The 61,771-nt window shown below is 37.3% G+C and overlaps 1 protein-coding gene across 1 annotated transcript; it reads left to right on the forward strand.

Moving 5' to 3' along the window:
• The first annotated feature begins 22,797 nt into the window (after positions 1-22,797).
• Positions 22,798-45,692, forward strand: C2H20orf85 (chromosome 2 C20orf85 homolog). Its single transcript, XM_044661135.1, has 4 exons — positions 22,798-22,859; positions 30,738-30,819; positions 33,857-33,961; positions 45,537-45,692. The coding sequence occupies exons 1-4, from the start codon at positions 22,798-22,800 to the stop codon at positions 45,690-45,692; spliced, it is 405 nt and encodes a 134-aa protein (XP_044517070.1).
• The last annotated feature ends 16,079 nt before the right edge of the window (positions 45,693-61,771 follow it).

Raw genomic sequence — 61,771 nt, forward strand, 5'->3', positions numbered from 1 at the left:
TCTCTGTCAGGAAGAGACCTTCCATTTTTTCAAGGTTCAAATCAGGTGCCAGTTCCTCCAAGAAGTCTTCCCTGACCATTCTTCTCACCATTTTCAAATGAAAAGGGATGACTCCCTCTTCAAATTTCTCTTAGATTGTGCAAGGCTCTTCCCTTTGAACATTGACATCTAATAACCTGTTTTTCTTGAGTTTAATATTTGCATGTAAGGTCTCAGAAGAGCCAGACTGTGGAAGGATGATGGGCTTATGGCTGAACAGCTGCTCAAAGACTGTCTCATCCAATCCTCTCATTTTACAGGTAAGAAAACTAAAGCTTTGGGAGGTTCAATGACTTTTTCATGGTTGTACCCTAGTAGGCACCAGAGATATGATTTGAATTCCAGTCCTCTGGTTCTAGAACCAGTGTTCTTTTCACTACTATATTGGCTCATTTTTAACATACCAAGTTTGTAAAAACAAAACACATCAAAAAAATAAAAATAAAATAAAATCAACAAGAGCTGTTGAAAACTTTGTGCCTTGTACATATAAGATACAAAAACAAATTCTCGTTTAATTGAAATATTCTAGGTCAATTGTCAAAATGCCAACAGAAATTTCAACCTTAATGTTAAGATGTTTAGAAATTTTGAGATGGAAACTATTAAATCCATTTATGAAGTCAGCACTGTTAAAGTCAAGATGATAGAAATAGCAACATGAAATACATTTGAATTCTCTCTTATGACAACACCTCCAGTCAGATCTAGAAAAATCACCACAACAAATCTTGTGCAGGAGATTCAAGAAAAGATCACAATGAGGAATCATTTCTAGCCCAGGTAGATGCAGGAAGACAGAGAGGCTGGCAGATACTGGGGATCTAGCCAGGAATTGTCAAATGGAGTATCTAGAACAGAGATAGGGTCTGAACCAGGAAATTAAGAAGTCCTAAATCCAACAAAGAGGGGCTCAACCTTGTTCAGAACATAGAAATGAAATAGATTCTAACTGGCAAATCTGTTGCTTATTATTCAGTTTTGGGTCACAGGTCCAGGGATGACCTAGGAGGGGGCCTGTACTAGGGATAGTTTTCCAAGGTAAGAAATGTTCATGGGCCCCAAGCTATGGAGCAGAGAACAATTTCAGACCAAACAATAAGTTATGACCCCAGAGCAAAGAAGGATCTCACTTCTAGCCTCCAGTTTAGTCTGAAACCTAAGTGGAATGACTATGGCAAGAAACTTAGACCAAAATAGTATCTGAAGTTCTGTCATGGTGAACAATCAGAGCTTTCTAGCTGACCAATAATGAATGAGTCTAACAATAGTCTACTAGAACTTCAAATGGGACAAGCCCACAGATATGTTTCTCAGACCCAAACCTAGGTCAGAAACAGAAACAGAAAACATACTAGAAGGACAGACATTAGGCATTGCTATGGATCAGACCACTTTGGGAGCACTGACAATTTGCAGCCTAGCCTTTTTTTTCTGAGATCCTAGGATAACTCAACACTTGGTTTCCCAAGAAAGAAACAGTAAGATCAGCCCTGGCATTCCCTCAGCTACAGGAGTTGAGCCTTAATATAAAGTCTGAAGTCAAGAAGTAGGCTTAAAGAATGAGCAATCAAAAAATATCACAAAACACTATAATGATGACAGGGAACCTCAAGACATAAAAACTAAAAGAAGAGAATGACTCCAAAACATCTATAAGCAGAGCCTCCAAGAAAAACACAGGTTGGGCACAAGCTCAACTAGCATTCGTGAAAGAGATGAAGCAAGAGTTTTTTTTTAAAGAGTTTAAAATGTTTTTTGTAAATGAGACAAGAGTATTATAGGAAAGTAAATGGAAAAGAAATTAGATCTATGGAAGTATAAGAAAAGAAATTAATTACTTTTGATTAAGAAGTACAAAACTCTATCTAAGCAACAAACTCCCTGAAAACAAGAGTGAATCAAAATGACTCCGAGACAAAAAGAAATATTAAAATAAAGTCAAAAGATTGGAAAATAGAAGAAAATGTAAGGACTTCCATAATACAAACAACCTACATGGAAAACAAATTGAGGAGAAATGATTTAAGAATCGTTGAACTTCCTAGCAGTCATGATCAAAAGAAGAGAAAGTCTAACCTTCATACTTCAGGAAATCATGAAAAATAATTACCCAGATCTCTTAGAACCAAAAAACAAAGTATAAATAGAAAAAAATTTTCCAGGCATTTCCTGATATTCCAAAATATATCCTAAGAATATTATAGCCTGGACTTCTGGGGTCAAAGAAAAAATACTGTAAGCAGCCAGAAAAAATGAATTCAAATACCAAGAAACCATAATTAGAGTCTCACACTATTTAGCTGTCACCATTCTATAAGAGTAGAAAGTCCAGAATTTGATATTCTAAGAACCAAAGGATATAGGCTTACCATGAATAACTTACTCAAAAAAAATCAACTATAACACACAAGAAGAGAAATAGATCTTTAATGAAACAGAGGCCTTTTAAAATTCCTAATGAAAAGATCAGAGCTACATGAAAACTTTGAAGTACAAACTCAGGAGACAAAAGAAACATAAAAAGCAGTACCTTGTGTAGTGGCAAAGAATTAGAAATAGAAGGGGTGTCTTTCCACTGGGAATGGCCAAATAAGTTATGACCCATAAATGTGATAGAATTCTATTGTACTTATGAAATAATGAAGGAGTAATTTCAAATTAAATACTGATAGTGGAAAAACCTGGGAACGCATGTATGAGTGAGAAGCAGAGCAATGGTTCATTCAATGACAACAATATTATAAAGACAAATAACTTTGAAAAACTTAAGAATTCTGATCTGGGAATAATCAACCATGAATCTAAAGGTCTCATGATGAAACACATTACCCACTTCCTGATAAAGAGGTATTAGATTCAGAGTACAGATTGAGATGTACTTGTTTTGTTTGACTATGATTATTTATAATACGGATTTATTTCTTTTATACTTAATTGGAGCAAGAGATAGAAGAGAAGTTGGATTTTTTGTGTTAAAAAATAAAACTTAATTAAAAAAGGAGATAGTACTTTAGGTTTACCAAGATTATTAAAGTTTTGCAAGTAACTCTAAAATAACTTGGGTTTTTAGCTATTTCCCAGTGTGAATACCAAAGAAATCATCTTTCAAAGATTCACCAGCCCAAACCAAAAGGGACCTTACAGTTCTCCAGAAGGGTTCTTAGCACTAAGGCACAGGGTGAACAGTAAAGAGACTTGCTTTTCAATTAATCTAATTTAATTAGATGGAGATGAAATGGCCTAACTAAGGCTTCCAAACAGAATTCTCCAATTTCTGGCCATAGCAATTACCCTAGCACCACATAATTACATATAAAAAAAGAAAAGAAAGAGGAAAAGTTTTCTATATAAGAGATACTGCTTAAAGTCTCTCCCAGAAAAACACATCTCTTTGTCATTTTAAGTATGATGAACTGATTGTGCAAGGTGAATGAAAACAAACACATAAGGATATCTTATTCTCCCCTGATTAAAGCATAACTATCAGGGAATTGAGGATCTAATCTTTGATTGTTGCTGTACAATGAGATTCTGTATGAGAGTGATTGTCAAAAGGAGATGGAATAAGAGATTGAAGGCCAGATCAATACCAGGTCTATAAAATAAGACATGTACCACCAAAGGTGTTCTTATGAGCCCCAGATGTCCTCTCTTCTATTCTATTTGAATGGAGTACATAGCCTTTGATTAAAGAACCTCACATACTCCATTAAGTGAGGTCTTTATTTTATTAGTCACACAGTCAGGACTGGAGTTTTTAGTAGGGGAAGCAGCCTAACCTAGTAGAAAGAGCACTTGATTTCAGGGTTAGGAGACTTGGAATTAATCTGTTTTGCTACCACAGGAAGATATATCTTAAAATGTTGAGTACTAGAATTTTATAGATGAGAGGGAAAATAATGAGTACCATAGGAGGAAAAGAGGAAACATGAAAAAAGCCTCACAATATTTGAACTGTCAGAGCAAGTCATTTAATTGTTCTTCAATTCCTTTATATATGTTAGTTGTGTCTCCCTAACTAGACTATGATCTTCTTCTTAGAGGCTAAGGACTATATAAAATCAAAAGATTATAGTTTTAGAACTGGAAGGGGACCTCAGAGGTCATCTAGGCCCAACCCTGGCATTTTATAAGTGAGACAACTACAGAGAAAGTGACTATCCCAGGTCTCACAGACAGTATGTGAGAAATCCAAGATGTGTAACCAAGTCCTCCAACTTCAAATCCAGTGTCCTCTCTACTATCCCATCTTGCCACACTACTACTCCCAGCAGAGTTTAGTATAGAACTGGGTATTTAAAGATTTGTTGATTGAACATGAAAAGAACAGAGTTAAGTGGGGGAAGCGGTCACATCAGCTGACATAAATCAGTCACTTTCAGAAGATTCTCTGCTCACATATCTTGTACAAAGTGATGATGAGCAAAGAAAATAGAGCCAAAAGAGCTGTCTACAAAATGGGAACAATGTAAATAAAGACAGTGCCAACAGAAAACAAAACACAAGTCAATTAGAAAGGATATAGTTGGAACCACATAATCAGTTATAGCACCCTCCTATGTCATATATACAGAGAAACACACATATACATATAAAGAAAATATATAGATAAGTCTATAGATAGAAATAGACAGATCAATAGATAGGTTAATAGATATGTATAGATCTATAGAAATAGATAATATAGATATAGCTATAGATGGAACTAGAGATAGGGATAGAAATAAGTAGATAGGGATAGAGATAAGAATAGAGACAGATAGAGAGACAGAGAAATACAAGGATAAAGAGAGAGAAATGGAAAGTTGTTAAGGGTAGGGATAGAGATAAGGATAGGGAGAGCAATAGATATAGGGAGATATAGAGACAAGGATAGGGTCAGGAATGGAGATAGAGACAGAGACAGAGATAGAGATAAAGATAGAGACAGGTAGAAATAGATGTAACTCCCAGACCTGGGACTATATTGACACAGTTAATTTCCAGTGAGGTAATTCCCTTCCAATGAAATTGTTGGAAATGGTGAGAGGTTGAATGACATGCCTTAGGTCACACAACCAGTATGTGTCAGGGTCCAGGCTTGAACCCAATTCTTCCAGAATCTGAGACTGGCTGTTTAATGTATGATACCATCACACTGTCTTTCATCCTATATACTAACAACTAAAAACTATAAGAGTAAAAAAATGATATGGACTAGAAGTTGCCATCTCAGTTCAGAGGTTTTGCTGCAGTGATGGGCAAATTATGGCCCACAGGCCAGATGTGGCCCCCTGAAATGTTCTCTCTGGCCACTCGACATTACTCCTAATCTGATGAATACAATGAGTAGGATATAATACAATGAAACTTCGAAAGAGTTGCCTTAGAAACAGACTGACAGACAAGCATTTCCTTTCCTTTGGCCCCCTCTTTAAAAAGTTTGCCCATCACTGGTTTAGGAAAGTTTACTTTTGGGGAGCAGTTTTCTAGGCGTTTGTTGGTAAGTGCTTCTGTACAGAAACAAAATATCTCAATTTAAAAAAAAAAAAGATAATTTTCCCACACTTCTTTGTTAGTTGTCCAAATAATCTCTGGGAGTGAAGACAGTTCAAAGGTTATCTATATCTACTTCAATATATACCTGTTCAAAAATTGCTTTACAACACTAAATCTAATTTAATTAAATTTGATAAACACTTATTAAACATTTACCATTGCAAGGCATCATGCTAGGCACTGAGAGTACAAAGACAAAATAGAAAATGTGTAGCCTGCAAGGAATTTATTTATTTATTACATTTTACAATATTTGTTACATTTCCAACAAGTGACCAACAACTGAATATCTCTATTACAGAGAGAACCCACACCTGCCCCCAAAATGCTCATTCCACATTTAAAGGAATGAAATGTACTCAGTAGCTACTAGCTCTCTTTGACATCACTGAAAGACACAATTCTTCCCATAAAGAATCAAAGTATGATAATGGAAAGAAGCAGCTGGGAACCTCAGTTCATATAGACAAGATCCCTTGGTCCAAATGGTTCTGAGCCTTAAGTATCAGGATCAAAGGACAGAGCTGGAGAGACCATCTAGTATAGTGATGGCAAACCTTTTAGAGACCAAGTGCCCAAACTGCCACATGTGAGCCCCCAGCCTTACCCTAGACAGGAAGGGATAGGAACACTCCCATTGGCCTGCTGGGCAGAGGGGAAGATGATGGGAGAAATATCCTCAGATGCAACAGAGAGGGAGAAGAGAGCAGACCCCTCCAGTACACATGCCATAGGTTCACCAATATGGATCTAATACAATACCTGCATTTTGTTGAAGAGGAAATTGAGGCCCACAGAATAAAGGTGACTTAGTTGCAGTTAATCGGCAGGAATGACAAAAACTCACATTTATATTGTATTTTAAGTTTACATAGCATTTTTTCCCACAGCAACCCCATGAGGTAAAGAGAAGAGGAAATTTGGCCTCTGAGAAGTTACCTAACTTGCCTGCAATCACATAACTATTAAGTCTATTAGTTAGGGATCAAACCTTCTCACTCCAAGTCCAGTTCTCTGTTTACTAAATATCCTGGAAGAGGCAGTAAGGAATGGAACCAGGCTTCTCACCTAGGATCAAATCCATTGTTCTTACTTCTTCACTATGTGTGATATTACCAAATGGAAAGCAAAGCAAAATAATGTTAAGAAAGCTGCCTTTGGAATCACTGGGCTCAAGTTTTCGTTCTGGTTCTTTTTACTATTGTTGAGATTTTGAATAAGTCACTTAAAAAAATCTTACTTTCTGTCTTAGAATCAATATGAAGTATTGATTCCAAGGCAGAAGAGCAGGAAATCCTGGGGTCCTATGACCCATTCTTTCAAAAAGATGCTATTGCTGACATAGGACCTGAGCTTTTTTGCTGAGTCACTCATCCAGAAACGCCTATGAAAAGAAAGACTTCCTTCTTTCCCTCAAAAATAGAGTTCTAGAGGGCAGCTGGCTGGCCCAGTGGGTTGAGAGTCAGGCCTAGAGACAGGAGATTCTAGGTTCAAATCTGTTTTCAGACACTTCCTAGCTGTGTGACCCTGAGCAAGTCACTTCACCCCTAGCCTTTACCACTCTTCTGCCTTAGAATTAATACAAAAAGAAGGAAGAAGAAAAAGAAGGAGGAGAAGAAATAGAAAGAGGAGGAAGAGAAAGAGGAAGAGGGGTTCTGTGTATGTTTCAGTTAAAATGAGGCAGGATGGAGTGTTTTTTCTTTTTTTTTTTTAATCCTTATCTTCTGTCATAGAATCAATAATGTTTATTTGTTCCAAGGCAATGGGAGTTAAGTGACTTTCCCAGGGTCATACAGCTAGGAAGTGTCTGAGGCTGGATTAGAGCTCAGGTCTTCCTGACTCCAGGCCCAGAACACTATCAGGCTATTTAGCTGCCCATGATCTTTTGCATATACCTTGCTACTCTATTCCCATGCTAGCCCTCTCTGTCTCTCTGTCTCTGTCTCTATCTCTGTCTCTCTCTGTCTCTGTCTATCTCTGTCTCTCTCTGTCTCTCTGTCTCTCTCTCTGTCTCTCTCTCTGTCTCTGTCTCTCTCTGTCTCTCTCTGTCTCTCTCTCTGTCTCTGTCTATCTCTGTCTCTCTCTCTGTCTCTCTCTCTCTGTCTCTCTCTCTGTCTCTCTCTCTGTCTCTCTCTCTCTGTCTCTCTGTCTGTCTGTCTGTCTGTCTGTCTGTCTGTCTGTCTCTCTCTCTCTCTCTCTCTCTCTCTCTCTCTGTCTCTCTCTCCCCTCAAGCTGTGTAGCACATTTTCACAAATACTTCCCTGGCCTTTGGTACAAGCTGACTTGCATCATTTTTCTTGTTTTTACTTTTCACGCGTGTTGGACATAGGATGAAAGGACCACAGATTTAGAGCTAGTGGCCCTCAGAGGCCACTGACTCCAACCCTTTCACTTGATAGATTAAGGAAACTGAAGCCAGAGGACAGAGCAATGGGTTGAGAGTCCAGAAAATCTGAGTTTAAATCCTACTTTGGATACTTACTAGCTATGTGACTCTAAGCAAGTCATTTTACCACTGTTTGCCACAGTTTCTTCAACTACAAAATGGAAATAATAATAGCATCTGCCTCTCAGGGTTATTGTGAGGAGGAAACAATTTTACATATTGTTTATATATTGTATATATTGTTTATATATTGTAATTTTATTTATATATTTGTAAAGTGTTTAGCACTTTTATATATTGTATATTTTATTTATATATTTGTTTATATATTGTAATTTATATATTGTAATTTTATTTATATATTTTTAAAGTTTATATACTGTAATTTTATTTACATATTTGTTCATATTGTTTATATACTATAATTTTATTTATATATTTGTAGTGTTTAGCACTTTTATGTATTGTATATTTTATATATTTTATATGTTGTAATTTTATTTATATATTTGTTTATATTGTTTATATACTGTAATTTTACTTATATATTTGTAAAGTGTTTAGCACTTTTATATATTGTAATTTTATTTATATATTTGTAAAGTTTATATATTGTAATTATTAATATATTTGTAAAGTGTTTAGCACAGTGCTTGGCACATACTAGGTGTTATACAAATATATATTCTTTCTCCCCTCCTCTTCACTTTTGCAGGACCATGCAGTATCTAAAGAAATACAGCTCTAAGTACCCGAGATGGGATTCTTAGCCAGGTCTTTCAGTCTCCAAATCCTGAGCTCTACCCATTCTACCACCCCCAACATAGTCTTACTTTCCCCACCAGACTGTGAGCTCTTTGAAGGCTGGACTGGTGGTGTTTTATGCATCTCCATCGCTTCCCGGTGCCCTGCACTGAGTATTGGGCTTAGTAATAGGACCTGTGCTTCACTAGGAGATGAAACTTCCATTAAGAAAATTCCTCTCCCAAAGCAAGTGATGTACCCAGAGTCACACAGCCAGTATGTAAAGGAGACAAGACTTGAACTTATGTCTTTCCAGATTCCAGAGCAGCTTTCTCTACCTTCTCTTTAATGCCACACAAAGCAGTCATTTAATAAATAGTGGGCAATAGGCAAAGTGCTAAAATTCCCCATCCACAGGAAAGCTGGGGAAGCAGAATCCTACATCCTTTTCCTAAGTCTCTTCTCATTTTTGTCTGAGATCCCCTGGTGGCTGAGACAACTGACTGTGACTCACCATTCTGTGCAATGAGGCATGCCCTGATGACCATTGCTGTGTTAGAGACACATCGTGTGCTTGAATTATTTATGGTCCCTTATGCATTCCCATTCTTCCCCCCACTGCCTCCCCATGTTATTCTCTGTTAACATTCCTCTGGTTTTTCCTTCTGACTTCGGTGCTAATTTTGAACTTCTGCCGCATTTACATAAAGAGTAAAGAAAAGGTTGCAGGAATACAACAGAAACCCGACCCAGAAACACTAGCAGATAGAGCAGGGAAGGCAGGCAAAAGGAACTTTTAGCAACCAATTGTGACCATTTAAAAAAATACTTCACACAATGTTAGGCATGCAACAACATTTTCTATAGACTCACTAAAGTTGAAGCAAGCTAGAAAACTTACTCCAAGAAAATAAACATGATTTTCAAGTGCCTTTCAATGGGGATTGGGTTGGGGTGGAAGGCAATGTCATCTTCTTGTGTATTTTAAGGCCAAAAGTCCTTCAAGTCCCAGGATATACTTAGAGGGCCAGTGTAGTGTACCAAAAAGAATAACGGATGGGAACGTCATCAAACAGGTTTCAAATGGGTTCTGACACTCACTCTGTGATCTTGAGTAAATCACTCAACCCTTTGAGGCTCAGTTTCCCCCTTTTAAGGGTGGTGCAGCATATGGTGTACTGAACTTTGAGTCAGGAAGATGTGAATTCAAGTCTGGCCTCAGACACTGACTAGCTGTGTGATCCTGGGTAAATCGTTTAACCTCTGTCACAATTTCTTCATCTATAAAATGGGAATAATAATATCACCATCCTCATAGAGTTGCTGTGATGATGTATGCAAAGTATGTGACAGGCTCTATGACACTATATATATGCTAACTATTATTATTTAAATAGTTAAGTGTTACTCATACCAACTAGCTCCTCACAAGACTATTAGAAGAAAATAATTTTGGTAACCTTAGAAGAGATACCTAAATGCGAGTTACTATAGTATGCTAAATTCATAGCTGAATTTCATCAATGAGTTGATTCAGTTGAAATATCTTAAATAATAATAGCCTACATTCCTTTTTTATTAATATTTTATTTTTTCTCAGTTGCATGTAGAAACAATTTTAACATTCATTTTCTTGCATTTTGAGTTCTAAATTATCTCCCTTCCTCCCATCTCCCCTCCCTGAAATGGTAAGCTATTTGGCATAGGTATATATTTATGTGCTTTTATGAAATACACATTTCCATATCCATCATGTTATAGAAGACACATATCACTTAAAACAAACCTTGAAGAAAATAAAGTGAAAAATGGTTTGTTTCAGTCTGTATTGAGACTCCATCAATTCTTTCTCTAGTAGTGGGTAGCATTTTTCAACATGAGTCCTTTGGAATTTATCTTGGATCACTGTATTGTCCATAATAACTTAATAAGCCACTCACAGATGATCATTGTACAACATTGTTGTTACTGTGTACAGTGTGCTTCTGGTTCTGCTTACTTCACTTTGCATTAGTTCATATTAGTCTTTCGAAGTTTTTTTGAAACCACAGTAAGAGAGATCAGCCCCTAGACATGATCTGATTCTTAGTTCAAATGCATAGAATTCATAGTGGTCATACCTTGATTTTCACTCCAAGATTAATGAAAAGACAACCAAACCTTTTAAAACCACATCACTTTGGGTCTGCACCTCACATTTTAGTATTTCTTTGACTTGTTCTCCTATTATTTCTATTCCCTATCCTCTTAGAAGTCATAGTCTAACTAGAGGGTGAGGATTGGAAGAAGACATCAGCAGCAACCTAGATATATATCTTCCAGCTCAGGGAGATACCTCCTCTAAACTATCTTCCAACAAGCAACCTCCCAGTGTCTGCTTGAACAGCTCCAGTAAATGGCTGCATTCTACCTCATTATCTAGCCTTTTCCACCTCTGCTATCTTCAGTCTCTACTCATTTTTTTGTGTTTTTAATTCAATAAATATTTATTAAACACCTACTATGTTCTACACTCTATGCTAAAATATACACAAATCAATACAATCCATTAAAATGGCAAAAATATTTTCAAAAATAAGAAAAAATTATTTTCTTTTCTTTTCTCTTCTCTTCTTTCCCTTCTTTGATCATTTTCACTGGCTTTTCTCTACACCCTGAATACTCTCTTCCTCATCTCTACCTCCTGACTTCTCTGGCTCCATTCAAGACCTAGATAAATCTCTTATATAAGAGTTTATATAAGAAGTTTTTCCTGATTAGAAGCAGCTAGAGCTAGAGCACTATGCCTGGAGTCAGTATGAACCAAGTTCAAATCTATTCTCAGATACTTCAAAGCTGAGTTCTGCCTCAGTTTCCTCAACAAAATAGAGACAATAATAGTACCTACCTCCCCAAGTTGTGAGTTTCAAATGAGATGATATTTGTAAAGTGCTTAGCATAGTGCCTGGCACAGAGGAAATTATTTACTGTAAAATGAAGATAATAGTAGTGCCTACTTTTCAGAGTTGTTGACAGAATCAAATAAGAAAATATTTGTAAACCTGAACAGTTCCTGGCACACAGGAGGCACTCATTAAAAGTTTGTTCCTTAATAACAATGTGTCCCCTCTACTGATTATCTCTAATTTATCCTGTGATTGTCTCCAGTTTATCAAGTATATAATTGCTTGCTGTTTTCATGTTGTTTCCCCCATTGGACTAGGAGCTCCTTGAGAGTAGTTCCTGGCACATAGTAGGTGTTTAATAAATGTTTGTTTCCTTCCACCCCTTAATGATAGTACCTTGCCTGTATTGATTATCTCCAATTTATCCCTTGGTTGTCTCCAATTTATCCTGTATATGTCTTGTTTGATATTTATAGTTGTTTTCATGGTGTGTCATCCATTAAACTATAAGCTCTTGGAGGGCAAGAACTATCTTTTACCATTTTTTGCATCCTCATCATTTAGCACAGTGTCTGGTATGGAGGAGTGTAACATAAGCTTATTGACTAACTAATTTCTTGACACTAATTGTCTAAAAGTTGTTCCTCACATCACACTAAGATCATTGCACCTTTTACTTATTCATTCTATCTCTGCTCTCTGGGGAGAAGGAGAATGAATCTAATCCTTCCTTCCCATAAGAGACCTTCAAATACTTGATTACAAGTGTGATGTCCCTACTAAATCTTCTCTTCTCCAAGCTAACCATCCACAGTTCTTCAATTTACATTCAATTGATGTAACATGTGGTCTTTTACCATTCTGGTCACCTTGCTAGGGATGTACTTTAACTTGTCAACAGCCTTCCTAAAACGCGTCCCTCAGAATAAAATACTATACTCCAAATGTGGGCTGGCCAGGGCAAAATAAAGTGGGACTATTAATTCCCTCATTCTGAATTATTTATTTCTATTCATGAAGCCTAAAACTGAATTAGATGTCACACTGCTTGGTCATATCTAGATTGTGGTCCACTAAAAACTGCAGATCTTTTTCACATAAACTGTCATCTAGTTACTTTTCCCCATTCTGTGTGCTCTTGGAGTTGGGTTTTTTCAAATCTAAGTATAAATAACACTTTATATTCATCTTATTGGTTTTCTTAAAGATTTAGTCCATTGTCCCAGACATTTGAAATTTTTACTGAGCACAGCCTTTCATCTATCCTCAGATATTTCTGAGTTTTGTGTAAGCTAAACATTTTATAAACAAATCATTCTTCCTGATCCCAGTAATTGATTAAAATATTGAATAGGGCAGGGCCATGGACAGATATTTGAATCTCTCCATTATTAATTATTAATATTAATATTATCATGTTAATTGCCACTTTTGAAACAGTCATTTAACAAATTCTAAGTCCTTCTAACTCAAGAGTTTTTAACCTTTTTTTTCTTTTTTTTGGAAAGAGATCCCTTTGGAAGTCTGGTGAAGTCTATGAACCCCTTCTCAAAATGGTGCTTTTAACTGCATAAAGTAATGCATGTCATATTAGAAAGGAAACTAACTCAAGTGAAATATAATCCTCAAAATATTTTGAAAAGCATATTTATGGACCCTGGTTAAGAACCTCTGTTCATCTTATCCAAAAAGATGCTTTCATCAAATGTTTTGTTGAAATCTAAGCATCCCATGTCTATGGCATTCTCCTTTTCTATCAGTCTGATAAATCTGTCGAAAAGGGAAATAAAGTTAACCTATTAAGGTTCATTCTTTATGAACCCATGCTGGCTCTTTGTCATCCTATTCCCTTTCTAAATGTTTACAACCATCCCTTTAATAATACATCTTAGAATTTTGCCTAGAATTGAAATCAATCTCACTAGTCTATAGTTTGACATAAGGATATATATTACATAGATTTCTATCTACCAATGTTCAGCATTGTCCTGGGCACATAAAAGGTACTGAATAATTTTTTACTAATTAATTCAACTCAACTCCCAACATTTATTGAGCACCAACTATATGTAAAGTGATGTGTTAAGGTCCTGAGGATATGAAAAAAAAAATAAAAATGCTTGTTCTCAAGGAGCTTCTGTCTTCCTAGAATCTTGCAATATACGTACCAAAAAAAAGTATAATTTTTAAAATGAGGAGAACATAGACAACTAGAAGATGTGGGAAGACTTCACCAAGAGGGCAAGACTTCATCTGAATCTTTAAGGAAGACAAAGATGTTAAGAGGAAGGGATAAAGAGGAAGCTCCATTCCAGAGAGAGAGGACATCTTGGTCTAATACATAGAGGCAGAATAAGTAGTATCAAGCTTCCAGGGCAGTTAGTTATCATCCAGTTAGTTGTCCAGTTTGGATAGAGTATAGAGTATAGAATTCATGAAGGGAAAGAGTATCAAATATGGTTGGAAAGGTAGATGGGAGCCTGTCATCCTGAATTAAAAAAAAAAAACACAGAGAAAGTGTTATATCCCAGGTTCATTCTCTCTAGCATTTCTTTTCCTTCAGTTTTATTCCTTTCTATGCTATACTACCAACTTAAATCCATAGGATTTTATCTATCATGCCATGGAAAGTTCACTTCACCCCTGGAAGTATTCTCCAACACTATTGCATGTCCTTCTGATTGACTTGTTCCTCCCAAACTTTCCAGTTTGAGGAGAGTCAAGACAAACAAATCTTCATTCTTCCACAGAAAAAAACTTCTATCTCATCTCTCTCATTTTCATAGAAATTTTTCTACTCTGCCCCCCAGTTCCTTCCCTTCCCTCTTTTCAGCTTCCTTTTGTGTATCATCTTCCCATTAGAATATAAACTTCTTTTCCTATATTTTTATTTGTATTCCTAGGATTTTACACAAGTCCTGGAATACAGGAGTAGTTATTGTTGTCACTCAGTCATTTCAGTTGTGTCTGACTCTTGGTATTTTCTTGGCAAAGATACTGGAGAGAGGTTTGTCATTTCCTTCTTAGGCTCCTTTTTCAGATGTGGAACTGAGGCAAACAGGGTCATATAGTTAGTAAGTGTCTAAGGTCAAATTCAAACTCAGGTCTTCTAGACTCCAGCCCTGGCACTCTGTCCACTATACCACCTAGCTGCCTGCAGAACACAATATGCCCAAAATAAATATGTGCTGGCTTATTGTTGATCAATACCTCTCACTGTATTCACTCAGCTCTTAAAGCAGCTCATGATAGAAAATAAGAAATGACCAGTCTCTAGAGGAGGTATACTCTAGCAGAAAAGCTACTAGCCTTCAGGTCAGAAACCTGTGCTCTAGTACTAGCTCTGCTATGTAATCTAGGTCAAGTGGTTTCACCTCTGCGGCTACCAGTTCCCTAATTTAGCCCCTTAAATCACTTTTCCTTAATGTAGGTGCTCCCTCCATGGACAAAGTCACATTCCCAGAATGACTAGTTAAATGGTTATCCGAATGACTCTGCTTCCCACACTCCCACCCACCCATCCCATACCTCCCCAATTAACCACCGATAAGCCTTTCCACACTCATCTTGACCGGTCCATAGTCAACATGTATATCCATGACAGGTTTACATAGGAAGTCTTTCAAGCCTGGAAGGATTCATCAAAACTCGTACCCTATGGCATAAACTTCCATAATCTGGGATCATTTCCATATCAAAAAGCAAGCAGCACTAAAGAAGGATTTCAGGAGAGAGCCATAGTCCAAGAATCTTATTAGTAGACATTTCTTGATGTAGCTCAAGAGGAGTAGAGGATTATATTAACACAAAGTTCCTATTCAAGTTCAATATTTTTGACTTAAAGCGACTTATAAACAATTTAGAGTCCAAACAATATACCTTAAAATGGTTTTTTTCTAAGTATATGCAGTACTAAAATAAAGAGTCATTCCCAATACATTAAGACTTAATTGCAAATTGAATTGAAACAATCTTCCCCATAACCATCTACTAACTCTGCTAGGATTGGTAATGGAGCCGAGAGAAAGGTTTCTATGCACTTAAGACCTTAAATTATCAAGATTACTAAGCATTATTCACACTTTGAAATGAAAGTAGCTTGTTTCCTTTGCATTCAAATGACATTGATTTTCCCTAGCTTCTTTTTCTTTGCATGTGGTACTTTTCAGGGAGCCCCTGTGGCCCATGAGCTGAACAACTGAAAACCAGCAGGAGCTAAATAAACAGGACCAAGTACAGCCTCAGCCATGGACTTGGAGTTCTCTAATTGGTGACCTAATTGATAATTAGGCCTAAATGAGAATTTCTATGGCAGTTATAGGAGGGATAATGATTTTTTCCTTCAGACCCAAGGAGTGATGTTAATTGTTAGTGTAGGTGTATGGCGTGGAGACTATTTGTCTGTGAAGGAAAGAAGTGTATGGCTCTGAGTAAAGGCTTTATAATAAATCGAGGGGTGAAGACTAGAACTTTCAGGTTCCCGGGCTGAAACACACACATGTCGGTGAGCTATCAAGCACAGTACCTGTAAATTGGCACATTTAACTCAAGTCTTCATGGCGTTCATTGTGTCTCAGAGATAATAATCATCCCATGCTGTGGGAAAAGACGCATTAACGGTAATAGTTCAGTGCACAAAGCATTCTTTGGTTTAAAAAAATAATAGTGAAATGAGAAAAAAAGAAAGAAAACTGTTTAAGCTTATAAACGAAAAAGAGCCAGTTGGCTCCATTGTTGATGAAATGTTTTATATAGCAACGGCAAGGAGAAAAATTGTACTGAAAAGTTGATCGAGGGCCAAAAATATTAATATACTGGAACATAGTGAACTTTTTGCAAGCTGTAAATATTTTCCTGGTTCCCCACATAGAATCATAAAGTATAGCAGTCCTTTTCTCTTTCAAATCCTTCCAGTTTGGAGTCTATGCTGAATAACAAATTTTAGACACACACATACATACACAAACCACACCATACCACACACCAAAAGATATCACTCAGGGAAGTTAATGTATTTTGTCAAGGGGCCACAAATGTCGTGTTCCAAATGCCAGCAAGAGGACAGTTTGGGCAACAGCTATCAGGAAGTTATGGAAAGGAAGTCAAGAAGAAAGAAGCATGAGCATCCATGCCAGAGGATGTTTGTTTGCTAGATAAAAAGACCATGGCTATAGACATTGAATTACCCAAATCAAATGTAATTCCAAAATACTTGCTAGGGAAAAGTAACTCGATAGTCCAGATACCAAAGAAAGCTTGAAGAATGATTTCCTAGGAAAAAGGGAGACCACCATAAACTAAAAATTCTTGGGATCTAGTTTCTCTGCATGGATGGAATACATTTAGTTTTCCTTTTATGCTATCATGGATCATCTATCTCACAATCAATAAATGAGTATTTAATGGGTAATATGCCAAGAACTGTGCTTGATTTCTATCTGCTCCAGCATCTAATGCTATTCGTCATTGCACATGAATACTTAAATGCTTTTTCCCAAATGAATGTATAAGGAAATGCTAGCAAGTACTTAAAATATGTCAAGCAACACACTATGCAAAAGTGAGACAATAATCCCTGGCCTCAAGAAGATTGCATTCTAAGAGGGGGAGATAGGAAACGGGAAAAAGTTTTAGTCTAGAGAATCACAGGGCTTATTAATAGAACCATAGAGTAATTGGTTGCCATGCCTTTTCAAACAGCAATGGCAGCATTGATTGTTTTACTTTTCCTAGCAGGAATGGAGAATTGGAAGCAGCAAGGTAGATCCCAAGATGTTAGGACAGGTCCTATTTTCCCTGTGTATGACTGCATGGTATGTCAAGCTGGCTAAATATAGGAGGTTTTGTGAGTCTGCACTAACCCACTCATCATCAGAATATCTACTCTTGGGTGAAGTTCTAAAGCTTTCAGGGGCAGGGAGATGTAGACTCTTGGGGTCAGATCTGGAGCTTGACTATTAAAGTAGAGGAAAGGGAGATAGTAGCAAGGCAAAGAGCAAGATGCTCTTTTTTCCTGTTGGAAGAAAACAAGCATTTATTAAATATTTACTATGTGTCTGACACTATGATAGTATCATTTGATCCTCTTCTATTATCTCCATTTTACAGTTGAGAAAACAGAGAGAGGTTAAGTGACTTGCCAAGTGTCACACAGTTAGTGTCCGAGTTCAGATTTGAACTCATGTCTTCCTGACTCAAGTGTGATACTCCATTTATTGTGCTAATTAGCTGCTGTGGGTGGGAATGTGAATAGAAGTTCACTGCCATGTCAAAATCAATAAACTGGATCATAGGATCACATTTTTAATGCTGGAAGGTACCTCAGACAACATTTAGCCCAATACCTTCATTTTATATGTAACCAATGGCTCAGGATTCTCCAAGGATTCTAGAATCAAAAAGATGGGATCTGATCCTAGGAGGTTGATGTCAAAGGATCATTCTCCCTGTCTCTCTCTGTCTGACTGCCTGTCTCTGTCTCTGTTTGTCTCTGAGTATCTGTCTCTGTCACTCTATCTCACTGTCTGTCTCCATCTCTCTGTCTCTCTCACACTCTCTCTCCCCCACCACCAGTAGTAAAAATCCAATGAAATCAATTTGTTAAAAAGCCAGGGATAAATCTTGAGTGTCCCAAACATAAATGGTAAAATCTCTAAATCTTACAAGGTGCCCAACAAAAAAATATGGAGTTATCTTTGTTTTAACTCATAAAATAGAACTAGAAGGACTCAGAAGTCCAAGATCAAATCCAAAAACGAAAAGCATTCAAATAGTTCATTAGTCTCTCCCACTTCCCATCATCTAAGACTACTGAACTTGATATAACTAAAAGAAATACTACATTTTACTAAAAGGTACCATAGACAATGAAGTAATATGAATGCTAAACATACATGCACCAAATGGTATAGCATCCAAATTCTTAAAGAAAAAGTTGTTACAGAAGAAAATAAACAATAAAGTTATTCTAATCCTCTCAACTTTCTCCTCTTAGAACTAGATAAATCTAAACAAAAAAAAAACATAAAAAAGTTAAGGAGATGAATAGAATTTTAGAAGTTAGATATGTCTCTGGAGAAAACTGAATGGGAATAGAAAGGAGTATACCTTTTTTTCAGTTGTGCATAGTATCTTCACAAAAAATGGTCATGTATTAGACATAAAAATCTCACAGCCAAATGCATAAAAGCAGAAATATTAAATGCATCTTTTTAGTATCATAATGCGGTAATGTTACACTCAATAAAAAGTCAAGGAAATAAAATTATTTAAAAATAATTGGGAACTAAATAATCTAATACTAAAGAATGAGAGGGTCAAAGAACAAACCATAGAAACAATCAATAATAATTTCACTAAAGAGAATGGCAATAATGAGACATATGAAAATTTATGAAATACAGTCAAAACAGCACTTAGAAATTTTATATCTAGAACATTAATAAAATAAAGAAAGAGCAGATCAATGAAGTAGACAATGAAGAGACTCTAATGAATTGTTGATAGTCGTTGTTTAATTGTTTTGGAGAGCAATGTGGAACTATGCCCAAAGGGTTATAAAAGTGTGCATACTCTCTGACCCAGCCACTATTAGGTGTGTATACCAAAGAGATCAAAAGAAAAAAAAAAAAGAGGATCTACATATACAAAAATATTTATAGCAGCTCTCTTTGTGGTGGCAAAGAATTGGAATTTGGAAGAATGACTCTCAATTGGGAAATGGCCAAACAAGTTGTGGTATATGTTTGTGACAGAATATTATTGAGCTATAAAGAATGATGAGTAGAATGCTCTCAGGAAAACCTGGAAAGACTCACATCGATTGATACAAAGTGAAATAAGCAGAACCAGGAGAACATTGTTCATAGTTGTAGCAATATTGCACAATGATCAATTATAAATTGATATATATATATGATATATATATTATGATATATAAATTATAAACAGCTATTCTCACCAATTTAATATCAATGATCCAAGACAGTTCTAAAGGGCTCATCCACTTCCAGAGAAGGAACCAATGGAGTCTGAATGCAGATCCAAGGAAATATGTTTATTTTTCTTGTGGTTTTGTTTTGTTGTTGGTTTTTTTGGTCTATATTATGTTTTGCAACATGGCTAATAAGGAAACGTTTTGCATGATACCACTTGAACAATCTATATCAAATTGCTCTCCTTCTTGAGGAGGAGAGAAAGGAGAGGAGAAAATCTGAAACAAGTTTTTTGAAAAACTAATACATGTAATTAAGAAAAATAAAATAATTTTAAATAAACTTCTTAATTTGATAAGGAACTACTCCAATTGACACATAAAGACACACATCCCAATGAAGAAACTAAGATTCCGTAAAGATCAATAACTTGTCCAAAGTGAGCAGAGCTAGAATCTGACCTTGGTCTTCTGACTCCTAATCAAATATAGAATGGAATAATTGCTTTATCTCTATTTAGAGAGAAAACTTGGACTCAAAGTTCCCTAAAGAAATCTTATAGCCTTCCTGTTTGCTGTAAACCTCAAGCTCAGTCATTTGGCATATTGTGAATACATGTTAATTAATTGAGAATCAATTCCTGTTCCCTCCTTTAACTATTTTGGTTAAGTGGGCATGTGTGACCCACCCTGATTTTGAGTCTTTGCCATTCGTTTCTATCAGCCAAGAAGACACCACCCGGCTAGGGTCTGGGGAAAGTGGTTACAATAGGAAAAAACACCAGCTGTGAAACCTTCCAACGCCCCGTTAAAGTACAAATCTGTTGATAAAGGGAGGTCAGGGAAAGGGAGAGAGGCAAACAACCCCCTGGGATTGTGACAGAACAAATAACTGCTATCAGACCTGGGAAAAACAGCCTTCCTCTGCTGATGAGGAGATGCTTGGCTAATTAGCTGCCATAGATTCTGTTAGTCAGCAAAAGAGCCCCATCACACAAAAGGAGTTCACTCACTGCTTTAGATTTCTAAAGCCTGACAAGCATGTGGAGACAAAGTGTCATGGTGATAAGAAAGGGAGAGGTCGTCTCTGTGTCATTAAAGTTCATCAAATTTTCTACTCCTTCAGATATGCCCATTTTAAAGATCCATATCCCTCCTCCTCTAAACATCATAGGATTTTAGAATTGGAAAGGATCTTAAATGCCACCTCATCCAATATCTTATTGATAAAGAAACTGGAAATCCAAAGGAGCTATGCGGTTTGTCCAAGGTTACACAGATGATGTTGGCAAAGCTGGCATTTGAGCCCAGTTCATCTGACTCCAAATCTCGTGCTCTTTCCAGCACCATCTTATCTCAGCCCTAAGCTTCCTCAGAATGCCAGCTTAAATCCTACTTTCTCTAAGAAGCCTTTCCTGACCACATCAGCCACAGCAGCTTGCTTGCTGTCTGTCTGTTTCAGTATATCTTTTTTTTCTCTCCCTGTAACTCTATGTCTGTCTCTGTTTCTGTCTCTGTGTCTGTCTGTCTCTCTCTTTTCCCTTCCCTTATTTCTCTCTGTTCCTCCCTGATTCCTTTATTGTCTGTACCACACATGTGAAATTCATAAAACATCAAAGCTGGAAAGGACTCTGGAGATCATTTAGTCCAATTCCCTCATTTTACAGATGAGGGATTAAACATATACAGCTTTGTATAGTTAGTTTTCTTTGCATTTGTGTTGATTCTGATTCCTAAAATAGATTGTCAGTTCCTTTATTGCTCACATCTTTTGTCATGTGTATCGTTGTATCCCCCCAAGTTTCTAGTAAACACTGAATTGCTTATTACATGAGCAAAGACAGGAGAAAAACTCTCCTTACAGTAAGTATAATTTCCTTTGTTAGGGAGTTGGAGGAGATATGAGGCCCAGAGTTTTGAATATCTAGGAGTTATTAAAGAAGAGTATAGTTTTTGTGGGGTGTGAAAGAGCTGGGTGACATAACTGGAAGGCAGGAGAGCTTTAGAAAAGAGAATACTTTTGGTTAGCTTGCTAGAGTGAAGCAAGACTAGATAAATGAAAAAATGCTGCAGAAAAGGTGAGGTGAGAGAAGGATTAGAGAAAACTTGAGCTCTATAATTCTGGGGAAAATAATTTCTTTCAGCCTCAGTTTCCTGATTTACAAAATGGAGATAATAATAGTACCTACCTCACAGAATTTTTGTAAGAAGCAACTGAGATAACGCTTATAAAAATCTCTGCAAACCTTAAAATGCTACATAAATGTTAACTTTTATTATATAATACAAAGGGAAGGAATTGGGGGGGGAGGGAGAAGAGACAGTAGCAGCTTCAGGGATCAGGAAAGGTTTGATGTTAAGAGGGTTCTTGAGCTGGGCCTTGAAGAAAACTAGGATTTCTGAAAGATTGAAATAAAGAAGGAATCTTAGTGTTTTCTAGGCATGGATGTCAGTCAGTGCAAACATACAAAAGGAAATGGAGATCACTGGGCTGAGAGTCAAAGGATTCAGAGAACATGGGTTTCAGTCGTTGCTAAGTTACTTCATGTGATGCTGGGCAAATAAGTCATTTGTCCACTCTGGGTCCCAGTTTTCTTTTCTATAAATGAGAGTTAAGAATGGCATAAGGATAGATCCTTGGAAAGCACACATCTTAAGTAATCATAGGATCCTAGATTTAGAGCCGTATGAGATCTTAGCAGTGATCCGATCCAGCACTCATTTTAAACATAAGGAATCTGATGAACAGAGAGGTTAAGTGGTGGGGTTGGGTTTTGAATTCGGGGCTTTTGACTCCAAATGCCTCAGTCTTTGGTCTCTAGGGTTCCTTGCATTTCTGACCTTCTATTCTGTAAAATGGCATAGCAGAAGCTGGATGGCATCCAGGAAATGGAAACCAAACCACCACCACCCGTCCCTTAACTATAAACCAGGTATCTTTCCGCAGCATCCCACTGCCTCTGTGGAAGGGAAAGTGGCGCTTTCTTGAGGGACAGAACAAAAAAGATAAGAAAAGAAGGTAAGCTGGGGCACAGGATCACATATTTCTAGCTGGGAGGAACTTAAGGAGAAAGAGAAGAGGGAAAGGCGGGGCCCCGACAGGTTCAGGAGGGCAGCCTGGTCAGCGACCTGAACAGGTGGCCTTAGCCTCCCACGGGCCATCTCCCAGCAACACTCAGTTGCCGAGGGCAACCGTAGGGACACAATAACCTAGGCAGGAGACCGGACCATCCCTGCCATTTGGACTCAGACTCAGACCAGAAACAGCCATGGCCCAGAAAGTCGTCCCCGGCGCTGATAAACTTACGTTCGTCGCACAGGATGAAATCTGGTAACTGCAGAGCCTCGGGGCTCCAGCATCTATCTGCTGACCGCCCCTGACCCCTGCTCTAGCCCGCTCCTCTATCTCCACCTTTTTTCCCTCCTCCCCCTTCTCACTCCCGCCCCCCCAGTTCCGAAATACCCTCACGGCCCTTTGATCAAGGCTCCCGGAATGCTGCCCGAGACCCCGTGACCACCCCACCCGCAACGAACACTTTGCTTTGAACAGAATCCGTATTCTAACCCGGGTGCTAATTCCCACTATCCTATTACCTCATCCACAATCTGCAAATTCTTTATTCTACGCTCCTCAATTCTTTCTTCCCAAATCCCAACTCCTTCATCCTTCCGTATCTGCTTTCCAACCGTTTGCTCACCTGTCTTGTCTCTTTAATCCCTAATCCCCCAATCTCTAATTCTTCATCCCATATTAAACCCCAAACCTCTTTCCTAATCCACAGTTCCCTATTCCCTAAATCCCCCAAACCCACTGCTTAACCCTTCTTTCTCTAGATCCCAAACCTTCGAAGAGTCTCCAAAATCCAAACCCACATTCCCCAATTCTCAAACCTCCTTTCTTTCATCCCCCAAATTATTATTTCCCAATTCACAAATCCTGGTATTTTCATCCAATATCTATTTTACGTCCTAGCTTTGACTAGGAAAGAGGAAGAAGCTAAAGGCTAGGCATAAGGGAATCTGGTTGAAAAACTGCCTCTAGAGAATTATTCCTGGAATGAAATGACTAACCTCTGAACTTCCCCCCAAATGCTTTGGCTCATAATTTTACTTCTTACTGCCTCATAACTTCATGAAAAATTACCCTGTAGGATTTGAATTGCCAAGATAGACCTTATCCCTGGTTGATTGGTTGATTGTTTTTTATTGTAATCAAAATGGATACAGTAGTTTGGGACTTAGCCTAACATGGAAACGTTGTTCTTTTTGAGCAATTAAAGAGTTGGGGGTTACCAATGTTTTTAATTCTCTGATGAATTTTAATAATGGCTAAATTTGGGAGGCAAAAATTTCCAGATGTCTGATATTCCCAAAGTTCATTTTAATGTAAAAGACTTGAAAGTTACTAAGAATTGTTGGCAGTAGCCACACGTTTATGAATGCCCAGAATACTTTTATGACTTTTTTTTCTAGTATGTTTCACCACTGAGAAATTTCTGTCTACCTGGAGCAATTTTCTCCTTTTACTTTTCCATTCTACTCAATATTAAAGAAAACATTGGCTAGCAAGAGTTGAGTAGTAAGACACAAACATTGAAGTTAAATAGGGGTAGTGCTTTTGTATGTTCAAGGATGTATGATTTCATCCCCATGGTGCCTCCTTCCACTGATGAAAATGTAATTTTCTTAGTACCTTGTTTGTTATATAATCGCTGCTGGGAAGGGGGAAAAAAGTACATTACCTGGTAGTCAGCTTTCTGGTGACACACCTCTTCACATTTGGTTAGGCTAGTTCTCTGAGGTTTAAAGCAACCCAGTACCTTCCACACTCTAAACTTCATTTCAGTTGAACCTGACAGAGATAGCATTCTGCTATCACCAAAGATGACCAAAATTTTAAAACATGAAATTTCCCTATGCCAAAAAAAATCAGAATATAGGTGTTACCGAAAAACAATGAAGAAAACTATTGAGAGGTGTGTTTTCTCTAGAAATAATATGGGGAAGAAAAGTTGATTGGAAAAAAAAAGAAGCCCCATTTTAAGAATAACCTCTAGACAATTGTTTGATTTTGTTAAAACATTCCAGATATCCCTTGCTCAGAATTTCAAATGGTTCCCTGATCTCTTGGGTAATTTTCGTTTTAGTCTTGTTCTAGATGATTACATTTTATAATCAATGAGGTTGTCATTAAGGCAACATTCCTTATGACCTGCCATGAAATGCATGGAAGAAATCTGAAAAACTAAATTTCAAAGAGTTCAGAGAAAGAGGGTAGATAGGATCCCATGGACTAAAATTCTACAAGAGAAGTCAACCATGGCGGAAAGAGAAATTGTCAGGAATGAGATTATGAAGGCATAAAAATAATTCCACAGAGGCTAAAAAAGAGCTGCTTTAAAAAGACTGCTAGGAAGAATGTGTGCAAATTAGAACATGAAAACAGACAAGAAGAAAAGTGAGGACAGGTAACAAAGCTAAATACAAGTCCTACAAGTATAGTGTCAGGAGCTCTAACACGTAAAATAAACTGAATTTGGCAAGGAATGCCAATCTAAAAATAAGAAAGTGGGAAAAAATTTTAAGCTACACTGTGGGAAAGAGAGGTGGCTAGGACAATGGTAACTGACAAAAGAAAGCATGCCTGTGAGAAGAACTGAAAGAAACATACAAAAAATTATTAGTAACACATTAATGCTCACGATAAATGAGATAATAAAAGAGTACTGAGGAATAATCTAAGTGGCACAGTGAATAAAATACTGGGCTTAGAATCAGGATGGCAACTTCACGAGTTCAAATTCAGCCTCTGGTTCTTATTAGCTGTGTGACCCTGGGGAAAGTCACTGAATCCTGTTGGCTTCAGTTTCATCATCTATAAAATGAGCTGGAGAAGGAAATGGCAAACTGTGCCACTATCTCTTTCAAGAAAACTCCAAGTGGGAGGAGGACAAAGAGTCAGACACAACTGTAAATGAATGAACAAAAAAAATATCCAGATGTCCTTGGTGTGAACCCAAGTCATCAGACACAAATGAACTAGGATAATGAAAAAACTGTGGCAGATATAATGGCAGAAACTCCATTAGTGATTTCTGAAAGATCATAGAGAATAGGACAAAAATCAAAAAGGGGCAAATATTGTCTCTAATTTGAGAAACATGACTGTAGGCTAGTGAACTTGATTTTTGTTCCTGGACAAATTCTGAAACAGATTATAAAAGATAGTGAATATTTAGAAAAGGAAACTATAGTATCACAACTTCATCAAGAACCAATACTGACCAAGTAGTATCATTTTATTTTTGGACAAGGTTATTACTGAATTGGACAAAAGAATATATTTCATTCATTACTCAATTTGCAAGTGACACAAAACTAGAAGAAACAGCTAACTCATTGAATGGAAAAGACAAAAGCTCCACCACAATCTCAAGAGACTAAAACATTGAGCCAAACCTATTAAGATGAAATTTAGTAGAGTCAAATAAAAAATCTAAGACTTGGATATTTTAAAAATCGTATTTTTGCAATAATAAGAAGTGGGATATATGACTCTTTCCTCTGGGGATGAGAAAAATCTGGGATATTTAATAGAATGAAAACTAAGTCAAACAAGTTGTGCTAATTCTTTTCCACATAAGGATTCATAACAATCCCCTTTTTTCTTTCTTCAGGGTTACCATCTTGGATTAGGTCTTTGTTATTTGTTCCCTGGTCTATTATGTAGCCTTCCTAATAGCTTCTCCTGCCTCAAGTTTCTCCCCTCTCCAATCCTTAAGTATAGGTCTGACCATGCCACTCCCCTGCTCAACAAAGTCAAATGTATCTCTATTGCCTCCAGGATCGATTATATACAATGCTGTTTGACATGTAAAGCCCTTTACAATCTTGCTCCTATCTTTCTAGACCTATTCCTCTTCATATACCTTACATTCCAGCCAAACTGGTCTACTTGGCTGTTCTTCACATATAATGCTTCATTTCCACCTATGTCTTTATATGTGTTGTCCCCCATGTGTGCCATATGCTCATTTCACACCTTGCTCCTTAGAATCCTTAGTTTCCTTCAAAGTTCAACTCAAATACTACTTTCTACATGAGATTTTTTCTGATCCCCTCAGTTACTAGTATTTCCTCCCCTAACTACCCTTGTATGTTATATAGAGATATTTTATAAAGATATAATATATACACACAAATGTTTAATTATATGGATTTTGAAAAATACATTTACAAAAATATATTATGTAAACAATGTAATATATAAACATAATGTACAAAAATATTTTTTACATATCTACCTATATGAGTACATATTGTCTTCTCTATTAGAATATGAGCTCCTTGAGAAGAGGGGCTCTGATTTTTGTCTTTGAATTACCAGTTCCTGGGCCATAGTAGACCTTTAATAAATGCTTTTTTGTTTAATTTATCCAAGTGGTCTTTCTCTGAATGTTTTTCATCTTATCAATGTCACTTCTAAAATGGGAAGCCCAAAACTGGACATAATACTCTATATAAGAGCTTGTCCTGTGCAAGGTCATCCCCAGGCTCAATCCTGTGCCTTTTCTCTTTCCCTTCTTTACTTTGCTTCTTGATGACCCCATCAGTTCCTTTTGGTTGGATTATCTTCTAAGCTAGACTTTACCCCAAGCTTTCGTCACAAATTGCCAGTTGTCTACTGGATATTTCTCACTGGATGACCACTTGACATCTTAAGCTCAACATGTCTACGACAAAACTCATAATATTACCCTCTCTTATACTACCTCCTTTCTTAATTTCTCCATTGCTGTTGAGAGTGGCACTTCCCATAGAGCAGCCTGAATTATTTTAGGTTTCTCAATTTTTCTCACCATATCTATCTAATCAGTTACCAAGTTGTGCTGATAAGGACTGAGCAAGGCAAAATATAGCAGGATCCTAGACATGTTTCATTTTTAGGTGCAGCTTAATATTGGGCTTAGTTTTGGTTTTGAGTTTTGTTGTAGACCTGTTGTACAAGTTGTTTTAAAGATAATGAGATATTTGTAAAGCACCATGCCTGACACACAGTAGATACTTTATAAATGCTAGTTATTGCATTTCTTGTTTTTATTACAAAGAACTATATTAGCCCACAGAATTCCAGGCTATTTAAGTAAAGGAAACACTCTTTGTGTTACCCTGGGTAAGTCACTAAATTGTCATTGCCATCCCTTACCATTCTGCTACCTTGGATCCGCTACATAGTATTGATTCTAAGACAGAAGGTAAAGGTTTAAAAAAAAGAAAAGAAACACTCCTCAGACAGTTTGTGCTCCTAGGATTGCATGCTAGCCAGAACAATTCCTTCTCAATCGTTTTATAAATCAGATAAAAGAGTGGTTTACCACAGGATGTAGAGAGTTTCCCATCACTAAAAGTGTTCAAGCAGAAGCAGAATGACCAGTTTTCCATGAATTGTGTTGAAGAGATTTTTGCTTAAATAGAATTTGGACCTCTGTTGTCCCTTCTAGTTCTGAAGATGTGTGAAATCTTTGAAATACAACTTTTTAATAATAACTATTTGTTTTAAATCTCAATTAGCATATATTGAGGACCTGCTTTGCATTTAAATTTTAGCCCCAATCATTAAAACTTGCTATATTCAGTAGTTCTAAACTTTCCTTGAATTTTTCATAATAAAAGAAAAGCATTCAGAATGAGAGAGGCAACGGTGAGCAGCCTACATCTGGAAAATTGAATTCAGTTCTCTGCAAACTTTGACAGTTCAGGAAAACATTGACAAATAAATCATGTCCAGAGGAAAGTGACTAGGATTGTGAAAGGCTCTTATGCAAGACTCAAAGAAATAATGATTGTGCTTATGCTAGAAAAGTCTAAGTATATAAGCAGAGTCTTTAGATATTTGAAGAAAAGGTAGAAGAGAATTTTGGATTTTTTAACTTTACTCCAAAAAACAACTCCAAGATAGACTGAAAGTTTCCATAACACAAGTTTTGGCTCACATTAAGGGAAAATATCCTCACAATTATAAGTGTCTAAAAGTAGAATGTTATGCTTCAAAGAAGGTAGAGGGTTTTATCACTGGTGAACTTCAACCCAAGGCTGGATAACCAGTTGTTGAAATTGCTAATGAGGTGATTATCCATCAGATTTTTGATATTCTCTCCTCTCCAGGTTCCATGACTTTCTTCTCTCTTGGTCAACCCCATATCCTGTCTGGCCACTTTTTGGCAGTCTCCTCCTTTTGTTCAATATCTATGTCCTACACTCAAACTGTGAGTGTTCCTAAAGCTCTTTTTTAGGTCCTCTTCTCTTCACAGTTTATACCTTCCCTCAGGGATCTCATCAGCATCTCCAGGTTCAATTACCATCTTTATGGTCATAATATCTAGATAAGTATCTCTCTTCTAAGCTCAAGTCACAAATCACAAATTGCCTGTGGACATTGTCCAACATTAGATGTCCCGTAGATATTCCAGGCTCAACATGTCCAGAAGAATTCATTATCTTTTCCTCCAAGTCCACTCCACTAATTTCCCTATTTCTGCCGTGGGTACTACTCTCCTCCCAGATATCCATGTTCACAAACTCAAAGGTATTTTAGCCTCTTCATTTTCCCTCACTCCCCATGTCCAGTCAGCTGCCAAGTGGGGTTGATTCTTCCCACACGTCTCTCAACAACCATACTCTATCCCTCTATTCACATGACCACCATCCTACCTCAGATCCTAATCGCTTCTCTCCTATGGCAATTGAATTCTAATTGATCTTCCCTCCTCTCATCTCTCTAATTTATCCTCCAAATCTGTGTGGACATGTCAAGCCTAGAATATCTACGGGACATCTAATGTTGGACAATGTCCAATAGGCAATTTGTGATTTGCGACTTGAGCTTAGGAGATATTGATCTAGGTGTTATCACCATAAAGACGGTAATTGAACCTGAAGATGTTGATAGGATCCCTGAGAGAAGGTATATATGCTGTGAAGAGAAGAGGACCCAAAAGAGAGCTTAAGGGGACCCTCACAGATAACAAAGCAATATTCCTAGAGCAGAGATTGAATTATGCCACTCTCTTGACCAAAAAATTTTAGTGGTTCCCTATTGCCTTTCAAATAAAATACAAACTTCTTTGGCATTTAAAGCTCCTAGCAAAATGGCTCTAGACTACCTTTCTAAGCTTATTATCTATTTTTCTCTTTTTTGGACACTATATTTCAAGCAAACTGGTCCTCCTACTGTTCCTTCCCCCCGTGTAGCATTCTCTCTTTATGTCTTTCTGCAAACACTCCTCTATGCCTGGAATATATCTCCTTCCTACTCAGCCGTACCTCTTAAAATCCCTATGGCCCTTTGAGGCTTGGTTCAAATGCTATCTCACTAAGATTTTTTGATTCTCCCATGTGCTAGGGCTTCCACCCACCCCCCACAAAAAAATTAACTTTTTTTACTGTTTGCATATCTTTTGTATTTATTTATTATGTATATCTATTATGACACGATCTGATTTGTGCCTGTTGTTTTTCCCAATAAAATGTAAGTTCCTTGAGGACAGGCAGAATTTTATTTTAGTGTTTATTTAGTGTTATTTAATTTATTTTAGTGTTTAGTTTAGAATTTTGTTTAGTCTTTGTATTTCTAACACTTAGCACACTACCTGTCACATAGTAGGCATTTTATAAATGATTTTGAATGAATAAATGAAGTGGAGGACTAGATTAGAAGTTCTCTAAGGAGCCCTTCTAACTCGAAATCCTGCCATTCTATAATTACCACTATATAATTAGAAGTGGCTAGAGTGCTATTTCTGGGGTCGGAAAGACCCGAGTTCAAATATGATCTCAGATTCCCACTAGCTTTGTGACCCTGGGCCGAGTCTCTTAACCTCAGCCTCACTTTCCTTGATTAAAAATGGTGAAAATGATTGTACCTACCTCCTGGGGTTGTTGAAAGTATTAACTGAGATAATATTTTGCAAAAGCATTTAGCACGGTGCCTGGCATTTACCGTGCATTTAAATAAATGTTTGTTTCTTTCCTTTTGTCTTGCTAATACTAGCCTAAGTTCATTAGGCCACTTTAACTGTCTAAGCTGGGAAATTAATAACCCGGTGCAAATTAATAATGTAAGTCAATGTTGTAGCACAATGTCATGGCTTGGATTATTTTGTTTGTAAATTTGTAAATTTGCTTTCATAACTGAGATTGTTAATTTCAGGAAAAATCGCCTTGAAACCGAATGGAAAGCACGTCAAAATTGGTCTAAGAAATGGGGATTTTTAACAACCCCTCTGGAAGAGGTAATAATTAATTTTAAGAGGTGCACAGCTATGAAACATATAGTTTGCAAGAATGAAATTGTAATCTATCAAATACTGACCCAAATGACTATAATCTAATCTGTTAGTCCAATTTTAATTGACATTGTGAATAAAATAGCCAGTGTCAGGTAAAGCTAATTAGGTAAGATACCATTTCTTTTGGGGGGGACTCAAAATGAGATTTTAAAAAGACAGATCATCAGAAACCAGAAAAACTTCTCATTGACTCCTTTATTAGGGTTATTATTAGCTTCAGTGGTGTTCTAGAAATGAAGAGGGAAAAATCTGCTTCACCAAAAATAAGCCAGCCTGCACCATGCTATTTATTTTGATTTATGTCTATAAAATGAGACTAACAATACCAGAAATTCTTCAGGTTTCAATGATGTAGTGGAAATAGCAGTGAATTAATAACGGTTCGCTGGGGTCAGAGTTCAAAACCCAGCTCTGTTACTTATAATTGTATGACCTTGGAGAAATTAACTTCAACTCTCTTGTCCTCTATTTCTTCATCTTAAAATGACAAAGGTGTATTACATGTACTCTAAGGTCTCTTCCAACAGCCTGAGCTTCAGTTTCCATCTCTAAAGTGTGGAGGTTGGACTAGATGACTTCAAAGGTTCCTTTATAAAACTTAAAGTTACTTAAAATGTTAATGAAGCAGGAGAATAAAATGGAAGGCATATTGGTTTTGGGATTAGAGGATCTGGATTCAAATCCCCTCTCTACCATTTCCTATGTGATCCCGAGTTTGTCATTTCCCCTTTCTAGCCCTCAGTTCCTTCATTTGTAAAATGAAGGGGTTGAACTAGACAAACCTCTTAAGGTCACTTGCAGTACGGAATCTAAGACTCTAATTTGAGATATTATCATTATTATATTGGTTCAATTTAGTTTTTGTGCTTTTCTCAAAATTTGACTGAAAAGTGAGCAAACAGTTATATACTTTGGTTATTATGTACACAGCATAAATCTATATGCATATACCCACATATATAGATATAGCTATATAAATATACATACACAAAATTTTTTCCCTTCCAAACATTTTACTTGCAGGTGGGGGGGGGAGTACTCTACATTTAGATAGATTAATATGGTAATTTTTATCTTAGTGAAGATGACCCATACTCTGTTACCCAGAAGTAGTACATAAAAGCAGTCTGTATCTAGGGGTGTCTGGGGACAGCTCTAACCAGCCAAAGCTAATCGTTAAACTTTCAAAACTTTCAGTGTGGACAATTACACCCCAGAAATTACCAAATTATAGATCAAGACTTACTTTGTTTTGTTGATTGTCTAGATTTAAGAAAGTGATAGAGAAAATGTTAATAGTGCAGATTAAACTTGAAAAAATGTATCACTTACATTTTTAAGCAGTTACTAAATATTTATTAGCACATCACTACCAATATCAATGTATTCATTCAATTAGAAAATTCAATTAAGATCAATTTGACCATTCCATTTTAGAATAGCAAAAAAAATAAAAGTATGAATTGTCTTTAACATGGGTTGAGGCAGACATGATTAGGAATGTAGACTCGAAACTACTACACCAATGCAACTATCAACAATTTGGAAATAGGTCTTGACACATGTTAAAACCAGTGGAAATGCACATCAGCTATGGGGAGGTTTGGGGGGGGAGTGAAGGGGAAAGTAAGAACATGAAGCATGTAGCCATGTTAACTTCTCTAAAAAATAAATATTATTAAATGTTAAAAAAAGAAATTCCATTTATAATATCCATGTCCATTCAGCAACTCAAATTTAGCTGAGGAAATAGTATTTAACAAAGGTTGGAGACCCCTAACTTTACCATTATCTATATCTCTATTATGATTTAGGGTATTCAAAGAACTTTCTTCAAAATAACCCTTATAGGGCAGTCAATGCATTGTCATCTCTATTTTACAAATGAGGAAACTGAAGTTTAAATTTATGTTATTTATGAGCTGTGTGACTTTAGGAAAATTCCTCAACCTCTATGAACTTCATTTTCCTCACCTATAAAATGAGATCTATGCCATCCCACTGTAAATCTATGATATCATGATGCTGTATGGTTAGAGTAATTTCCCCAGTTACATGGCTAAGGAGTTCTAGAAGCCAAGCCTGAGTTAGTCACTAAACATTTATTAAATGATAGATCGTAGCACCAAAGCCCCAGCCTTTCGCCAATCCCTACTGAAACCAATAGTGCCACCCTCCCAGCTCCCGTCCAAAACTATCATGGGTCAGTTTCTGCCCTCAGTGAGCTCAAGGTCTTATGGGGAAGACAGCATTCAAACTCATTGCCTTTTCCGCTACAAACCAAATATTGGGTCATAGTGTTTAAAAAGAGAGTTTGTCTTCTTTGGGGTAAACATTACCCCTAGTCTAAATCTTATTTATTCTTATAATGTTTTAGGCAAACTCTTCCTTGATAATGCAAATTAAATTCTTTTAATAACCTTTCTCAAGTAATTGGAGATTTGCCAATGACTCTACAAAGGTTGGGGAAGGTTTAAAGAGACTTTGTTTTCTCACACACACACACTCTCCTCAAACCTCAATTTTAAGTTCCACTAAAAATATTATCAGTTATAGCTAACTCCAGAGTCCAGGATCTTAAATGCGAATATAGGTTACAATGCATTCAAGTATCATTTTATAGTGGAGAATTTAATAAGATAAAACATGGCCCATTTGCTATTTAAAGGTGATTGGAAATGGTCTGCACTAAGCAATTACTCCCAGCTTCTATGAGTATTGGCGTGATAACTACCATAGTTTCCAACTATTTGAGATTTGGTACAACAAAGCATGTTCAGCTTCTGTCCTTGGAAGGTGCATGTGTATGTAATGCCAACTTTTAGACTGTAGTCTTAACAAACTCAAATTTTCAGGTGTGAATGCATTAGCTCTGAGTTTAGTTTGGGAATTAAGTTGGGAACAGGTTGGACTGCTTCGTGGGGGAAATAGTTCATGCTAAATTCAAATATTCTTTGGTGACCTAGACATTCTGTTTTAGTTACTGAAGAGAGAAGGAGAAGTGCTTAAGCCTCCAAAGCCCAAGATAGAGCTTCCAGCACATTTACGCATCCGGCCTGTGACACCAGTGGAAAAATATATTAAGGTTAGAAAATGGAATTTTCAATACTGTTTTCATAAATAAAAAATGAACCACAATGGAAATCATGTTCATTCTGGATGCAAAAATAAAAATTCAGAGGCTAGAAGAATACACCACTGCACTGAATCTTAATTTAGAACTATGGAAATATCCCTTTCTAGTTTTCAGGACATTGAAGGATGTGCTGTATTGTATATCAGAGACATCAAATATTAGAACTAGAAGGGCCTTAAGAATTTAGGGCAGAAGATGTTAACACAGGAAGGGGCCTTTGAATATACAAGATAGAATGTCAGGCCAGCAAGGACTCAGTCAGTCAATAAATATTAATTAAACACTTAATATGTGCCAAGCACTGTGCTAAGCACTGGAGATATAATAAAAGATAAAAGAAAGTCCTTTTTCTTGAGGATCTCATGACCTAATGGGGGAGAAAACATACAAATAACTGTTTTTTTAAAAAAAAAGCAATATACAAAATTCATTGAAAATAATCCACAGAGGGAAGGCATTGGAATTAAGAGGAACTGGAAAATGTTTCCTGGAGAAGATGAGTTTTAACTGAGATTTGAGGGAAACCATAAGTGATGAGGAAAGGAGAGTATTCCAAGCATGGGAGACAGCCAGTGAAAATGCAAGGGTAGGGAGATTAGAATCCAGTGTCACTGGATCAAAAAGTATACACAGGCTGTAAGGTGTAAGAAGACAGTAAAGATGAAGAGGGTAGGGTGGGATAGGAAGGACAGGCAGATTATAAAGGGCTTTGAACTCCAGAGGATTATATATTAGATTCTAGATGTGATGGGAAGTCTATGGAGTTTACTGAGGAGTGGGGTAATCAGACCTGGATCTTGGAACATAGATTAAATTTGAAAGGAAGGGTCAGCTAGGTGGCTCTGTAATTAAAAGCCAGGCTTAGAGACAGGAGGTCTTGAGTTCAAATTTGGTCTCAGACATTTTCTAGATGTGTGAGACTGAGCAAATCACTTAACCCCCATCACCCAACCCTTACTGTTCTTCAGCCATGAAACCAATACACAGTATTGACTCTAAGATAGAACTCAGGGTTCTTGTTTTCTTAAAAATGGAAGGAGCTTAGAGACGATCTAGTCTAATGCCTCATTTTAAGAGGTAAGAAGTTAAGTGACTTGCCTGAGGTCACTCAGTGATTTAACAACAGAGCCAGGGATGAGATTCCAGGTCTTTTGGTTTTTAGTCAAACACCTGTTCCACTATGGTGTGCAGGCTTCTATGTCTACATAGGAGGTGCTTGTGATTCTCTTTTCTCTCTGCTTCCCTCAGTTTAAAGGAAGGCAGTTATCTGAATAATGTGACGCCTAACATGATCTGTAGAACCATAAAATTTAGAAATACAGGAAATATAAGATTTAAGAGGCAGCTGAGTTGTACCATAAAATGCTGTGCTGAGTCAGGAAGACCTGAGTTCAAATCTAGCCTTAGATATTTTCTAGCTAAATGGCTTAAGGTAAGTCACTTAACCTCCGACTCTCTCAGTTTCCTCCTCTGTAAAATGGGGATAATAATAGCACCTCTCTTCCAAGGATGTTGGGAGGATTAAATGAGATGTTTAGAAAGTGTTTTTTGCAAACTTTAAAGCATCATATAAATGCTTGCTATCATCATCGTTGTCAAGTTTGCCATCATCATCATCTAGAGAAACTTAGAGGTCATCTGGATGCAGAATCATAGAATCTTCAAAATGTAAGGTACCTCAGGGGTGTAACATACATCTGAACAATATCCCCTCTAAACACACATGATAAAAAGAGTCATTCAGGTTTTCCTTGAATACTTACTGCCACTTCAGACAATTTATTACTCTTTGGGACAGTGTGTGTGTGTGTGTGTGTGTGTGTGTGTATATATANAGCTAAATGGCTTAAGGTAAGTCACTTAACCTCCGACTCTCTCAGTTTCCTCCTCTGTAAAATGGGGATAATAATAGCACCTCTCTTCCAAGGATGTTGGGAGGATTAAATGAGATGTTTAGAAAGTGTTTTTTGCAAACTTTAAAGCATCATATAAATGCTTGCTATCATCATCGTTGTCAAGTTTGCCATCATCATCATCTAGAGAAACTTAGAGGTCATCTGGATGCAGAATCATAGAATCTTCAAAATGTAAGGTACCTCAGGGGTGTAACATACATCTGAACAATATCCCCTCTAAACACACATGATAAAAAGAGTCATTCAGGTTTTCCTTGAATACTTACTGCCACTTCAGACAATTTATTACTCTTTGGGACAGTGTGTGTGTGTGTGTGTGTGTGTGTGTGTGTGTATATATATATATATATATATATATATATATATATATATATATGCACCTAAATTTTCCCATTTGTAATTTTCACTCATTGTTTGTACTACTACTCTCTGGTGCCAAGGACAACAAGCCTAGTATCTCTTTCCAATGGTAGCCATTCTAATATTCAAAGGTGGTTAATGTTTCTGTATAGTCAAAGCTATGTTTTTGCAGTAGCAGTGTATGGTTGTGAAGTGCTGCAGAATTGACACTTGATTTTTTGTGGTGCTGGAGGAGACTTTTGAGAGTCCCTTGGACAGCAAGGAGATCAAATTGGTTCATACCTAAAAAAAATTAATTCAGACTCTTCACTGAAATGTCAAATACTAAAGCAGAAGTTTAAATACTTTAGTAACATGAAAAGACAGGATTCATTGGAAAAGAGCCTGATGTTGGGAAAGATTGAAGGCAAAAGGACAAGGAAACAGCAGAGGATGAAATAGATAGGTTGTGTCATGGAAGCAATGAACATGGGCTTGGATAGGCTTCAGGAGATAGCGAAGGATAGAAGGGCTTGATATGCTTAAGGTCACAAAGTCAGATATGACCAAACAAGTGAGTAACATTTAAAAAAATGTCCTCCCTTCCTCATCCATTCAAGTGCTGTCTACTTCAGGGTAAACATACCCATTACTTCATGTGGAAAGATTTGAAGGCTCTTCAACATTCAATTCTCCCTCATCTAGACCTTTGTAATGTATGGCATCCAGAATTGGACAAGTACTCCACATATGTGATCCAGTCTGAAATAGAATAAAGTAAAACTATCATCTTCCTAGTCCTAGAGATACAATTCTTCTCTTAATGAACCCTAACACTGCATTAGTTTTTTTGGGCTACTCTAGCATATCAATGACAAGTTGAGCTTGCTGCAGTACATTAAGACCTCACCTCCCCAGATGTTATACATACAGACTGCTATCCAGGCATGTCTCCACTATCTCGCAGTTGTCAAATTGTATTTTTGAACCTTAAGTGTTACACTTTACATTTATCCCTGTTGGCTTTGATCTTATTCAATTCAGCCCAGATTTGTAGCTGTCTTTTTGGATTCCAGTCCTTTCATATCCTTGTGTCATCTATAAATCTGTCTTCTATGTCTTTATCCAAGTCATTAATCCAAATATTAAACAGAACAAACTGTATATAGCAAAAGTACATAGTTTCATCTGTCATCTTTTATATTACAACCTAGCTACAATTTATATAGCTCTTAAAAGCTTACAAAGCACTTTCCAAATATTTTTTCATTTAATCCTCACAACAACCCCATAAAGTAGGTTGTTTTTTTGTTTGTTTGTTTGTTTTTGTTTTACAGATGAGGAAATTAAAGTGGAGAAGTTAAGTGATTTTCTTAGAACTACACAGAGACACAGTTAAGGGTCTGAGACAGGATTTGAACTCGGGTATTCCTGACTTTTCAATTCAGCATGCTACACTCTACTCACTGAATCACCTACCTGCAACTTGAATAATGAAGTATTCAAGGTTGCTGATGTTTATTGTGTCATAATAAAAAAAGAAAAGATTTTTAAATGTTGAGCATTTGAGCAAAAAAGAGGAAAAAAAGATTAAATACACTAGGACCAAGTAAGATCTCCATATATTCCGAATAGAGACCTCCTTTTTAGTTGAAGGGGAAGCTGTATATAAAAAATATTTCCCCCAATTTTCTGCTTTCCTTCTAATCTTGGCTACATTACATTTATTTGTACAAAATCTTTTTAATTTAATATAATCAAAATGATCTATTTTACATCTCACAATGCCCTCTATCTCTTACTTATTCACTAATTCTTCTATCCATAAATCTAATAATGTTCTCTGTTTTTCTAATCTGATTTTGATTTGTCCTCTTATGTCTAGGTCATGTATTCATTTTTATTTTATCTTGGTAAACTTTTTAAGATCTATCAAGTTTATACCAGAGTGCTTTCTGGTTTTTCCACTAATTTTTACCAAATAATGAATTTTTATCCTAAAAGATGTCTCATATCTAAAACATATAGAAAACTTATCAAATTTATAAGAATATAAGCCATTCTTCAAGTGGTAGTCAAAAGATATGAATAGACAACTTTTAGATGAAGAAATCAAAGCTATATATTAACATAAAAATGCTTTAAATGATTATTGTTTAGAGAAACACAGATCAAAACAACTCTGGCATATCATCTCACATCTATTAGGCTGACTAAAATGATAGAAAGGCAAAATGGCAAATGGAGGGGATTTGGGGAATAAAAGGAGACACTAATAACACTGTTGATGGAACTGTGAACTGATCTGACCATTTTGGAGAACAATTTGGGAATTATGTCCAAAGAGTTTTAAAACTGAATATACCTTTTGACTTAGCAATATCACGGTTAGGTTTCTTTCCTAAGGGGATCTAGGAAAAAAGCAAAAGAATGTATATGTTCTAGAATATTTTATAGCAGTTCTCTTTGTGGTGGCAAAGGACAGGATTTTGAGAGGGTGCCCACTAATTGGTAAATGGTTAAACAAGTTGTGTCATATGATTGTGATGAAATACTACTGCACCATAAGGAAATGAATAAGCAAGTTAATTTTTTTAAAACATGGAAACACCTAAATGAAATTATGAAGAGTGGAATGAGCAGAACCAAGGAAACATTATGTAGAGCAACAGAAATATTGTTTGAAGGATGCCTTGCGTGTTTCTACCTCCAGAGAAAGAACTGATAAATAGAGATGACTAAGTCATGGTTTTATAAATACATATATCTTTTTTATCAAGTGATGCCTTCTCTAGAGTGAGGAGGGGAGAAAGGGAGGAGGAGATTCCTGGGAATTTCAATGTAGCAAACAGAAAAGTAAAATTTAAAAATAAAAAATGTAAATGCATTAAAAACATACACAAGATCACAAAAGAAACCTATTATGTTGAAATAAAGTTATCAAATTTTTTAAAAGTTGAAGGAGAACCTTTAATTACTACTCTTTGGGTTCAAATATTCAAACGATTCCAAATCTACCTAAAGATATTGTCATCCAGCCCACATCTGTCTTCTTATCCATAAGGATAGCAATGAGTTTGTCAAAGCATTTGCTAAAATCTAGGTAAATTATACAGCATTCTTCTCATCTACTAATTTTAAAAATCCTGCCTCGCTCCAAAAAAAAAAAAATTCAAACCTTTCATCTGACAGAGAAAGACAATGCCATCTAGAGTCCACCTGCCTTCCTCAAACTTACTCAGCCACTTAACCGCAAAGCCAGAACTAGAACCCAGCTCTTCTAATTGCCTGGTAGACCCAGGCATAGTATGTAGTACATGTTCATGCTTTCCTGAGGCCCTTTCTCAGAAATGATGCTATATCACTTAAGGATAGAAAAAATAAAAGATGTTTTTTAAAAGTGAATAAACTGGGGGCAGCTGGGTAGCTCAGTGGATTGAGAGTCAGGCCTAGAGACGGGAGGTCCTGGGTTCAAATATGACCTCAGACACGTCCCAGCTGTGTGACCCTGGGCAAGTCACTTGACCCCCATTGCCCACCCTTACCACTTTTCCACCTATGAGCCAATGCACAGAAGGGTTTAAAAATTAAAAATATTTTTTAAAAAGTGAATAAACTGAAATCTTTCCCCTCACATCACTGTTTGTTTAAACCAATTTTTCACTACATCCTTAGAACTTCCCATCTTTCCAAGCAGTTCTGGTTCCTCCTTGAGTCATTCCATGCTTCTTCCTTCTTTCATGTCTTCTCTGATGTGGAATATTCATCCTTTTTTCTTCCTCTGTATTCAAGCCTTACCAATCCCTAAAGACCTAACTCAAGTCCCACTTCTCTGACGATGATGTTAATGATGAAATGATCGTCAGTCAGTCAGTAAACATTTATTATAAGCACTCAGAATTCAAAAAGAAGTGAGGGGACAGTTCTTGCCCTCAAGGAGTTTACTTTCTAACGGATAGGGGACAACATTCAAAGGTATATATAGAAACAAACTCTCTATAGGATAAATGGGAAAGAATTAACAGAAGGGAAAGACTAGAATCAAGAGGACGTAGGGAAGACTTCTTGTGGAAGATGATAATAAATTTTTCAAAGTGCTTTCAGATATAAAATAGAATTAGTATTAGCTATTGTTTTCTAGAACTTCAGACACAGGCAGCAGATGGAAGATTTTCTCCATACAAAGCTTCAGAGAGTCCTATTGTTGTTCCCTGAAGGTAAGAAATGGACATTTTGGAGGAATAGTGTTTGCAACTTTTAATTCAGAGTCTATAGTAAATTGTTTATACTTTTTTAAAAAAGGAGCAAAATGCATTGGCTTCTTATGGGAAGCAGTATTGTATAGAGAATAGAGACTCAACTTGGAGTCAGAAAGACCTGAATTTGAATCCCACTTCAGATATTTATTTATTTTGTGACCCTAGTCCAATCATCTAACCTTTCAGGCCTCAGTTTCCTAATCTGTAAAATGGGGAAAAGAGGAAAATTGAATTCAGTGACCTCTAGGATCCCTTCAACCACTAAATCTTTAATATTGTAGTAATAAAAGTGAATCATGTGGGGCAGCTAGGTGGCTCAGTGGATTGAGAGCCAGACCCAGAGATGGAAGGGTCCTGGGTTCAAATCAGGCCTCAGACACTTCCTACAAACCCTGAGCAAGTCAATTAACCCCCATTGCCTAGCCCTTACGGCTCTTCTGCCTTGGGACCAATACACAATATTGATTCCAAGATGGAAGATAAGAGTTTTAAAAAAAGAAAGTGAATCATCATAAGCATTGGACATTTACTTAAACTTCCATCTACAAGCATTGTGTTAAGTTTTGACTGACCCAATCTCTAATATCAGAAGTTTAGAGCTTAAAGTGATAATATAAGATATGACTATGATAAAAAAAATTAGAAATCGCTAAGTGCATGAGAGAAGTATAAACAATATTAAGCAAAAAATTGAAAGAGAGAGAAACTAGAGGATAATGGGGAGAAATTGGAGAAAGGTTTCATAGAAGATGTGGGTCCCTCCTCCCCATAGATTTTTAGAATCTGAAAGATTTCAGCCTGCAGAGACAGAGGAGTCGAGAAGTGGGAGAGTTTCAAGAAAAAGTTCTGGTTTGGCGAGAAGATAGAGGACATGAATGGGAGTAGTAGGTGATAAGGCTAGAAGAGTAGATTGGAAGAAGATTGTAGAAGGCTTTGAATGTCAGACTGAGGCATATGATGACAGTAATCACTGATTTTTAAGATAAATGATACAATCACATCATTATAGTTGGAAAGGAACTTTAGAGAGATTATAGTCCACTTGTTTCATTCTACAGATAATGAATTGAAGGACCAGAAGGGTAAAATGATTTCCCCAAAATTACACAACAGCCTAATGGTGGAGCCCAAAGTCATAACTAGGTTTCCTAAATCCTCAATAAAATGTCTTTACCAATCTCTTGTACTGGTTCTAGGCAAACTATTGAAGTCAGTATTAATGAAATAATAATAGCTAGTATTTATATAGTGCCTACTCTGTCAGACACTGCACTAAGAACTTTTTACAAATATTTCTAATTTGAATCGAGTAACAATCTTCAGAGGTAGGTGCCATTATTATTCCCATTTTACAGTTGAGGAAACAGAGACAAATCAAGGTTGTGACTTGCTAAGTGATTAGCTAAGGTCACATGGCTAGTGTCTGGGAAGGAATTTGATCTCAGGTCTTCTTGACTCAAAGCCTAGTTCTATCCACTGCTCCATCTATCTGTTTGATGATGGAAAGATTGCACCTTGAGGGCAGAAACTGTTTCATTTCTCTTCTCCAGTACTTAGCACAGTGCCTGGCATGTAGTGAGTATTCAATAAATTCAGATTGATTGATTGATGGATGGATGGATGATGGGAAAAGAAAAGGGGAAGAAGAAGAGGGAGAGGTACTTGAAGCTAGTATCTTTTGCCTTTCTTTGTTTACCCGGTTCTCAGCTCAGTGCTTAGCACATAGTCAACATTTAATAAGTGCATGATGACAACACATATGCCCAAGAACCTTTCCTCTTACTATACTGAATTTCTCTCCCCTCTATATTGCTGAGTGTCTGGTCTTCCAAGCCTCTCACATTTTCTTGTGTGATCTTGATTTATGTTTCCAGGTTCAGAATCATGCCCACTAGAGCTGTTTAGGAGATCTGTGTTGGGTACCCAGAAAAATGCCAAAGGTGGGGGGGGGAGCGACTATTAATCCTCTTCACATCTGTGAGTAAAAATGACACTGTCTGCTTTTTTTCTGTTAGCTATGGATCATCAGACTGTATCTCTTCCACCGAGGTGGATTAGATTTAATCCCCCCCCTCCTACTCATTCCTTTCTGGTGTCTGGCTCCTGGTGGCTTCTGCACAGAGGAGCATCGGTTTCCCCATTCTGCTGCTCAGTGGGTGGCACTTGTGACCGCCATAATTATCTTTTCAAAGGAAGGGGCTCCACCTAAGTATCACAAACAGTTTCCAGCCTTGGCTGGAGAACAAAGAAGAACAGTCCTGGCAAGAGAACAAACCGAAACATTGTTTTCTCTCCGTGTGTTTCTCTATTGAGTAAGTCCCCAGATGTGAAAGCCATACAGCAAAGAAGCTGTTTTCCTGTAGCCCCAGCATTCCAGCCAAACTCAGCCCAGCCGCAAGCAGAGAGCAGGGCTGATTTTGCTTGGCTCAGAGCTGAATGTAATATTGCCAGTGAAATGGATCAGCTACTTTACTTCACCATCTTTCTTTCTCGTTGTACATGGAATTCAAAGGTCCAGTTTTTAAGTGTGGGTTACAAGCATCCTCCAGGACCAGTGGTTTTTTTTGAAAGCTATTTGCCTTCAAAACTAATATTTCATTCTAAGCTGTCCCAATAGCAACTCTGGCTTCTTGAGCATCTCTCTTTGACTGTTTTCTCTTTATGTGGATTTTCTTAGAGATTAATTTTAGTACTTGATAGAGAAAATCTATTAAAGGGCAGATTTGTCTTCTCTCTGCAGCAGTTTAAACCAACCTAGACAGCTAACGGGGTTATTATAGGCAGAGATGAAAAAAATAAGAAGATAAGGATGAGTTCAGTAATCCATAATATATTAAACACCCTTGTCTCTCGCTTAACTCTGCTAGATCTAATATTCCTAGTCTGTGTCTTTGTCTAAATCACCTTGTAATAGCAGAACAGATGATTATGTAAAATTACAATCACAAAAAAACCTTTCTAAACATTTACCATCATTTTCCAAAATGCTCAAATCTGTTGATTGAATTGACAAATTGAACCATGTTCTTTCGTTCCAGATATGATCCAATTTTCTTTGTTTTAATTAGATTCAGTTTTCTTTTATTCCTTGTGGTCTAGACAATGAGGGACATTTTTGTTTGGGAGTGTGTGGGGGGCGGAGTGTATGTGTGTGTGTATGTGTGTATGTGGGTGTGGGTGTGCTAGAGCCTTTTAATCAAAATAGGAAGGTTTTGCACAGCCAGAATGTCATCTGACACAATTGCAATAGATTTTATAAAGGGCAGCTTGGACACAGAAATGTCAAACATTTTAGATCAGATTCTTCTTTGTTAATGATGTTATTTTCCTAGCAGAAAAGAATTAAGGACGTTAGTAATTATTAGATAAAAAGTGTTTAATTGATTTTCAGGAATGATGTGAGCAACAGAATGACTCTGATTTTAATATGCATTTTAAAAGTTCATATTGTTATATCCTCGGTGAATATTCTCCCTTGATGTGTCAGTGTGGTGTGGAGTATTTCTGGGATCTTTAAGCTATGACAGTGTGGCGCAGACTCTAGCAAGTCCTTCCCACCAAGCTAAAAAGGATTCAGGGAGTACTGGCTCCACCGATGACCTGGGTAATCTGCAATCACAGAACCTTACCTTTCAGAGCCTTGGCTTCCTCATCTACAAACAGGTAGAACAATATTGGCTCTGCCTTCCCCATAAGGCTCTTGGAGGTGTCAAAAAATCTGAGTTCTATTACTAATTTGCCCAGTGACCTTGGGCTACTTATTTACTTTCTTTGGACCTAGATTCCTCCCATGTAAATTAAGCCCATTGGAGCAGCTTGATTCCTAAAGTCTCTTTCAGCTCTGATATTCTGTGTCCATCTTCCTCCAAGCCCAACACTCTTATCTGCTACACCATTAGCTGCCAATATTTTGGCTACAGAAATTCTAGCAGACCTTGTAATTATTTTTTTTAACCTTTCTGCCTTAGAACTGACATTAAATATCAATTCCAAGGCAGAAGAATGGTAATGGGCTAAGTAATTTCTATCCAGTGACTTGTGCAGGGTTATACAGCAAGGAAGTGTTTGAGGCCAGATTTGAATCCAGGACTCCCATCTCCAATCTTGACTCAGTCCATGGAACCACCTGTCTGTTGTCCCAAACCATATAATTATTAAGACATGAAGGGACCGTGGCTTGTACCAATGAAAGGCATACCCAAACCAGTAAGACCTCAGTTCCTTCAAAAATAGAGTCAATATTATTTTTGTTTTTAAGTTCAGTTCCCTATATACACGTCTTTTTTTTTTTTTATAAAAACCCTTACCTTCTGTCTTGGAGTCAATACTGTGTATTGGCTCCAAGGCAGAAGAGAGGTAAGGGTGGGCAATGGGGGTCAAGTGACTTGCCCAGGGTCACACAGCTGGGAAGTGTCTGAGGCCAGATTTGAACCTAGGACCTCCCGTCTCTAGGTCTGGCTCTCAATCCACTGAGCTACCCAGCTGCCCCCATACAAGTCTTTACAGTGTTCTTTACTTTCCAATTCTCTTGCTTTTTATTCTTTTCCACACATTTGATAATACAATTATACTAGACTACGTCCTCTTCCTCTCACACAAGGCTCCCTCTTCATGCCTTTGCATGGATTCTTACTCACGCTTGGTTTGCTCTCCCTTCCCAGCTCCAAATCCCTTCTTCAGGAAGCCGTGTCTGATGCTCCCAGCTATCTTCTCTCTCTATTTGTACTGTATCCTCTACATATCTATTTATACACAGGTCTCCCCCATTAGAATGTAAGCTCCTTGAAGGCAGGAGCTATTTTTTTTCACCTTTTCTTTGTAACCTCCAGCTCTTAGCAGAGTGCCTTTAATAAATGAATTGGAGGTGAATTGTATGTTCCTTGAGGGGTAGGATTTATTTTGTGCAGGGACTAGTACGGGGTATAGAATAGGTACTCCATAAATATTTGCTAAATTGAATATGAATTTGTTAAAGAGATAACTTAAAAGTCCTGCCTGTTTCCATTTCAGGTACTCCCATCACCACCAGTCCCTAAAACTACTGCAGGTTTTATTGGCTGGCGATCCACGATTCCTGGTCTGGAACTTGAGAGAAACTACAGGATTATAAGCTGTAAAGGTGCCTATGCCAAGCAACTAAAGTGGCCCGAGGCGGGCATCTACTAAAGCCAAGAGCCTATGTACGACCCAGAGTGAGCCATCTGTCTCCTGTAAGGATGTGAGAATCTTAATCGCTTTAACATTAATAAGGAGAATTTAAAATAATTATTAGAGATGACAAAACCTGTGATAATTAGGCAGTTAGCATAGGCTAAAAAAAACTGTATTCTTTTGAAATCAGACAAAATCTCAATTCACAAAGTCAGGTAGATCTATTCTGTTCAAAGAAGTGTCGTGGTTTTATTCTCTCTGTGGTCAATATACCTGTGCCTGAAAAGTGTTTTCTGGTGTATGCTTTATATGATGGGTTAAAATGATAGGGTGAAATGGGAGGGAACCTTGTGTAACTTAAACTTTTTTTTTGTTAAAAATTTGACTCATCAGAATTAAAATAGTCGTTTTCCTTTTTAAAGGAAAGAATAAGACATAAAAGTCTCTCCTGCCTCTAGAATCAGTGGGTCCAACTTTGATCTTGTTCTACACTGTTACAAACAATGGGGTGGGGGAATTGGGGAGTGCAGTAAAGGACTGGATTTGGACGTGAGATGAATCTCCAGGGCTGCACCCACCCACATGTACAAGCATGTGCACATACTGATATCCTCTAGGGAAGAAATAGCCAAATAAGCCAAATTAAGCTGCTTCATTGCTGGCATCCCCGTCAAATGGATCCAACCTTCGCATAAGTACCAGGGGGTGTAACCAGAGATCAGTCTCCAAGAAACTTAGAGCAGCTCAGCTGTGGTAGTGAAGATGTTCCCTTCCTTTCTTCCTTAGCGGTGTGATGTGTGATGTTATTCTAATGCACATCCAAAGAAAGCAGTTGTTTTTGTTTTGGGGGTTTTTCCCCTCATTTCCTCCTGTTTTCCAGTAGAGGTCCCATGATAGGGTTCCAGTATTGCTTGGGAGTCAGGATACAGAGTCTATTCAAGGGGAGAACTGAAATTCGACCTCAGAGACCCATTTCTGGTTCTTCACACTCGAGCTTACACTCTTATCCCTGGGAAGGACTGGCCAGCAGTGGACATCTTTGTGATGGTATGATGAGCAAAGGCTCCCATGTCCACAAGAACCTCCTGTAGCCTCTCTTGGTTGGAGGCCAATAACCAGGCTAGGAACGGGATGAATTTTCACAACCGAGTTGACTTATTGAGTAAAAAGCTTTGAGACTTTCCATTCCCTTCAGACTTTGCTCTCCATTTTATGGTGTTCTGCTACTATTACTGTTGCTCGTATTCATCTTTTTTTCCAAACTTGCTTATCCTACCACCACTCTCCAAAGGTGTATCTTAATCTGCAGAACATTTCAAGTTGTCACTGATATAGGTCTAAATTTTGACCTAATCTTCTCCCTTTTTTTGAATGGAACTGTTCACCAAGTTCACCAAAGCATCCTTCTTTTCCACAAGTCTATAAGGTTTAAAGGAGCCACCGAGAGCAGGATATGGAGGGCAACGAGGTAGCTCAGTGGATATAAAGAGTCAGACCTGGAAATAGGAGGTCGTAGGTCCAAGTCTGGCCTCAGACATTTCCTAGCTGTGTGACTCTAGGCAAGTCACTTAACCCCAACTGGCTAGTCTTTACCACTCTTCCAATGATACTTAATATCAATTCTAAGACAGAAAGTAAAGGTTTAAAAAAAAAAGTTATGGACGGGATACGAAACTAGCACTCAAAATCTAGGTTATATGACAGCCATTTATTAAATGCATATCCTAAAGTAAATCAAAGAACATCTCTCAGCCTCAGTCTTCTCATCTAAAAAATGGGGATAATAATAGCACCTATCTCCGTGTTGAGGATCAAATGAGATATCTGTAAAATATTTTGTAACCCTAAAGTACTATAGAAATTAGATCCATTCCCACCTTTCCCTGTCCCCCAGGTAGAACGTAAGTTCTTTGAAGGCAGAAGTCAATTTGGGTTTTGCCTTTAGTGTCCTGAATAACTAGCACAGAGCTTGACACATAGTAAGAGCTTAATAAGATGTTCATTGAATTAAAGTATATAAATGTCAATTATTATTACAAAAATGGGCATCACTAATACTTGTTGGATTTTTATTTTATCTTGCATGTTTTCAATGGACAATTTAAAAGAGTAATTAAAAAAAAACACCCGATCTTGGCCTTATTTAGCCATAATTTGTGGCCGTGCAATCCCAGGACCTCCTTGGAAGCAAACAAGGGGCCTTTTCGTATCGTATAGGAATTTCTAATTTCACTCATTACTAAATTTTCCTGATTGCTGAACCCCAACATGTATCTATAAGCTTCCTGAGCTTGCTGGGTCATGCATGATTTCCTGGCTTCAGAAATGCAGATATTTGTCCATAGTTCCCTATTTCCCTTCTTCCTTTCTGGTGCAACCATAACTTAATACAAAATTCCAGGAGCAGCTAGGTACCTCAGTCAATTGAGAACCAGACTTGAAGATAAGAGGCCCAGCTTCTAATCTTGCCTCAGATACATCCTAATGGTGTGACACTGGGCAAGTCACTTATCCCCAATCATCTAACCCTTACTGTACTTCTGCCTTGGAACCTATGGGCAAGTCACTTATCCCCAATCATCTAACCCTTACTGTACTTCTGCCTTGGAACCTATAAAAAAGGTTTTTTTTAAATATACAATTAAGTAATTAATAACTAATAAAATAATAACATTATTTTAATAAATAGATTAATAAAATTATTAACTGGTTGAATAGTAATAATGAAATAATGAAATTAATTAAAATACTCAATTGAAAAATACTCGTCTGCTCTCCTTTTTTCCCATCTCATATCTACTGTCACATGCTTCAGACCACATAAGTGCTCTTTCCAGGATTTATTTATAAAGGAAAAGAATTTACAAATGCAGAAATATTATCCCAATATAAACCCCTGGTATATTTATTTTCTAAGAGGATCAATGACAGTAGGGAGACTTCAGGTTAAGATGGTGGCAGAGTAAGGAGCGGCTGCTCCATCTCTCCTAACCGAAGCATACAGGACTCCTCAAGGGGACATAAAAACGAATCCAGACGAAAGAAGGGACCCCACAACAGGGCACAGCATTGAAGGTACATGGAATCGGGGCATTTCCACACTATAAAGGGGTGAAACAGCTCTCACTAAAAATCGAGAGGAAGAAGCCCCTCCACCACCCCCACACCACGTACAGCCCAGAGGCCAACGCACAAGAGTGAAAGCAGGATTGGGGTAGCCAGTAAGTCACTGGCAGCTCCAGGGCTTGTTCCTGAGAGCAGCAAGACTTAGGACCCCAAGCGGCTAAAGAACACACATGGGCTTCCCTGAGTGCTGGCTCGGGTGAAGACATTGCCCTAGGTGCATACAAAGATCTCGAGTGCAGGCTAGGACCTCGAGTGGGGAACCCTGTGCAGATGGGAATACGGCTGTGGAAGCAGCCCTTGAGACTGCTGAAGGAGCCTCGGGCAGAGGGGAAGACCAGGGAAGACCAGGAGGCTCTACCCCAAGAACAAGGAGACCTGAGCCCTCAGGAGCCTAGAAAGTGCAGACAGACCATGAGTGTGAAGACAAAACTGAGATGGGGCGGGGCTAACAATGGCAAGCCGAGAACCGCAGAAGAGAAAGATTACCGAGAAGAACTCTGGAACACTCGACAACTTTTACACAGAGAAAATCGAGACAACAGAGGAGGACAAACAAGTAAACATATCCAAACCTTCCCAAAACAATGAAAACTGGTCACAAGCTATTGAAGAGTTCAAAACTGAGATGTTGAGGAAGATGGAAGAGATCTGGCAAGAAAATAACAGTTTAAAAGGCAGAATTTTGCAATTGGAAAGTGAGGCTCAGAAATCAAATGAACTGATAAGCAAATTGAACACCAAAAATGACCAGATTGAAAAGGAAAACCAGTCCCTAAAGGCTAGAATTGAGCAATTAGAAACCAATGATCTCTCAAGACGACAAGAACAAATAAAACAAAGTCAAAAGACTGATAAAAATAGAAGGAAACATGAAATATCTCAATGAGAAAGTGACAGAACAAGAAAACCGGTCTGGAAGAGACAATTTGAAAATCATTGGTCTTCCTGAAAAACCAGAAATTAATAGAAACTTGAACTCCATACTTAAAGAAATTATTCAGCAAAATTGCCCTGAAGTTCTACAACAAGAGGGCAATATAGACATTCAAAGGATCCATAGATCACCCTCTACACTGGACCCAGAAAAGTCAACACACAGGAATATAATAGCCAAATTCAAGAGCTTTCAAGTAAAAGAAAAAAATCTTACAAGAAGCCAGAAAGAGACAATTCAAATATCAAGGAGCACCAATCAGGATCACACAGGATCTGGCAGCCTCCATGCTAAAAGACCACAAGGCTTGGAATACGATATCCAGAAAGGCAAGAGAGCTGAGTCTTCAGCCACAGATCAACTACCCATCAAAACTGACTATATGCTTCCAGGGGAAAGTATGGGCATTCAACAAAATTGAAGATTTCCAAGTATTTGCACAAAAGAGACCAGGACTAAATGGAAAGTTTGATATCCAACCACAAAAATCAAGAGAAACATGAAAAGGTAAATAAGAAACAGAGGGGAAAGAAAGAAAACATATTTTTTTTTAAAAATTTGACTCTTTAAGGGCTTAAATAAGATCTAATTATCTGTATTCCTATGTGGAGAAATGCTATGTATAATTCTCTGTAGTGAACTCTATTCACTATTAAAGCAATCAGAAGAATAATTCATAGAGAGAGGACAGAATACTAAATGGTCTAAGATGACATGGTGGGGTGGGAAAGAGGTGGGGGAATAGTAGGGGACACGAAGAGAAATTTGAGTGAATAAGAAAAATAGGATATTCTATTACACACAAAGAGGGCATGGGAAGGGGAGGGGATAAATACTATTATAAGAAGGAGAGGAAGAGAGCATTAAGAGGTAATATTTAAACCTTATTCTCAGTGTAATCAACCTGGAGAGGGAAGAGTAGCTATATTATCCATTGGGATAAAAAAAAAACTCTATCTAACCCTACTGAGAAAGTCAGAAGGGATAAACCAAAGGGAGCAGGGGAGTGGGGAGGTCAAAAAAGGGAGGGGAGAAGAGGGAGGGAAATCATTAGGCCTTTAAAAACAAAAAAAAGGGACTAACAAGGGAGGGAGTAGAAAGGGAAGTCAATCAAGGGAGAGGATAAGGGATACTGGCTCAAAGCAAACCACTGGTTTAAAAGAAAATAGTGTAAGAAGAAGAGGTAGGACTAGGGGAGGATACAAAAATGTCAGTGAATGCACAACTGATAATTGTAACTCTGAATGTGAATGGGATGAACTCGCTCATAAAACGGAAGCAAATAGCAGAGTGGATCAGAAACCAAAATCCTACCATATGTGGTCTACAAGAAACACATATGAGGCGGGTAGACATACACAAGTTTAAAGTTAAGGGCTTGAGCAAAATCTTTTGGGCATCAAATGAGAAAAAGAAGGCAGGAGTGGCTATTATGATTTCTGACAAAGCCAAAGTAAAAATAGATATGATTAAAAAAGACAGGGAAGGTCATTACATCCTGAATAAAGGCAGTATAAACAATTAGGAAATGCCACTGCTCAATATATATGCACCAAGTGATATAGCATCCACATTCATAAAGGAGAAACTGGCAGAGCTCAAGAAGGAAATAGATAGTAAAACCATAATAGTGGGAGATCTAAATATTCCTCTTTCAGATCTAGATAAATCAAACCAAAAAATAAATAAGAAAGAGGTAAGAGAGGTGAATGAAGTCCTAGAAAAATTAGATTTAATTGATATGTGGAGAAAAATAAATAGGAACAAAAAGGAATACACCTCTTTTCAGCTGCACATGGTACATTCACAAAGATTGACCATGTAATAGGGCATAGAAACATTGCAAACAAATGCAAAAGAGCAGATATAATAAATGTAATCTTCTCAGATCATAATACAATAAAAATAATATTTAGTAAGGGCACCTGGACAGGCAAATCAAAAACCAATTGGAAATTAAACAATATGATTCTCCAAAACCAATTTGTCAAAGAAGAAATCATAGAAACAATCAACAATTTCATTGAAGAGAATGACAATGATGAGACATCCTACCAAACTCTGTGGGATGCAGCCAAGGCAGTACTCAGGGGGAAATTTATATCCTTGAGTGCATATATTAACAAATTAAGGAGGGCAGAGATTAATGAATTGGGCATGCAACTCAAAAAATTAGAAAGCGAGCAAATTAAAAACCCCCAGATGAAAACTAAATTAGAAATACTAAAAATCAAGGGAGAAATTAATAAAATCAAAAGTAAAAGAACTATTGAATTAATAAATAAGACTAGAAGCTGGTATTTTGAAAAAAACAGATAAAATAGACAAAGTACTGGTCAATCTAATTAAAAAAAAGGAAAGAAGAAAACCAAATTGACAGTATCAAAGATGAAAAGGGAGACCTATCCTCTAATGAAGGGGAAATTAAGGCAATCATTAAAAACTATTTCGCCCAATTATATGGCAACAATTATAACAATTTAGGAGATATGGATGAATATCTACAAAAATATAAATTGCCTAGATTAACAGCAGAAGAAATAGAATACCTAAATAATCTCATATCAGAAATAGAAATTGAACAAGCCATCAAAGAACTCCCTAAGAAAAAATCACCAGGGCCTGATGGATTCACAAGTGAATTCTATCAGACATTCAAAGAGCAACTAATCCCAATACTATACAAATTATTTGATATGGTAAGCAAAGAAGGAGTCCTACCAAATTCCTTTTATGACACAAATATGGTACTGATTTTAAAGCCAGGTAGACCAAAAACAGAGAAAGAAAACTATACACCCATCTCCCTAATGAACATAGATGCAAAAATCTTAAATAGAATATTAGCAAAGAGACTCCAGCAAGTAATTAAGAAGATCATCCACCATGATCAGGTGGGATTTATACCAAGAATGCAAGGATGGTTCAACATTAGGAAAACCATCCACATAATTGACCATATCAACAGTCTAACAAACAAAAATCACATGATTATCTCAATAGATGCTGAAAAAGCCTTTGACAAAATACAGCATCCATTCCTATTGAAAACATTGAAAAGTATAGGAATAGAAGGACCTTTCCTAAAAATAATAAACAGTATATACCTAAAACCATCAACAAGCATTATATGCAATGGGGATAAATTAAAAGCCTTCCCAATAAGATCAGGAGAGAAACAAGGATGCCCACTATCACCTCTATTATTCAACATAGTACTAGAAACACTAGCAGTAGCAATTAGAGAAGAAAAAGAAATTGAAGGTATCAAAATAGGCAATGAGGAGACTAAGTAAGCTATCACTCTTTGCAGATGATATGATGGTATACTTAAAAAATCCTAGAGAATCATCTAAGAAGCTGGTAGAAATAATCAACAACTTTAGCAAAGTTGCAGGATACAAAATAAATGCACATAAACCATCAGCATTTCTATATATTTCCAACACATCACAGCAGCAAGAGGTAGAAAGAGAAACACCATTTAAAATCACCCTAGATAATGTAAAATACTTAGGAATCTATCTACCAAAACAAACACAGCAATTATACAAAAACAACTACAAAACACTTTCCAAACAAATGAAACTGGATCTCAACAATTGGAAAGCCATTAATTGTTCATGGGTAGGATGAGCTAACATAATAAAAATGACCATCCTACCCAAATTAATATACCTATTTAGGGCCATACCTATCAAATTACCAAAAACTTCTTTACTGAATTAGGAAAAACTATAACAAATTTCATCTGGAATAACAAAAGATCAAGAATATCAAGGGAAATAATGAAAAAAAATGTGAAGGAAGGGGGCCTAGCAGTACCAGATATTAAACTATATTATAAAGCAGCAGTCATCAAAACAATATGGTACTGGCTAAGAGACAGAAGGGAGGATCAGTGGAATAGACTTGGGGTTAATAATGTCAGCAAGACAGTGTATGATAAACCCAAAGAGCCCAACTTTTGGGACATGAATCCAGTATTTGACAAAAACTGCTGGGAAATTTGGAAAACAATATGGGAGAGATTAGGTCTAGATCAACATCTCATACCCTACACCAAGATAAAATCAGAATGGGTGAATGATTTGAATATAAAGAGGGAAACTATAAATAAGTTAAGTGAACACAAAATAGTATACCTGCCAGATCTCTGGGAAAGGAAAGATTTTAAAACCAAGCAAGAGTTAGAGAAAATTACAAAATGTAAATGAAATGTTTTTTATTATATTAAGCTAAAAAGCTTTTGTACAAACAAAAAGAATGTAGTCAAAATCAGAAGGGAAACAACAAATTGGGAAAAAATCTTTATAACAAAAAACTCTGACAGGGGTATAATTACTCAAATATACAAGGAGTTAAATCAATTGTATAAAAAATCAAGCCATTCCCCAATTGATAAATGGGCAAGAGACATGAATAGGCAATTTTCAGGTAAAGAAATCAAAAGTATCAATAAGCACATGAGAAAGTGTTCTAAATCTCTTAATAATTAGAGAAATGCAAATCAAAACAACTCTGAGGTATCACCTCACACCTAGCAGATTGGCTAAAATGAAAGAAGGGGAGAGTAATGAATGCTGGAGGGGATGTGGCAAAATTGGGAAATTAATGCATTGCTGGTGGAGTTATGAACTGATCCAACCATTCTGGCTGGCAATTTGGAACTGTGCTCAAAGGGCTATAAAAAATGCCTGCCCTTACCATTGTTGGGTTTGTACCCGAAAGGGATCATAAATAAACAGACTTGTATGAAAATTATAGCTGCGCTTTTTGTGGTGGCAAAGAACTGGTAAAGGAGGGTATGTCCTTCAACTGTGGTATATGCTGGTGATGCATTACTATTGTGCTCAAAGGAATAATAAACTGGAGGAGTTCCAAGTGAATTGGAAAGACCTCCAGGAACTGATGCAGAGTGAAAGGAGCAGAGCCAGAAGAACTCTGTACACAGAGACTGATATAATATGGTAAAATAGAATGCAATGGACTTCTGTACCAGCAGAAAGCAATGACACAGGACAGCTCTGAGGGATTTATGGTAAAGAATGATACCCACATTCAGAGGAAGGACTACAGGAGAGGACACATATAAGAAAAACAAATGCTTGAACGCATGGCCTGAGGAGGACATGATTGGGGATGTGGACTCGAAACTCCCACACCAATGCAACTAACAACAATTTGGAAATAGGTCTTGAACACATGTTAAAACCAGTGGAAATGTGCATCGGCTATGGGTGGGGGGAGAGCAGGGGGTGAAGGGGAAAGTAGGAGCATGAATTATGTAACCATGTTAAAAATAAATATTAATAAATGATTAAAAAATTTTAAAAAAAAGGATCAATGACATCACAGCCGTGATAGCTCAACTTTCCAGTGAATGGGATTTAAGTAAGGCAGAGTTGGACAATACCAGCAGCCTCACTCTCTCTCTTCCAAAGGCATCGAAGCCCAGTGACAAGACAAAAGTTACTGGTAGATGGAGGCAAAAAAAAAAAAAAGAAAAAGAAAAAGAAAAGAAAAGAAAACTACTCAATCCCATATTGACTTATACTAGAGTCTTCTAAACTAGCTTATCTTGCTATCTTTCCCAAAACCAAGCATGGCTCCAGATCCTATGCTCATACTCCTACCTCATGGCTTAGCATCTTCTAACCCTTCAACACCACTCACTGACCTTCCATTAACTATGGTTTTACCCACTCAGGTGCCATGGATGGCACTTGCTTGCCTGGTCTACTGTCCCAGAAGACATTCTAAGGCAAACAGGAAGCTTTCTGATTGCTGGCTTGGTTTGGGTGCTTCCCCAACTTTGCTATAACAAGGCAACAAAATAATATAATTATAGCATTGTTATATATCGTGTTTAGAGATCATGTTTGTATTATGTAATTATATATGATCTATAGTAATAATCATATGATCTAAAGTATTAAAGATGAGTGATAATGAATATGATAACTTAGCCAAGTAGATAGTCCTATGCCCTCCTCCTAAAGTAGAAATGACGTAAAAACGACCATCTCCAATTAAAATTTTGCTCATCACCTCCAAAAGTCAATGTGCCTCTCCTCCTAAAATACATGCAGCCATGGAAATGATCCCTTGGGGAAGCTAACTCAAGAGCTGGACACAGAAGATATGTAATTTCCCAAGCATGATTATCACTGAGTCTTGCCCTCTCCCTGGAGGACAAGGGTTGCTGGTGTAAATGAATAACATTGCTATATCTGGTACAAAAAAAAAGAAGAAAAGAAAGGAAAGGAAAGGAAAGGAAAGGAAAGGAAAGGAAAGGAAAGGAAAGGAAAGGAAAGGAAAGGAAAGGAAAGGAAAGGAAAGGAAAGGAAAGAAAAGAGAAGAAAAGAGAAGAGAAGAGAAGAGAAGAAAAGAGAAGAATAGAGAAAAAAGAATAACTGACCAAATATTTTACATTCTTTTCTTTGGGGACAGAGAATCAAGAGAAGCCCTCCACGTGATAATAACATGTTGTTCATAAGTCCCACCAAGCAACATCGGGCTGCACAAACTATTTACAAACAAGGATATACAAATAGCCATACAATTTCTAGAAAGATAAGGGGTATGGGCCATTCTGTTCTGGAATGAGTTAAAGGAAAGGTAAGACTACCATAGTTGAGAGTGAAGATCTCAGAAGTATTTCAAGCTTCAGGTTTCCTGGTAACAGCAATGGTGAATAATTGAAGAATGATACAGGATTCAATAAACAGACAGGATCCTTCTTGCAGAGTATGTTTCAGACTGAGTTCCCAATCCCCACTCCTACCAGTCTGCTATAGCAATTTTGTGCCCAAGGTAAACAGCACCAAATGGCTTTAAAATCAACTTTATGAGGCACATTTAATTGACTGAGAAAAAAGTCAGAGACCTCAGGACACTGACATCTGAGAGCCTTCTGGTAATCTGGCGAAACCTATGGACAACTCCTCAGAATAGTATTTTAAATGCATCAAATACGATAGATAGGATTACAACGGAAGTTGATTTTATCAAAATGCATTTATTATAATAAATTTTCATTAGATATTAAAATCACGTAAAAAAATGTTCATGAACTATGTTCATGTTTCTGTTTGGACCCTTTGTCCAAAGTCTTGATTCCAAAGTCATGGAATTTTCTGACTTGAGATACAATTCACAATCTTCCAGAATGTACTTGCCTCAGCCCTCAGGGTAGTGAAGGATTTGAAAATCTAGGCAAGGACATTTCTCTTACAGTTCCCTGGTTTGGTCCTCTGGAAATAATTTATCTTCAAAGCACTGGCCAGTGAGGAAGCTAGGTGGCTCAGTGATTCGAGAGCCAGAATTAGAAATGAGAAGTCTTGACTTCAAATGTGATCTCAGATACTTCCTAGTTGTGTAATCCTGGGCAAGTCACTTAACCTCCATTGCCTAGCCCTTACTGCTCTTCTGTCTTGGAACCAATGACATGCTGTTGATTCTAAGATGGAAGGTAAGGGTTTAAGAAAAACTTACTAGTCAAAGAGTTTGGGAAATTCTATTCTTTCCTCATCATTTAAAAAATTTCAGTGACATATATCTCTTCTTATTTCAACTCCAAACTACCTTTCCATGCTCTGGCCCTTTCAGACTATCAGCTCTTTCAATCAATCAACGAATTAACCTGCATTTATTAAGTGTCCACTATATGCCCAACACTATACTAAGTGCTTGGAATATAAAGAATGATATAAAAGCATCCCTGTCGCAAGGTTTTTGGATTCTCTCTTTTTTTTTAGAATTTTTTTAAACACTTAACTTCTGTGTATTAGCTCCTAGGTGGAAGAGTGGTAAGGGTGGGCAATGGGGGTTAAGTGACTTGCCCAGGGTCACACAGCTGGGAAGTGTCTGAGGCCGGATTTGAACCTGAGACCTCCCATCTCTAGGCCTGACTCTCAATCCACTGAGCTACCCAGCTGCCCCCAAGGTGCTTAAATTCTAAGTGGAGAAACAACATGTACAAATAGAGGTATATAACACCCACATATGTGTGTATATATATGTATTTTTGTATATATACATACTTATGTGTATATTACACAAGATAATTGTTGGGGGGAAGTAATAGATGCTGTGGAGGTCAGGAAAGGTAATTCTTGAGCAGAATCTTGAAGAGACTAAAGATTTTAAGAGGCAGAGATAAGAAAGGATTCCTTCTAAGCACAGGGAATAGACATCCTGTGCAAACGCCTCAGGAAGACATAGAGGACTCCTTCCCCTTGCCTCTGTTTTTACCAGATATCAAGCGCAGTCTCAAGCTTGGTCTTTTGTTCAGTGCCATGTTGGCTGAGCACCTTCCAGGTCTCTCAGAGCCCTTCCTGCACAGCTGTTCATCCTAAATTAATTTGCTTTCCATTTTGCAACCTGCATTTCTCAGCATCAGTGGTTGCTCCCTCAGACCCAATGGCACTGCCAGTGTTTTCCTTTGGAATGGACACCAAAGGCATCTTCCTCATAGATATATAGCATGATCAACTTACATGCTCACCCCACCATCACCATCACCACTAATTGGGCAAAGATAATTGGGACTCTTCAGAACTCTTGCACAGACACTGGAACTTAAGCATCAACTTGTCCTTCATCCTTTTTAAAGACAGGGAAACAGAGGACAATTTGACATGAAAATTGGGGAAAGTAACTTCTTCTCAAACTAGAGGTAATTGAGGTTTGTGATCCTCCTGCACTCCCTATGAACTCCTGGGCCACCTACTTTAGTGCCAGCACTAAATCTCAGAGGGTCCTAGGATTCTGGAGTTCTTACTATTGCATTTCCTATAAAAGTCCCTTATTAATGTCTTCTGAGCATGTATCTTTCTAACACTAATATTCACTTAGTAATTCTCTATAGTTGGGGATCATGGAGCCCAATTATCTTAGAGGAAGCATGGTTGGAGGGTGCATAGAGGGCAATGGAAAGTTCCATAGAGTCAGCAAGTAACCCTCAATAATTTCCAAAAGAAGTGGGTCTAGGGCAGCTAGGTAGCACAGTGATTAGAGACTCAGGTCTGGAGTCAGAAAGTCTTAGGTTCAAATCAGATCTTAGACACATCTTAACTGTGTGACCCTGGGCAAGTCTCTAAACCGCCATTTGAGTTCTCCTGCCTTGGAATCGATACTGAGAACAGAAGGTAACATTTTTTTAAAGGAGGTAGTTTGTCATGGAACAAAGCAATCAATCATATAGTCAATAAGCATTTATTATTAAGTGCTTACTATGTGCCAGGTACTGTGCTTGGGTGCTAAAAGACCCAAAGACAAAAATGCAGTTTCTGACCTCAGGGAACTTACATGGGAGGTAATTGTTGATTAGTTTGAGTGTTACACAGTACTAATATTTAAGAAAGTTTAAAAGAACTAGAAGGTCCCCAGCATATGACATTAATAATTTAAAAAAGATTTATATAGGATTTATGCAAAATGTACTGGTAAACATTTAACAACCAGCTCTCTAGAAAAAATATATGCATGACAACATTTTAGTTTAACCTGCATTAATACTTTCTCCATCACCTTTTAAAATCTACACAACAAAAATCAAGTCCTGATTTGTAGTGTTTGCCAATTTCAGAGGTGAAAATGCTCACAAGGAAATTTAACAATCAGCTCTAGCCAATATGAGCTGGCTCTTTATGGATCAACATGGAGAGGATTTGCAAAGGATAAAGAAGTGTTGAAAGTTTGTGATCTGCATTGAAGAAAATCTTAACTGCAACAACAAGATCACAGATCTGTGGAACTATTGAAGTAACTAACGCATTCTAGATGCTTCCCCTCCTTACTGGAGTGACATTTCCACTCAAGGTGTTTGGTAGTCGCTTTGCAGTGGTGTGTGGTCATTTATTAAGCTCACATTCAAAATCCAGGGCTCTAGAAGAAAGCTAAAAGAGGTCTTAAAAACCTGTCATTTGAATTTGGAAGCCAAAGGATCTGTGTACAAAATTCTATGACCAAAGTTCTCTATTTCTTACTGCTTGCCTATCAGGGACTACATCTATTGCTTTTTTTTCTTTTCTTTTTTCCTTTTTTCTTTCCTTCCTTCCTTTTTTCTTTTTTCTTTTCTTTTTTCCTTCCTATCTTCTTTCCATTCTTCTTTTCCTTTTTTCCTTTCCTTCTTTCCTTCTTTCCTTCCTTCCTTCCTTATCTTTCTTTCTTTCCTTTCTTCCTGTCTTTTTTCTTTTCCTTCTTCTTTCCTTCTTCCTTTCCTTCTCTCCTTTCTTTCCTTCCCTTATTACCTTGTTTTCTTACCTTTCTTTCTTACCTTTCCTTCTTTCTTTCTTTTTCTTCCTTTTTCTTCCTTTTTTCTTTCTTTCTTTCTTCCTTCCTTCCTTCCTTTCTTTATTTATTTCATTCTTTCTTTTTCTTCCTTCCTTCCTTACTGCAACAAAATGACACAGAGAGCAGAGAGTTTCAGATTATTATTCTCTGCAGATGGAGTTCCTCTATTGCTTACCCTAAATACTAATATGAGCCTGACTTCTGCTTCCCATTTGACTTTCCACCCCTCACAGAAAGCTATGTAAGTGTTGGAAATGCAGAGCCTGTAGATAGGCTTTCCCAAGGCAATAGAATCTGCTTACTTTCAATAAAACAGGAGAACTCTATATTCTGATCACAAAGGAAATAGCATAAGATTCTGGGCGGCTTTTGTCTGCTTCTCTCCTCGACACGTATCCTATTTTACCTGAGTTATGTTTTGCTGCAGTAAGATGGCTATGTCTACCAAAACATCCAGACCATGAGAAAAATGCAGTCAGTTATTCAGATGTTTCCGACAGCCCAGATGTTTAGTATTAATGTAGACTAAACAACTGAATGATTGTCTACATGATATCAAAACATTAGGATTACAAATGAAAATTTTAGCCAGCGCCTGTGTCTGTTCTTGAAGAAATGCACTGCAGTCAACAGTCCCCTCCACCCCCCACCCCAGCATGCTAGAGAAGGCTGCACATGAAGAAGGAACAGAAAAAAATGGCAGATTGCTTTCAAAGCCTGTCAGTGACTTTTGGCAGCTAAGTTAGAGCTGTGGCTTTCCTTTGTATTGCACTTTATCTCTCTGCCACAAGAATTTCATTTCAATCTGGTTTCAACATGTGAGATACTCCAGAACTGAGGTTTTATAAATGGACCTCTCATCTGAAGTGTCACTTCTGATACTAGTACTTGATACTTCACAATGAATCCAAGATCAATCTTTAACTAGATATTTGTTATATTGTAACCTTATACTTATATTGTGTTATAATTGCCATATATTTGATTTATATTTAACTAGGTATCATACATGCATATATAATATATAAACATTATATGTTATGTTTGTATTCTTGTGAATATGTATATTTATGTACACACACACACACCCATATTGAGTTGACCTTTTGATTGAATCATAGAATCTCAGAGTTGGAAGGATTTCAGAGAACATCTGGCACATCCCAAACCTGAACAAGAATCTCCTCTAGAGGCAGCCAAACAACCCATTGGATAGAGCACTGAGCCTAGAATCAGGACGACCTGAATTCAAATGTGGCCTCAGAAACATATCAGTTGTGTGACTTTAAGCAAATTATATAGCTAGTGTGTTAAGCAAGTCACTTAACTTCTGTGTCTTACTTTCCTCCACTCTAAAACAAAGATAATAATAGCACCGCTTCACTAGGGTTGCTATGAGTATCAAGTGATATAAAATTTGTAAAGTGCTTAGCACAGTGCCTGGTGCAGAATAGGTATTTAATAAATTCTCCTAACCTCTCTCCTTCTCCCCCTCCTTCCTTACTTCCTTCCTTCCATCTTTCCTTCCCTCCCTCCTTCCTTACTTCCTTCTTTCCTTCTTTCCTTCCCTCCCTCCTTCCTTACTTCCTTCTTTCCTTCTTTCATTCCTTGCTTCCCTCCCTCCTTCCTTCCTTCTTTCCTTCTTTCCTTCCTTCCTTCCTTTCCTCCCTCCTTCCTTCCTTCTTTCATTCTTTCCTTCCTTCCTTCTTTCCTTCCCTCCCTCCTTCCTTACTTC

The sequence above is a fragment of the Gracilinanus agilis genome, chromosome 2, assembly GCF_016433145.1.
Source record: "Gracilinanus agilis isolate LMUSP501 chromosome 2, AgileGrace, whole genome shotgun sequence".
In the NCBI taxonomy this organism is placed as follows: Eukaryota; Metazoa; Chordata; class Mammalia; order Didelphimorphia; family Didelphidae; genus Gracilinanus; species Gracilinanus agilis.

Excerpts from the sequence above, each read along its gene's own strand:
- C2H20orf85 (XM_044661135.1), top strand. The coding sequence starts at position 22,798 with ATGGCCCAGAAAGTCGTCCCCGGCGCTGATAAACTTACGTTCGTCGCA. Across the intron at positions 30,820-33,856 it reads TAACAACCCCTCTGGAAGAG|TTACTGAAGAGAGAAGGAGA; the intron begins GTAATAATTAAT and ends ATTCTGTTTTAG. Across the intron at positions 33,962-45,536 it reads CAGTGGAAAAATATATTAAG|GTACTCCCATCACCACCAGT; the intron begins GTTAGAAAATGG and ends TTTCCATTTCAG.